General features: G+C 46.9%; 3 pseudogenes; all 3 read right to left on the reverse strand.

Moving 5' to 3' along the window:
* Positions 1-26,450: 26,450 nt before the first annotated feature.
* Positions 26,451-27,326, reverse strand: LOC121272898 (annotated as a pseudogene).
* An 8,468-nt stretch (positions 27,327-35,794) lies between these two features.
* On the reverse strand, positions 35,795-36,637 carry LOC121272895 (annotated as a pseudogene).
* A 19,385-nt stretch (positions 36,638-56,022) lies between these two features.
* Positions 56,023-56,988, reverse strand: LOC121272893 (annotated as a pseudogene).
* Between the last annotated feature and the right edge of the window lie 15,101 nt (positions 56,989-72,089).

Genomic DNA, 72,089 nt, shown 5'->3' on the forward strand with positions numbered 1-72,089 from the left:
GGTGATGGGGATGATGCTGATGGAGATAACGGTGATGGTGCTGGTGATGGAGATAATGGTGATGGTGATGGAGATGATGGTGATGGAGATGATGGTGATGGAGATCATGGTGATGGAGATGATGGTGATGATGGAGATCACGCTGATGGAGATCACGCTGATGGAGATCACACTGATGGAGATCACGCTGATGGAGATAACGCTGATGGAGACGGAGATGATGGTGATGGAGATGATGCTGATGCTGATGCTGATGGAGGTGATGCTGATGGAGATGATACTGATGGAGATGAAGGGGATGGAGATGATGGAGGGGATGGAGCTGATGATGATGGAGATGTTGCTGATGGAGATGATGCTGATGGAGATGATGCTGATGATGGTGATGGAGATGATGGTGATGGAGATGATGCTGATGGAGATGATGCTGATGGAGCTGATAGTCTTGGAAATGATGGTGATGGAAATGATGGCGATGGAGATGATGGCCAAGGTGATGGAGATGATTGTGATGGAGATGATGGTGATGATGGAGATGATGGTGATGATGGAGATGATGGTGATGATGGAGATCACGCTGATGGAGATCACACTGATGGAGATCACGCTGATGGAGATCACGTTGATGGAGGTGGAGATGATGGTGATGGAGATGATGCTGATGGTGATGGTGATGGAGATGATGGTGATGGAGATGATACTGATGGAGATGATGGTGATGGAGATGATGGTGATGGTGATGGAGATGATAGTGATGTAGATGATAGTGATGGAGATGATGGTGATGGAGATGATGGTGATGGAGATGATGGTGATGGAGATGATGGTGATGGTGATGAAAGTGATGGTGATGATGCTGATGGAAATAATGGTGATGGAGATGATGGCTATGGAGATGATGGTGATGGAGATGATGGTGATGATGGAGATCACGCTGATGGAGATCACAGGGGTGGATATGATGCTGATGGAGATCACGCTGATGGAGATGATGGTGATGATGGAGATCACGCTGATGGAGATCACTCTGATGTAGATCACGCTGATGAAGATCACGCTGATGGAGATCACGCTGATGGAGATGGAGATGATGGTGATGGAGATGATGCTGATGGTGATGCTGATGGAGATGATGCTGATGGAGATGATTCTGATGGAGATGATGCTGATGGAGATGATACTGATGGAGATGATGGGGATGGAGATGATGCTGATGGAGATGATGCTGATGGAGATGATACTGATGGAGATGATGGGGATGGAGATGATGGAGGGGAAGGAGATGATGGTGATGGAGATGATGGTGATGGAGATGAGGGAAATGGTGAAAATGGTGATGGAGATGATGGTGATGGAGATGATGGTGATGGAGATGATGGTGATGGTGATGGAGATGATAATGATGTTGATGATAGTGATGGTGATGTTGGTGATGGGGATGATGCTGATGGAGATAATGGTGCTGGTGATGGTGCTGGTAATGGAGATGATGGTGATGGAGATGATGTTGATGATAGTGATGGTGATGTTGGTGATGGGGATGATGCTGATGGAGATAACGGTGATGGTGCTGGTGATGGAGATAATGGTGATGGTGATGGAGATGATGGTGATGGAGATGATGGTGATGGAGACGATGGTGATGGAGACGATGATGATGGAGACGATGTTGATGGAGATGATGTTGATGGAGACGATGCTGATGGAGACGATGCTGAAGGAGATGATGCTGATGGAGATGATGGTGATGGAGATGATGCTGATGGAGATGATGGTGATGGAGATGATGGAGGGGATGGAGATGATGGTGATGGTGATGATGGAGGAGATGGAGATGATGGTGATGGAGATGATGGTGATGATGGAGATCATGCTGTTGGAGATCACGCTGATGGAGATCACGCTGATGGAGGTCACGCTGATGGAGATGGAGATGATGCTGATGGTGATGCTGATGGAGATGATGCTGATGGAGATGATACTGATGGAGATGATGGGGATGAAGATGATGGAGGGGATGGAGATGATGGTGATGGAGATGGTGGTGATAGAGATGATGGAGGGGATGGAGATGATGGTGATGGAGATGATGGTGATGGAGATGAAGGTGATGGAGATGATGGTGATGGAGATGAGGGAAATGGTGAAAATGGTGATGGAGATGATGGTGATGGAGATGAAGGTGATGGAGATGATGGCGATGGAGATGATGGTGATGGAGATGATGCTGATGGAGCTGATGGTCTTGGAAATGATGGTGATGGAAATGATGGCGAGGGTGTTGATGGCGAATGTGCTGGAGATGATGGTGATGGAGATGAGGGTGATGGTAATGATGGTGATGGAGATGATGCTGATGGAGATCATGGTGATGATGGTGATGATAGTGATGGAGATGATAGTGATGGTGATGATGGTGATGGAGATGATGGTGATGGAGATGATGGCGATGGAGATGATGGTGACGGTGATGGAGATGACGCTGATGCTGATGACACTGATGGAGATGACACCAATGGTGATGGAGATGATGATGATAAGGATGATGCTGATGGTGATTGTGATGGAGATGATGCTGATGGAGATGATGCTGATGCTGATGCAGATGATGCTGATGGAGATGATGGTTATGGAGACGATGGTCATGGCGATGGAGTTGATGGTGATGGAGATGATGGTGATGGAGATGATGGCGATGGAGATGATGGTGATGGAGATGATGGTGATGATGGAGATCACGCTGATGGAGATCACAGGGGTGGATATCATGCTGATGGAGATCACGCTGATGGAGATGATGGTGATGATGGAGATCACACTGATGGAGATCACGCTGATGGAGATCACGCTGATGGAGATGGAGATGATGGTGATGGTGATGATGCTGATGGAGATGATGGTGATGGAGATGATGGTGATGGAGGTGATGGTGATGGAAATGATGGTGATGAAGATGATGCTGATGGAGATGATGCTGATGGAGATGATGGTGATGGATATGATGCTGATGATGGTGATGGAGATGATGGTGATGGAGATGATGGTGATGGAGATGATGGAGACGATGCTGATGGAGATGATGGTGAGGGAGATGATGGTGATGGAGATGATGGTGATGATGGTGATGGTTATGAGGGAAATAGTGAAAATGGTGATGGAGATGGAGATGATGGTGAAGGAGATGATGGTGACGGAGATGATGGTGGCAGAGATGATGGTGACGGAGATGATGGTGACAGAGATGATGCTGAAGCAGACGATGCTGAAAAGACGATGGTGATGGAGACGATGGTGATGGACATGATGGTGATGGACATGATGATGATGGACATTATGGTGACGGTGATCGAGATGATGGTGCTGGAGATGACACTGATGGAGATGATGGTGATGGAGATGGGACATGGTGATGACGGTGATGGTGATGGTGATGGAGATGATGGTGATGGAGATGTTGGTGATGGAAATGATGGTGGTGATGATGTTGACGGAGACGATGCTGATGGAGATGATGCTAATGGAGATGATGCTGATGGAGGTGAATGTGATGGAGATGAAGGAGATGGAAATGATGGTAATGGAGATGATGGTGATGGAGATGATGTTGATGGAGATGATGGTGATGGAGATGATGGTGAATCGGATGATGGTGATGGAGATGATGGAGGTGATGGTGATGGAGATGATGGAGATGATGCTGATGGAGACGATGGTGATGGAGATGAAGGTGATGGAAATGATGGTGATGGAGATGATGGTGATGGAGATGATGGTGATGGAGATGTTGGTGATGAAAATGATGGTAATGGTGATGATGTTGACGGAGACGATGCTGATGGAGGTGATGCTGTTGGAGATGATGCTGATGGAGGTGAATGTGATGGAGATGAAGGAGATGGAAATGATGGTAATGGAAATGATGGGACTGGAGATGATGGAGATGATGGTGATGGAGATGATGGTGATGGAGATGATGGTGATGGAGATGATGGTGATTGAGATGATGGTGATGGTGATGGTGATGATGGTAACGGAGAGGATGCTGATGGAGCTGATGTTGATGGAGATGATGGTGATGGAGATGATGGAGATGGAGATGATGCTGATGGAGACGATGGTGATGGTGATGGAGTTGATGGAGATGATGGAGATGGAGATGATGCTGATGGAGATGATGCTGATGGACATGATGCTGATGGAGATGATGGTGATGGTGATGGAGATGACGCTGATGCTGATGACACTGATGGAGATAACACCAATGGTGATGGAGATGATGATGATAAAGATGATGCTGATGGTGATTGTGATGGTGATAATGCTGATGGTGATTGTGATGGAGATGATGCTGATGGAGATGATGCTGATGCTGATGCAGATGATGCTGATGGAGATGATGGTTATGGAGACGATGGTCATGGCGATGGAGTTGATGGTGATGGTGATGGAGATGATGGTGATGGAGATGATGGTGATGGAGATGATGGTGATGGAGATGATGGCTATGGAGATGATGGTGATGGAGATGATGGTGATGATGGAGATCACGCTGATGGAGATCACAGGGGTGGATATGATGCTGATGGAGATCACGCTGATGGAGATGATGGTGATGATGGAGATCACGCTGATGGAGATCACTCTGATGTAGATCACGCTGATGAAGATCACGCTGATGGAGATCACGCTGATGGAGATGGAGATGATGGTGATGGAGATGATGCTGATGGTGATGCTGATGGAGATGATGCTGATGGAGATGATACTGATGGAGATGATGCTGATGGAGATGATACTGATGGAGATGATGGGGATGGAGATGATGCTGATGGAGATGATGCTGATGGAGATGATACTGATGGAGATGATGGGGATGGAGATGATGGAGGGGAAGGAGATGATGGTGATGGAGATGATGGTGATGGAGATGAGGGAAATGGTGAAAATGGTGATGGAGATGATGGTGATGGAGATGATGGTGATGGAGATGATGGTGATGGTGATGGAGATGATAATGATGTTGATGATAGTGATGGTGATGTTGGTGATGGGGATGATGCTGATGGAGATAATGGTGCTGGTGATGGTGCTGGTAATGGAGATGATGGTGATGGAGATGATGTTGATGATAGTGATGGTGATGTTGGTGATGGGGATGATGCTGATGGAGATAACGGTGATGGTGCTGGTGATGGAGATAATGGTGATGGTGATGGAGATGATGGTGATGGAGATGATGGTGATGGAGACGATGGTGATGGAGACGATGATGATGGAGACGATGTTGAAGGAGATGATGTTGATGGAGACGATGCTGATGGAGACGATGCTGAAGGAGATGATGCTGATGGAGATGATGGTGATGGAGATGATGCTGATGGAGATGATGGTGATGGAGATGATGGAGGGGATGGAGATGATGGTGATGGTGATGATGGAGGAGATGGAGATGATGGTGATGGAGATGATGGTGATGATGGAGATCATGCTGATGGAGATCACGCTGATGGAGATCACGCTGATGGAGGTCACGCTGATGGAGATGGAGATGATGCTGATGGTGATGCTGATGGAGATGATGCTGATGGAGATGATACTGATGGAGATGATGGGGATGAAGATGATGGAGGGGATGGAGATGATGGTGATGGAGATGGTGGTGATAGAGATGATGGAGGGGATGGAGATGATGGTGATGGAGATGATGGTGATGGAGATGAAGGTGATGGAGATGATGGTGATGGAGATGAGGGAAATGGTGAAAATGGTGATGGAGATGATGGTGATGGAGATGAAGGTGATGGAGATGATGGCGATGGAGATGATGGTGATGGAGATGATGCTGATGGAGCTGATGGTCTTGGAAATGATGGTGATGGAAATGATGGCGAGGGTGTTGATGGCGAATGTGCTGGAGATGATGGTGATGGAGATGAGGGTGATGGTAATGATGGTGATGGAGATGATGCTGATGGAGATCATGGTGATGATGGTGATGATAGTGATGGAGATGATAGTGATGGTGATGATGGTGATGGAGATGATGGTGATGGAGATGATGGCGATGGAGATGATGGTGACGGTGATGGAGATGACGCTGATGCTGATGACACTGATGGAGATGACACCAATGGTGATGGAGATGATGATGATAAGGATGATGCTGATGGTGATTGTGATGGAGATGATGCTGATGGAGATGATGCTGATGCTGATGCAGATGATGCTGATGGAGATGATGGTTATGGAGACGATGGTCATGGCGATGGAGTTGATGGTGATGGAGATGATGGTGATGGAGATGATGGCGATGGAGATGATGGTGATGGAGATGATGGTGATGATGGAGATCACGCTGATGGAGACCACAGGGGTGGATATCATGCTGATGGAGATCACGCTGATGGAGATGATGGTGATGATGGAGATCACACTGATGGAGATCACGCTGATGGAGATCACGCTGATGGAGATGGAGATGATGGTGATGGTGATGATGCTGATGGAGATGATGGTGATGGAGATGATGGTGATGGAGGTGATGGTGATGGAAATGATGGTGATGGAGATGATGCTGATGGAGATGATGCTGATGGAGATGATGGTGATGGATATGATGCTGATGATGGTGATGGAGATGATGGTGATGGAGATGATGGTGATGGAGATGATGGAGACGATGCTGATGGAGATGATGGTGAGGGAGATGATGGTGATGGAGATGATGGTGATGATGGTGATGGTTATGAGGGAAATAGTAAAAATGGTGATGGAGATGATGGTGAAGGAGATGATGGTGACGGAGATGATGGTGGCAGAGATGATGGTGACGGAGATGATGGTGACAGAGATGATGCTGAAGCAGACGATGCTGAAAAGACGATGGTGATGGAGACGATGGTGATGGACATGATGGTGATGGACATGATGATGATGGACATTATGGTGACGGTGATCGAGATGATGGTGCTGGAGATGACACTGATGGAGATGATGGTGATGGAGATGGGACATGGTGATGACGGTGATGGTGATGGTGATGGAGATGATGGTGATGGAGATGTTGGTGATGGAAATGATGGTGGTGATGATGTTGACGGAGACGATGCTGATGGAGATGATGCTAATGGAGATGATGCTGATGGAGGTGAATGTGATGGAGATGAAGGAGATGGAAATGATGGTAATGGAGATGATGGTGATGGAGATGATGTTGATGGAGATGATGGTGATGGAGATGATGGTGAATCGGATGATGGTGATGGAGATGATGGAGGTGATGGTGATGGAGATGATGGAGATGATGCTGATGGAGACGATGGTGATGGAGATGATGGTGATGGAGATGATGGTGATGGAGATGATGGTGATGGAAATAATGGTAATGGAGAAGATGGAGATGATGGTGATGGAGATGATGGCGATGGAGGAGATGGAGATGATGGAGACGATGCTGATGGAGATGATGGTGATGGAGATGATAGTGAGGGAGATGATGGTGATGGAGACGATGCTGATGGAGACGATGCTGATGGAGATGATGGTGATGGAGAGGATGGAGGGGATGGAGATGATGGTGATGGCGATGATGTTGATGGAGATGATGGTGATGGAGATGATGGTGATGGAGATGATGGTGATGATGGAGATCACGCTGATGGAGATCACGCTGATGGAGATCATGATGATGGAGATCACGCTGATGGAGATCAGGCTGATGGAGATCACGCTGATGAAGATGGAGATGATGGTGATGGAGATGATGCTGATGCTAATGCTGATGGAGATGATGCTGATGGATATGATACTGATGGAGATGATGGTGATGGAGATGATGGAGGGGATGGAGATGATGGTGATGGAGATGATGGTGATGGTAATGATGGTGATGGAGATGATGCTGATGGAGATGATGGTGATGGACATGATGGGGATGGAGATGGAGATGACGGTGATGGAGATGCTGGTGATGGAGATGCTGGTGATGGAGATGTTGGTGATGGAGATGTTGGTGATGGTGATGAAGCTGATGGAGATGACGGTGATGGAGAAAATGCTGATGGAGATGATGGTGATGGAGATGATGGTGATGGAGATGATGGTGATGGAGATGATGGTGATGGTGATGGTGATCGTGGTGATGATGGTGATGGTGATGATGGTGATGGTGATGATAGTGATGGTGATGTTGGTGATGGTGATGATGGTTATGGTGATGGAGATGATGGTGATGGAGATGATGGTGATGGAGATGATGGTGATGGAAATGATGGTGATGATGGAGATCACGCTGATGGAGATCACGCTGATGGAGATCACGCTGATGGAGATGGAGATGATGGTGATGGAGATGATGCTGATGGTGAGGCTGATGGAGATGATGCTGATGGAGATGAAACTGATGGAGATGATGGTGATGGAGATGATGGTGATGGAAATGATGGTGATGGAGATGATGCTGATGGAGATGATGCTGATGGAGATGATGCTGATGGAGATGATGCTGATGATGGTGATGGAGATGATGGTGATGGAGGTGATGGTGATGGAGATGATGGTGATGGAGATGATGGAGGTGATGGTGATGGAGATGATGGAGATGATGCTGATGGAGATGATGGTGAGGGAGATGATGGTGATGGAGATGATGGTGATAATGGTGATTGAGATGATGGTGATGGGTATGAGGGAAATAGTGAAAATGGTGATCGAGATGGAGATGATGGTGAAAGAGATGATGGTGACGGATATGATGGTGACGGAGATGATGGTGACAGAGATGATGCTGAAGAAGACGATGCTGAAAAGACGATTGTGATGGAGACGATGGTGATGGACATGATGGTGATGGACATGATAATGCTGGACATGATGGTGGCGGTGATCGAGATGATGGTGCTGGAGATGACACTGATGGAGATGATGGTGATGGAGATGGGAGATGGTGATGATGGTGATGGTGATGGTGATGGAGATGATGGTGTTGGAGATGATGGTGATGGAGATGATGGTGATGGAGATGATGGTGATGGAGATGAGGGAAATGGTGAAAATGGTGATGGAGATGATGGTGATGGAGATGATGGTGATGGAGATGATGGTGATGGAGATGATGGAGGTGATTGTGATGGAGATGACGGAGATGATGGTGATCGAGATGATGGTGACAGAGATGATGGTGACGGAGATGATGGTGACAGAGACGATGCTGAAGAAGACGATCCTGAAAAGAAGATGCTGATGGAGATGATGGTGATGGAGATGATGGTGATGGACCTGATGGTGATGGCGATCGAGATGATGGTGCTGGAGATGACGCTCATGGAGATAATGGTGATGGAAAGGGGAGATGGTGTTGACGGTGATGGTGAAAGTGATGGAGATGATGGTGATGGAGATGTAGGTGATGGAGATGATGGTGATGGAGATGAGGGAAATGGTGAAAATGGTGATGGAGATGATGGTGATGGAGATGATGGTGATGGAGATGATGGAGGTGATGGTGATGGAGATGGTGATGGAGATGATGGTGATGGTTATGAAGGAAATAGTGAAAATGGTGATGGAGATGGAGATGATGGTGATGGAGATGATGGTGATGGAGGTGATGGTGACGGAAATGTTGGTGACGGAAATGATGGTGACGGAAATGATGGTGACGGAAATTATGGTGACGGAAATTATAGTGACAGAGCTGATGGTGGCGGTGATGATGGTGACAGAAACGCTGAAGAAGACGATGCTGAAAAGACGATGCTGATGGAGATGATGGTGATGGACATGATGGTGATGGACATGATGGTGACGGTGATCGAGATGATGGTCCTGGAGTTGACGATGATGGTGATGGAGATGGGAGATGGTGATGATGGTGATGGTGATGGTGTTGGAGATGATGGTGATGGAGATGAAGGTGATGGAAATGATGGTGATGGAGATGGAGATGATGGTTATAGAGATGTTGGTGATGGAAATGATGGTAATGGTGATGATGTTGACGGAGACGATGCTGATGGAGGTGATGCTGTTGGAGATGATGCTGATGGAGGTGAATGTGATGGAGATGAAGGAGGTGGAAATGATGGTAATGGAAATGATGGGACTGGAGATGATGGAGATGATGGTGATGGAGATGATGGTGATGGAGATGATGGTGATGGAGATGATGGTGATTGAGATGATGGTGATGGTGATGGTGATGATGGTGACGGAGACGATGCTGATGGAGCTGATGGTGATGGAGATGGTGCTGATGGAGATGGTGCTGATGGAGATGATGGTGATGGAGATGATGGTTATGGAGATGATGGAGATGGAGACGATGCTGATGGAGACGATGCTGATGGAGACGATGGTTATGGAGATGATGGTGATTGTGATGGAATTGATGGAGATGATGCTGATGGAGATGATGCTGATGGAGATGATGCTGATGGACATGATGCTGATGGAGATGATGGTGACGGTGATGGAGATGACGCTGATGCTGATGACACTGATGGAGATGACACCAATGGTGATGGAGATGATGATGATAAGGATGATGCTGATGGTGATGGTGATGGTGATAATGCTGATGGTGATTGTGAAAGAGATGATGCTGATGGAGATGATGCTGATGCTGATGCAGATGATGCTGATGGAGATGATGGTTATGGAGACGATGGTCATGGCGATGGAGCTGATGGTGATGGAGATGATGGTGATGGAGATGATGGTGATGGAGATGATGGCAATGGAGATGATGGTGATGGAGATGATGGTGATGATGGAGATCACGCTGATGGAGATCACAGGGGTGGATATCATGCTGATGGAGATCACGCTGATGGAGATGATGGTGATGATGGAGATCACGCTGATGGAGATCACGCTGATGGAGATCACGCTGATGGAGATGGAGATGATGGTGATGGAGATGATGCTGATGATGATGCTGATGGAGATGATGCTGATGGAGATGATGGGGCTGGAGATGATGGAGGGGAAGGAGATGATGGTGATGGAGATGATGGTGATGGAGATGAGGGAAATGGTGAAAAAGGTGATGGAGATGATGGTGATGGAGATGATGGTGATGGAGATGATGGTAATGGTGATGGAGATGATAGTGATGTAGATGATAGTGATGGTGAAATTGATGGAGATGATGGTGATGGAGATGTAGGTGATGGAGATGATGGTGATGGAGATGAGGGAAATGGTGAAAATGGTGATGGAGATGATGGTGATGGAGATGATGGTGATGGAGATGATGGAGGTGATGGTGATGGAGATGGTGATGGAGATGATGGTGATGGTTATGAAGGAAATAGTGAAAATGGTGATGGAGATGGAGATGATGGTGATGGAGATGATGGTGATGGAGGTGATGGTGACGGAAATGTTGGTGACGGAAATGATGGTGACGGAAATGATGGTGACGGAAATTATGGTGACGGAAATTATAGTGACAGAGCTGATGGTGGCGGTGATGATGGTGACAGAAACGCTGAAGAAGACGATGCTGAAAAGACGATGCTGATGGAGATGATGGTGATGGACATGATGGTGATGGACATGATGGTGACGGTGATCGAGATGATGGTGCTGGAGTTGACGATGATGGTGATGGAGATGGGAGATGGTGATGATGGTGATGGTGATGGTGTTGGAGATGATGGTGATGGAGATGAAGGTGATGGAAATGATGGTGATGGAGATGGAGATGATGGTTATAGAGATGTTGGTGATGGAAATGATGGTAATGGTGATGATGTTGACGGAGACGATGCTGATGGAGGTGATGCTGTTGGAGATGATGCTGATGGAGGTGAATGTGATGGAGATGAAGGAGGTGGAAATGATGGAATTGGAAATGATGGGACTGGAGATGATGGAGATGATGGTGATGGAGATGATGGTGATGGAGATGATGGTGATGGAGATGATGGTGATGGAGATGATGGTGATTGAGATGATGGTGATGGTGATGGTGATGATGGTGATGGAGACGATGCTGATGGAGCTGATGGTGATGGAGATGGTGCTGATGGAGATGGTGCTGATGGAGATGATGGTGATGGAGATGATGGTTATGGAGATGATGGAGATGGAGACGATGCTGATGGAGACGATGCTGATGGAGACGATGGTTATGGAGATGATGGTGATTGTGATGGAATTGATGGAGATGATGCTGATGGAGATGATGCTGATGGACATGATGCTGATGGAGATGATGGTGACGGTGATGGAGATGACGCTGATGCTGATGACACTGATGGAGATGACACCAATGGTGATGGAGATGATGATGATAAGGATGATGCTGATGGTGATGGTGATGGTGATAATGCTGATGGTGATTGTGAAAGAGATGATGCTGATGGAGATGGTGCTGATGCTGATGCAGATGATGCTGATGGAGATGATGGTTATGGAGACGATGGTCATGGCGATGGAGTTGATGGTGATGGAGATGATGGTGATGGAGATGATGGTGATGGAGATGATGGCAATGGAGATGATGGTGATGGAGATGATGGTGATGATGGAGATCACGCTGATGGAGATCACAGGGGTGGATATCATGCTGATGGAGATCACGCTGATGGAGATGATGGTGATGATGGAGATCACGCTGATGGAGATCACGCTGATGGAGATCACGCTGATGGAGATCACGCTGATGGAGATGGAGATGATGGTGATGGAGATGATGCTGATGGTGATGCTGATGGAGATGATGCTGATGGAGATGATGGGGCTGGAGATGATGGAGGGGAAGGAGATGATGGTGATGGAGATGATGGTGATGGAGATGAGGGAAATGGTGAAAAAGGTGATGGAGATGATGGTGATGGAGATGATGGTGATGGAGATGATGGTAATGGTGATGGAGATGATAGTGATGTAGATGATAGTGATGGAGATGATGGTGATGGAGATGATGGTGAGGGAGATGATGGTGATGGAGATGATGGAGATGGTGATGAAGGTGATGGTGATGATGCTGATGGAGATAATGGTGATGGTGATGGTGCTGGTGATGGAGATGATGGTGATGGAGATGATGTTGATGATAGTGATTGTGATGTTGGTGATGGGGATGATGTTGATGGAGATGATGGTGATGGAGATGATGGCAATGGAGATGATGGTGATGGAGATGATGGTGATGATGGAGATCACGCTGATGGAGATCACAGGGGTGGATATCATGCTGATGGAGATCACGCTGATGGAGATGATGGTGATGATGGAGATCACGCTGATGGAGATCACGCTGATGGAGATCACGCTGATGGAGATCACGCTGATGGAGATGGAGATGATGGTGATGGAGATGATGCTGATGGTGATGCTGATGGAGATGATGCTGATGGAGATGAAACTGATGGAAATGATGGTGATGGAGATGATGCTGATGGAGATGATGCTGATGGAGATGATGCTGATGATGGTGATGGAGATGATGGTGATGGAGATGATGGTGATGGAGATGATGGTGATGGAGATGATGGAGACGATGCTGATGGAGATGATGGTGAGGGAGATGATGGTGATGGAGATGATGGTGATGATGGTGATGGTTATGAGGGAAATAGTAAAAATGGTGATGGAGATGATGGTGAAGGAGATGATGGTGACGGAGATGATGGTGGCAGAGATGATGGTGACGGAGATGATGGTGACAGAGATGATGCTGAAGCAGACGATGCTGAAAAGACGATGGTGATGGAGACGATGGTGATGGACATGATGGTGATGGACATGATGATGATGGACATTATGGTGACGGTGATCGAGATGATGGTGCTGGAGATGACACTGATGGAGATGATGGTGATGGAGATGGGACATGGTGATGACGGTGATGGTGATGGTGATGGAGATGATGGTGATGGAGATGTTGGTGATGGAAATGATGGTGGTGATGATGTTGACGGAGACGATGCTGATGGAGATGATGCTAATGGAGATGATGCTGATGGAGGTGAATGTGATGGAGATGAAGGAGATGGAAATGATGGTAATGGAGATGATGGTGATGGAGATGATGTTGATGGAGATGATGGTGATGGAGATGATGGTGAATCGGATGATGGTGATGGAGATGATGGAGGTGATGGTGATGGAGATGATGGAGATGATGCTGATGGAGACGATGGTGATGGAGATGATGGTGATGGAGATGATGGTGATGGAGATGATGGTGATGGAAATAATGGTAATGGAGAAGATGGAGATGATGGTGATGGAGATGATGGCGATGGAGGAGATGGAGATGATGGAGACGATGCTGATGGAGATGATGGTGATGGAGATGATAGTGAGGGAGATGATGGTGATGGAGACGATGCTGATGGAGACGATGCTGATGGAGATGATGGTGATGGAGAGGATGGAGGGGATGGAGATGATGGTGATGGCGATGATGTTGATGGAGATGATGGTGATGGAGATGATGGTGATGGAGATGATGGTGATGATGGAGATCACGCTGATGGAGATCACGCTGATGGAGATCATGATGATGGAGATCACGCTGATGGAGATCAGGCTGATGGAGATCACGCTGATGAAGATGGAGATGATGGTGATGGAGATGATGCTGATGCTAATGCTGATGGAGATGATGCTGATGGATATGATACTGATGGAGATGATGCTGATGGAGATGATGGAGGGGATGGAGATGATGGTGATGGAGATGATGGTGATGGTAATGATGGTGATGGAGATGATGCTGATGGAGATGATGGTGATGGACATGATGGGGATGGAGATGGAGATGACGGTGATGGAGATGCTGGTGATGGAGATGCTGGTGATGGAGATGTTGGTGATGGAGATGTTGGTGATGGTGATGAAGCTGATGGAGATGACGGTGATGGAGAAAATGCTGATGGAGATGATGGTGATGGAGATGATGGTGATGGAGATGATGGTGATGGAGATGATGGTGATGGTGATGGTGATCGTGGTGATGATGGTGATGGTGATGATGGTGATGGTGATGATAGTGATGGTGATGTTGGTGATGGTGATGATGGTTATGGTGATGGAGATGATGGTGATGGAGATGATGGTGATGGAAATGATGGTGATGATGGAGATCACGCTGATGGAGATCACGCTGATGGAGATCACGCTGATGGAGATGGAGATGATGGTGATGGAGATGATGCTGATGGTGAGGCTGATGGAGATGATGCTGATGGAGATGAAACTGATGGAGATGATGGTGATGGAGATGATGGTGATGGAAATGATGGTGATGGAGATGATGCTGATGGAGATGATGCTGATGGAGATGATGCTGATGGAGATGATGCTGATGATGGTGATGGAGATGATGGTGATGGAGGTGATGGTGATGGAGATGATGGTGATGGAGTTGATGGAGGTGATGGTGATGGAGATGATGGAGATGATGCTGATGGAGATGATGGTGAGGGAGATGATGGTGATGGAGATGATGGTGATAATGGTGATTGAGATGATGGTGATGGGTATGAGGGAAATAGTGAAAATGGTGATCGAGATGGAGATGATGGTGAAAGAGATGATGGTGACGGATATGATGGTGACGGAGATGATGGTGACAGAGATGATGCTGAAGAAGACGATGCTGAAAAGACGATTGTGATGGAGACGATGGTGATGGACATGATGGTGATGGACATGATAATGCTGGACATGATGGTGGCGGTGATCGAGATGATGGTGCTGGAGATGACACTGATGGAGATGATGGTGATGGAGATGGGAGATGGTGATGATGGTGATGGTGATGGTGATGGAGATGATGGTGTTGGAGATGATGGTGATGGAGATGATGGTGATGGAGATGATGGTGATGGAGATGAGGGAAATGGTGAAAATGGTGATGGAGATGATGGTGATGGAGATGATGGTGATGGAGATGATGGTGATGGAGATGATGGAGGTGATTGTGATGGAGATGACGGAGATGATGGTGATCGAGATGATGGTGACAGAGATGATGGTGACGGAGATGATGGTGACAGAGACGATGCTGAAGAAGACGATCCTGAAAAGAAGATGCTGATGGAGATGATGGTGATGGAGATGATGGTGATGGACCTGATGGTGATGGCGATCGAGATGATGGTGCTGGAGATGACGCTCATGGAGATAATGGTGATGGAAAGGGGAGATGGTGTTGACGGTGATGGTGAAAGTGATGGAGATGATGGTGATGGAGATGTAGGTGATGGAGATGATGGTGATGGAGATGAGGGAAATGGTGAAAATGGTGATGGAGATGATGGTGATGGAGATGATGGTGATGGAGATGATGGAGGTGATGGTGATGGAGATGGTGATGGAGATGATGGTGATGGTTATGAAGGAAATAGTGAAAATGGTGATGGAGATGGAGATGATGGTGATGGAGATGATGGTGATGGAGGTGATGGTGACGGAAATGTTGGTGACGGAAATGATGGTGACGGAAATGATGGTGACGGAAATTATGGTGACGGAAATTATAGTGACAGAGCTGATGGTGGCGGTGATGATGGTGACAGAAACGCTGAAGAAGACGATGCTGAAAAGACGATGCTGATGGAGATGATGGTGATGGACATGATGGTGATGGACATGATGGTGACGGTGATCGAGATGATGGTCCTGGAGTTGACGATGATGGTGATGGAGATGGGAGATGGTGATGATGGTGATGGTGATGGTGTTGGAGATGATGGTGATGGAGATGAAGGTGATGGAAATGATGGTGATGGAGATGGAGATGATGGTTATAGAGATGTTGGTGATGGAAATGATGGTAATGGTGATGATGTTGACGGAGACGATGCTGATGGAGGTGATGCTGTTGGAGATGATGCTGATGGAGGTGAATGTGATGGAGATGAAGGAGGTGGAAATGATGGTAATGGAAATGATGGGACTGGAGATGATGGAGATGATGGTGATGGAGATGATGGTGATGGAGATGATGGTGATGGAGATGATGGTGATTGAGATGATGGTGATGGTGATGGTGATGATGGTGACGGAGACGATGCTGATGGAGCTGATGGTGATGGAGATGGTGCTGATGGAGATGGTGCTGAAAGAGATGATGGTGATGGAGATGATGGTTATGGAGATGATGGAGATGGAGACGATGCTGATGGAGACGATGCTGATGGAGACGATGGTTATGGAGATGATGGTGATTGTGATGGAATTGATGGAGATGATGCTGATGGAGATGATGCTGATGGAGATGATGCTGATGGACATGATGCTGATGGAGATGATGGTGATGGTGATGGAGATGACGCTGATGCTGATGACACTGATGGAGATGACACCAATGGTGATGGAGATGATGATGATAAGGATGATGCTGATGGTGATGGTGATGGTGATAATGCTGATGGTGATTGTGAAAGAGATGATGCTGATGGAGATGATGCTGATGCTGATGCAGATGATGCTGATGGAGATGATGGTTATGGAGACGATGGTCATGGCGATGGAGCTGATGGTGATGGAGATGATGGTGATGGAGATGATGGTGATGGAGATGATGGCAATGGAGATGATGGTGATGGAGATGATGGTGATGATGGAGATCACGCTGATGGAGATCACAGGGGTGGATATCATGCTGATGGAGATCACGCTGATGGAGATGATGGTGATGATGGAGATCACGCTGATGGAGATCACGCTGATGGAGATCACGCTGATGGAGATCACGCTGATGGAGATGGAGATGATGGTGATGGAGATGATGCTGATGATGATGCTGATGGAGATGATGCTGATGGAGATGATGGGGCTGGAGATGATGGAGGGGAAGGAGATGATGGTGATGGAGATGATGGTGATGGAGATGAGGGAAATGGTGAAAAAGGTGATGGAGATGATGGTGATGGAGATGATGGTGATGGAGATGATGGTAATGGTGATGGAGATGATAGTGATGTAGATGATAGTGATGGTGAAATTGATGGAGATGATGGTGATGGAGATGTAGGTGATGGAGATGATGGTGATGGAGATGAGGGAAATGGTGAAAATGGTGATGGAGATGATGGTGATGGAGATGATGGTGATGGAGATGATGGAGGTGATGGTGATGGAGATGGTGATGGAGATGATGGTGATGGTTATGAAGGAAATAGTGAAAATGGTGATGGAGATGGAGATGATGGTGATGGAGATGATGGTGATGGAGGTGATGGTGACGGAAATGTTGGTGACGGAAATGATGGTGACGGAAATGATGGTGACGGAAATTATGGTGACGGAAATTATAGTGACAGAGCTGATGGTGGCGGTGATGATGGTGACAGAAACGCTGAAGAAGACGATGCTGAAAAGACGATGCTGATGGAGATGATGGTGATGGACATGATGGTGATGGACATGATGGTGACGGTGATCGAGATGATGGTGCTGGAGTTGACGATGATGGTGATGGAGATGGGAGATGGTGATGATGGTGATGGTGATGGTGTTGGAGATGATGGTGATGGAGATGAAGGTGATGGAAATGATGGTGATGGAGATGGAGATGATGGTTATAGAGATGTTGGTGATGGAAATGATGGTAATGGTGATGATGTTGACGGAGACGATGCTGATGGAGGTGATGCTGTTGGAGATGATGCTGATGGAGGTGAATGTGATGGAGATGAAGGAGGTGGAAATGATGGAATTGGAAATGATGGGACTGGAGATGATGGAGATGATGGTGATGGAGATGATGGTGATGGAGATGATGGTGATGGAGATGATGGTGATGGAGATGATGGTGATTGAGATGATGGTGATGGTGATGGTGATGATGGTGATGGAGACGATGCTGATGGAGCTGATGGTGATGGAGATGGTGCTGATGGAGATGGTGCTGATGGAGATGATGGTGATGGAGATGATGGTTATGGAGATGATGGAGATGGAGACGATGCTGATGGAGACGAAGCTGATGGAGACGATGGTTATGGAGATGATGGTGATTGTGATGGAATTGATGGAGATGATGCTGATGGAGATGATGCTGATGGACATGATGCTGATGGAGATGATGGTGACGGTGATGGAGATGACGCTGATGCTGATGACACTGATGGAGATGACACCAATGGTGATGGAGATGATGATGATAAGGATGATGCTGATGGTGATGGTGATGGTGATAATGCTGATGGTGATTGTGAAAGAGATGATGCTGATGGAGATGGTGCTGATGCTGATGCAGATGATGCTGATGGAGATGATGGTTATGGAGACGATGGTCATGGCGATGGAGTTGATGGTGATGGAGATGATGGTGATGGAGATGATGGTGATGGAGATGATGGCAATGGAGATGATGGTGATGGAGATGATGGTGATGATGGAGATCACGCTGATGGAGATCACAGGGGTGGATATCATGCTGATGGAGATCACGCTGATGGAGATGATGGTGATGATGGAGATCACGCTGATGGAGATCACGCTGATGGAGATCACGCTGATGGAGATCACGCTGATGGAGATGGAGATGATGGTGATGGAGATGATGCTGATGGTGATGCTGATGGAGATGATGCTGATGGAGATGATGGGGCTGGAGATGATGGAGGGGAAGGAGATGATGGTGATGGAGATGATGGTGATGGAGATGAGGGAAATGGTGAAAAAGGTGATGGAGATGATGGTGATGGAGATGATGGTGATGGAGATGATGGTAATGGTGATGGAGATGATAGTGATGTAGATGATAGTGATGGAGATGATGGTGATGGAGATGATGGTGAGGGAGATGATGGTGATGGAGATGATGGAGATGGTGATGAAGGTGATGGTGATGATGCTGATGGAGATAATGGTGATGGTGATGGTGCTGGTGATGGAGATGATGGTGATGGAGATGATGTTGATGATAGTGATTGTGATGTTGGTGATGGGGATGATGTTGATGGAGATGATGGTGATGGAGATGATGGCAATGGAGATGATGGTGATGGAGATGATGGTGATGATGGGGATCACGCTGATGGAGATCACAGGGGTGGATATCATGCTGATGGAGATCACGCTGATGGAGATGATGGTGATGATGGAGATCACGCTGATGGAGATCACGCTGATGGAGATCACGCTGATGGAGATCACGCTGATGGAGATGGAGATGATGGTGATGGAGATGATGCTGATGGTGATGCTGATGGAGATGATGCTGTTGGAGATGATGGGCCTGGAGATGATGGAGGGGAAGGAGATGATGGTGATGGAGATGATGGTGATGGAGATGAGGGAAATGGTGAAAAAGGTGATGGAGATGATGGTGATGGAGATGATGGTGATGGAGATGATGGTAATGGTGATGGAGATGATAGTGATGTAGATGATAGCGATGGAGATGATGGTGATGGAGATGATGGTGATGGAGATGATGGTGATGGAAATGATGGTGATGGTGATGAAGGTGATGGTGATGATGCTGATGGAGATAATGGTGATGGTGATGGTGCTGGTGATGGAGATGATGGTGATGGAGATGATGTTGATGATAGTGATTGTGATGTTGGTGATGGGGATGGTGATGATGGAGATGATGGTGATGGAGATGATGGTGATGGAGATGATGGTGAGGGAGATGATGGTGATGGAGATGGTGATCGAGATGATGGTGATGGTGATGATGGAAATGGTGAAAATGGAGATGGAGATGGTGATCATGGTGATGGAGACGATGCGGAAGGAGATGATGGTGATGGACATGATGGTGACGTTGATGGAGATGATGGTGATGGAGATGACGGTGATGGAGATGACGGTGATGATGGTGATGGAGATTATGGTGATGGAGAATATGGTGATGGAGATGTTGGTGATGGAGATGTTGGTGATGGAGATGTTGTTGAGGGAGATGTTGCTAATGGTGACGAAGCTAATTGAGATGATGGTGATGGAGAAAATGCTGATGGAGATGATGGTGATGGAGATGATGGTGATGGAGAGGAGGTGATGGAAATGATGGAGATGATGCTGATGGTGATGGAGATGATGGTGATGGAGATGATGCAGATGGAGATGATGGAGATGGAAATGATGGTGATGGAGATGATGGAGATGGAGATGATGGTGATGGAGATGATGGTGATGGAGATGATGGTGATGGAGATGATGGTGATGGAGATGAAGGTTATGGAAATGATGGAGATGATGGTGATGGAGATGATGGTGATGGAGATGATGGTGATGGAGATGACGGTGATGGAGATGACGGTGATGTAGATGATGTTGATTTTGATAATGGAGATGGTGATGATGTTGATGGTGATGATGGTAATGGTGATGAAGATGATGGTGATGGAGATGATGGTGATGGAGATGATGGTGATGGTGATGATGCTGATGGAGATGATGCTGATGGAGACGATGCTGATGGAGACGATGCTGATGGAGACGATGGTGATGGAGGTGATGCTGATCGAGATGATGCAGATGGAGATGATGCTGATGGCGATGATGCTGATGGAGATGATGGTGATGGAGATGATGGAGATGATGGGTATAGAGATGATGGTGATAGAGATGATGGTGATGGAGATGATGGTGATGGAGATGATGGTGATGGAGATGATGGTGATGGAGATTATGCTGATGGAGATGTTGCTGATGGAGATGATGCTGATGGCGATGATGCTGATGGAGATGATGGTGATGGAGATGATGGAGGGGATGGAGATGATGGTGATAGAGATGATGGTGATAGAGATGATGGTGATGGAGATGATGGTGATGGAGATGATGGTGATGGAGATGATGGTGATGGAGATTATGCTGATGGAGATGATGCTGATGGAGATGATGGTGATGGAGATGATGGTGATGATGGAGATCACGCTGATGGAGATCATGGCGATGGAGATCACGGTGAAGGATATCATGCTGATGGAGATCACGTTGATGGAGATCACGCTGATGGAGATGGAGATGATGGTGATGGAGATGATTCTGATGGTGATGCTGATGGAGATGATGCTGATGGAGATGATACTGATGGAGATGATGGTGATAGAGATGATGGGGAGAATGGAGATGATGGTGATGGAGATGATGGAGAGAATGGAGATGATGGTGATGAAGATGATGGTGATGGAGGTGATGGTGATGGAGATGATGGTGATGGAGATGATGCTGATGGAGATGATGCTGATGGAGATGATGCTGATGGAGATGATGGTGATGGTGATGCTAGTGATGGTGACGTTGGTGATGGTGATGATGCTGATGGAGATAATGATGGTGATGGTGCTGGTAATGGAGATGATGGTGATGGAGATGATACTGATGATATTGATGGTGATGTTGGTGATGGGGATGATGCTGATGGAGATACTGGTGATGGTGAAGGTGATGGAGATAATGGTGATGGTGATGGAGATGATGGTGATGGAGATGATGGTGATGGAGATGATGCTGATGCTCATGCAGATGATGGTGATGGAGATGATGGTGATGGAGATGATGGTGATGGTGATGGTGATCGTGGTGATGATTGTGATCGTGGTGATGATGGTGATGGAGATGATGGTGATGGTGATGATAGTGATGGTGATGTTGGTGATGGTGATGATGCTGATGGAGATAATGGTGATGGTGATGGTGCTGGTAATGGAGATGATTGTGATGGAGATGATGCTTATGATAGTGATGGTGATGTTGGTGATGGGGATGATGCTGATGGAGATAATGGTGATGGTGCTGGTGATGGAGATAATGGTGATGGTGATGGAGATGATGGTGATGGAGATGATGGTGATGGAGATCATGGTGATGGAGATGATGGTGATGATGGAGATCACGCTGATGGAGATCACGCTGATGGAGATCACACTGATGGAGATCACGCTGATGGAGATAACGCTGATGGAGACGGAGATGATGGTGATGGAGATGATGCTGATGCTGATGCTGATGGAGATGATGCTGATGGAGATGATACTGATGGAGATGAAGGGGATGGAGATGATGGAGGGGATGGAGATGATGATGATGGAGATGATGCTGATGGAGATGCTGCTGATGGAGATGATGCTGATGATGGTGATGGAGATGATGGTGATGGAGATGATGCTGATGGAGATGATGCTGATGGAGCTGATAGTCTTGGAAATGATGGTGATGGAAATGATGGCGATGGAGATGATGGCCAAGGTGATGGAGATGATTGTGATGGAGATGATGGTGATGATGGAGATGATGGTGATGATGGAGATGATGGTGATGATGGAGATCACGCTGATGGAGATCACACTGATGGAGATCACGCTGATGGAGATCACGTTGATGGAGGTGGAGATGATGGTGATGGAGATGATGCTGATGGTGATGCTGATGGAGATGATGCTGATGGAGATGATACTGATGGAGATGATGGTGATGGAGATGATGGTGATGGTGATGGAGATGATAGTGATGTAGATGATAGTGATGGAGATGATGGTGATGGAGATGATGGTGATGGAGATGATGGTGATGGAGATGATGGTGATGGTGATGAAAGTGATGGTGATGATGCTGATGGAGATAATGGTGATGGTGATGGTGCTGGTAATGGAGATGATGGTGATGGAGATGATGTTGATGATAGTGATGGTGATGTTGGTGATGGGGATGATGCTGATGGAGATAATGGTGATGGTGCTGGTGATGGAGAAAATGGTGATGGTGATGGAGACAATGGTGATGGAGACGATGTTGATGGAGACAATGTTGATGGAGATGATGCTGATGGAGACGATGGTGATGGAGATGATGGTGATGGACATGATGGTGATGGCCATGATGGTGATGGACATGATGGTGACGGTGATTGAGATGATGGTGCTGGAGTTGACGATGATGGTGAAGGAGATGGGAGATGGTGATGATGGTGATGGTGATGTTGATGGAGATGATGGTGATGGAGATGAAGGTGATGGAAATGATGGTGATGGAGATGATGGTGATGGAGATGTTGGTGATGGAGATGTTGGTGATGAAAATGATGGTAATGGTGATGATGTTGACGGAGACGATGCTGATGGAGGTGATGCTGTTGGAGATGATGCTGATGGAGGTGAATGTGATGGAGATGAAGGAGATGGAAATGATGGTAATGGAAATGATGGGACTGGAGATGATGGAGATGATGGTGATGGAGATGATGGTGATGGAGATGATGGTGATGGAGATGATGGTGATTGAGATGATGGTGATGGTGATGGTGATGATGGTGACGGAGACGATGCTGATGGAGCTGATGTTGACGGAGATGATGGTGATGGAGATGATGGAGATGGAGACGATGCTGATGGAGACGATGGTGATGGTGATGGAGTTGATGGAGATGATGCTGATGGAGATGATGCTGATGGAGATGATGCTGATGGACATGATGCTGATGGAGATGATGGTGATGGTGATGGAGATGACGCTGATGCTGATGACACTGATGGAGATGACACCAATGGTGATGGAGATGATGATGATAAAGATGATGCTGATGGTGATTGTGATGGTGATAATGCTGATGGTGATTGTGATGGAGATGATGCTGATGGAGATGATGCTGATGCTGATGCAGATGATGCTGATGGAGATGATGGTTATGGAGACGATGGTCATGGCGATGGAGTTGATGGTGATGGTGATGGAGATGATGGTGATGGAGATGATGGTGATGGAGATGATGGTGATGGAGATGATGGCGATGGAGATGATGGTGATGGAGATGATGGTGATGATGGAGATCACGCTGATGGAGATCACAGGGGTGGATATGATGCTGATGGAGATCACGCTGATGGAGATGATGGTGATGATGGAGATCACGCTGATGGAGATCACTCTGATGTAGATCACGCAGATGAAGATCACGCTGATGGAGATCACGCTGATGGAGATGGAGATGATGGTGATGGAGATGATGCTGATGGTGATGCTGATGGAGATGATGCTGATGGAGATGATACTGATGGAGATGATGCTGATGGAGATGATACTGATGGAGATGATGGGGATGGAGATGATGCTGATGGAGATGATGCTGATGGAGATGATACTGATGGAGATGATGGGGATGGAGATGATGGAGGGGAAGGAGATGATGGTGATGGAGATGATGGTGATGGAGATGAGGGAAATGGTGAAAATGGTGATGGAGATGATGGTGATGAAGATGATGGTGATGGAGATGATGGTGATGGTGATGGAGATGATAGTGATGTTGATGATAGTGATGGTGATGTTGGTGATGGGGATGATGCTGATGGAGATAACAAAGATGGTGCTGGTGATGGAGATAATGGTGATGGTGATGGAGATGATGGTGATGGAGATGATGGTGATGGAGACGATGGTGATGGAGACGATGATGATGGAGACGATGTTGATGGAGATGATGTTGATGGAGACGATGCTGATGGAGACGATGCTGAAGGAGATGATGCTGATGGAGATGATGGTGATGGAGATGATGCTGATGGAGATGATGCTGATGGAGATGATGGTGATGGAGATGATGGAGGAGATGGAGATGATGGTGATGGAGATGATGATGATGATGGAGATCACGCTGATGGAGATCACGCTGATGGAGATCACGCTGATGGAGATGGAGATGATGCTGATGGTGATGTTGATGGAGATGATGCTGATGGAGATGACACTGATGGAGATGATGGGGATGAAGATGATGGAGGGGATGGAGATGATGGTGATGGAGATGATGGTGATGGAGATGATGGAGGGGATGGAGATGATGGTGATGGAGATGATGGTGATGGAGATGATGGTGATAGAGATGAGGGAAATGGTGAAAATGGTGATGGAGATGATGGTGATGGAGATGAAGGTGATGGAGATGATGGCGATGGAGATGATGGTGATGGAGATGATGCTGATGGAGCTGATGCTCTTGGAAATGATGGTGATGGAAATGATGGCGAGGGTGTTGATGGCGAATGTGCTGGAGATGATGGTGAGGGAGATCAGGGTGATGGTAATGATGGTGATGGAGATGATGCTGATGGAGATCATGGTGATGATGGTGATGATAGTGATGGAGATGATAGTGATGGAGATGATGGTGATGGTGATGATGGTGATGGAGATGATGGTGATGGAGATGATGGTGATGGAGATGATGGTGATGGAGATGATGGTGATGGTGATTAAGGTGATGGTGATGATGCTGATGGAGATAATGGTGCTGGTGATGGTGCTGGTAATGGAGATGATGGTGATGGAGATGATGTTGATGATAGTGATGGTGATGTTGGTGATGGGGATGATGCTGATGGAGATAACGGTGATGGTGCTGGTGATGGAGATAATGGTGATGGTGATGGAGATGATGGTGATGGAGATGATGGTGATGGAGATGATGGTGATGGAGACGATGATGATGGAGATGATGGTGATGGAGATGATGCTGATGGAGATGATGGTGATGGAGATGATGGAGGGGATGGAGATGATGGTGATGGAGATGATGGAGGGGATGGAGATGATGGTGATGGAGATGATGGTGATGATGGAGATCACGCTGATGGAGATCACACTGATGGAGATCACGCTGATGGAGATCACGCTGATGGAGATGGAGATGATGCTGATGGTGATGCTGATGGAGATGATGCTGATGGAGATGATACTGATGGAGATGATGGGGATGAAGATGATGGAGGGGATGGAGATGATGGTGATGGAGATGGTGGTGATAGAGATGATGGAGGGGATGGAGATGATGGTGAAGGAGATGATGGTGATGGAGATGAAGGTGATGGAGATGATGGTGATGGAGATGAGGGAAATGGTGAAAATGGTGATGGAGATGATGGTGATGGAGATGAAGGTGATGGAGATGATGGCGATGGAGATGATGGTGATGGAGATGATGCTGATGGAGCTGATGGTCTTGGAAATGATGGTGATGGAAATGATGGCGAGGGTGTTGATGGCGAATGTGCTGGAGATGATAGTGATGGAGATGAGGGTGATGGTAATGATGGTGATGGAGATGATGCTGATGGAGATCATGGTGATGATGGTGATGATAGTGATGGAGATGATAGTGATGGAGATGATGGTGATGGTGATGATGGTGATGGAGATGATGGTGATGGAGATGATGGCGATGGAGATGATGGTGACGGTGATGGAGATGACGCTGATGCTGATGACACTGATGGAGATGACACCAATGGTGATGGAGATGATGATGATAAGGATAATGCTGATGGTGATGGTGATAATGCTGATGGTGATTGTGATGGAGATGATGCTGATGGAGATGATGCTGATGCTGATGCAGATGATGCTGAAGGAGATGATGGTTATGGAGACGATGGTCATGGCGATGGAGTTGATGGTGATGGAGATGATGGTGATGGAGATGATGGCGAAGGAGATGATGGTGATGGAGATGATGGTGATGATGGAGATCACGCTGATGGAGATCACAGGGGTGGATATCATGCTGATGGAGATCACGCTGATGGAGATGATGGTGATGATGGAGATCACACTGATGGAGATCACGCTGATGGAGATCACACTGATGGAGATGGAGATGATGGTGATGGTGATGATGCTGATGGAGATGATGGTGATGGAGACGATGGAGGGGATGGAGATGATGGTGATGGAGATGATGGTGATGGAGGTGATGGTGATGGAAATGATGGTGATGGAGATGATGCTGATGGAGATGATGCTGATGGAGATGATGCTGATGAAGCTGATGGAGATGATGCTGATGGAGATGATACTGATGGAGATGATGGGGATGAAGATGATGGAGGTGATGTTGATGATGGTGATGGAGATGGTGGTGATAGAGATGATGGAGGGGATGGAGATGATGGTGATGGAGATGATGGTGATGGAGATGAAGGTGATGGAGATGATGGTGATGGAGATGAGGGAAATGGTGAAAATGGTGATGGAGATGATGGTGATGGAGATGAAGGTGATGGAGATGATGGCGATGGAGATGATGGTGATGGAGATGATGCTGATGGAGCTGATGGTCTTGGAAATGATGGTGATGGAAATGATGGCGAGGGTGTTGATGGCGAATGTGCTGGAGATGATAGTGATGGAGATGAGGGTGATGGTAATGATGGTGATGGAGATGATGCTGATGGAGATCATGGTGATGATGGTGATGATAGTGATGGAGATGATAGTGATGGAGATGATGGTGATGGTGATGATGGTGATGGAGATGATGGTGATGGAGATGATGGCGATGGAGATGATGGTGACGGTAATGGAGATGACGCTGATGCTGATGACACTGATGGAGATGACACCAATGGTGATGGAGATGATGATGATAAGGATAATGCTGATGGTGATGGTGATAATGCTGATGGTGATTGTGATGGAGATGATGCTGATGGAGATGATGCTGATGCTGATGCAGATGATGCTGATGGAGATGATGGTTATGGAGACGATGGTCATGGCGATGGAAGTGATGGTGATGGAGATGATGGTGATGGAGATGATGGCGATGGAGATGATGGTGATCGAGATGATGGTGATGATGGAGATCACGCTGATGGAGATCACAGGGGTGGATATCATGCTGATGGAGATCACGCTGATGGAGATGATGGTGATGATGGAGATCACACTGATGGAGATCACGCTGATGGAGATCACGCTGATGGAGATGGAGATGATGGTGATGGTGATGATGCTGATGGAGATGATGGTGATGGAGACGATGGAGGGGATGGAGATGATGGTGATGGAGATGATGGTGATGGAGGTGATGGTAATGGAAATGATGGTGATGGAGATGATGCTGATGGAGATGATGCTGATGGAGATGATGCTGATGATGCTGATGGAGATGATGCTGATGGAGATGATACTGATGGAGATGATGGGGATGAAGATGATGGAGGGGATGGAGATGATGGTGATGGAGATGGTGGTGATAGAGATGATGGAGGGGATGGAGATGATGGTGATGGAGATGATGGTGATGGAGATGAAGGTGATGGAGATGATGGTGATGGAGATGAGGGAAATGGTGAAAATGGTGATGGAGATGATGGTGATGGAGATGAAGGTGATGGAGATGATGGCGATGGAGATGATGGTGATGCTGATGATGCTGATGGAGCTGATGGTCTTGGAAATGATGGTGATGGAAATGATGGCGAGGGTGTTGATGGCGAATGTGCTGGAGATGATAGTGATGGAGATGAGGGTGATGGTAATGATGGTGATGGAGATGATGCTGATGGAGATCATGGTGATGATGGTGATGATAGTGATGGAGATGATAGTGATGGAGATGATGGTGATGGTGATGATGGTGATGGAGATGATGGTGATGGAGATGATGGCGATGGAGATGATGGTGACGGTGATGGAGATGACGCTGATGCTGATGACACTGATGGAGATGACACCAATGGTGATGGAGATGATGATGATAAGGATAATGCTGATGGTGATGGTGATAATGCTGATGGTGATTGTGATGGAGATGATGCTGATGGAGATGATGCTGATGCTGATGCAGATGATGCTGATGGAGATGATGGTTATGGAGACGATGGTCATGGCGATGGAGTTGATGGTGATGGAGATGATGGTGATGGAGATGATGGCGAAGGAGATGATGGTGATGGAGATGATGGTGATGATGGAGATCACGCTGATGGAGATCACAGGGGTGGATATCATGCTGATGGAGATCACGCTGATGGAGATGATGGTGATGATGGAGATCACACTGATGGAGATCACGCTGATGGAGATCACGCTGATGGAGATGGAGATGATGGTGATGGTGATGATGCTGATGGAGATGATGGTGATGGAGACGATGGAGGGGATGGAGATGATGGTGATGGAGATGATGGTGATGGAGGTGATGGTGATGGAAATGATGGTGATGGAGATGATGCTGATGGAGATGATGCTGATGGAGATGATGCTGATGATGGTGATGGAGATGATGGTGATGGAGATGATGGTGATGGAGATGATGGTGATGGAGATGATGGAGACGATGCTGATGGAGATGATGGTGAGGGAGATGATGGTGATGGAGATGATGGTGATGATGGTGATTGAGATGATGGTGATGGTTATGAGGGAAATAGTGAAAATGGTGATGGAGATGGAGATGATGGTGAAGGAGATGATGGTGACGGAGATGATGGTGGCAGAGATGATGGTGACGGAGATGATTGTGACAGAGATGATGCTGAAGAAGACGATGCTGAAAAGACGATGGTGATGGAGACGATGGTGATGGACATGATGGTGATGGACATGATGATGATGGACATTATGGTGACGGTGATCGAGATGATGGTGCTGGAGATGACACTGATGGAGATGATGGTGATGGAGATGGGACATGGTGATGACGGTGATGGTGATGCTGATGGAGACGATGGTGATGGAGATGATGGTGATGGAGATGATGGTGATGGAGATGATGGTGATGAAAATAATGGTAATGGAGAAGATGGACATGATGGTGATGGAGATGATGGCGATGGAGGAGATGGAGATGATGGAGACGATGCTGATGGAGATGATGGTGATGGAGATGATAGTGAGGGAGATGGTGGTGATGGAGACGATGCTGATGGAGACGATGCTGATGGAGATGATGGTGATGGAGAGGATGGAGGGGATGGAGATGATGGTGATGGCGATGATGTTGATGGAGATGATGGTGATGGAGATGATGGTGATGGAGATGATGGTGATGGAGATGATGGTGATGATGGAGATCACGCTGATGGAGATCACGCTGATGGAGATCATGATGATGGAGATCACGCTGATGGAGATCAGGCTGATGGAGATCACGCTGATGAAGAAGGAGATGATGGTGATGGAGATGATGCTGATGGTGATGCTGATGGAGATGATGCTGATGGATATGATACTGATGGAGATGATGGTGATGGAGGGGATGGAGATGATGGTGATGGAGATGATGGTGATGGTAATGACGGTGAAGGAGATGATGCTGATGGAGATCATGGTGATGATGGTGATGATAGTGATGGAGATGATAGTGATGGAGATGATGGTGATGGAGATGATGGTGATGGAGAGGATGGAGGGGATGGAGATGATGGTGATGGCGATGATGTTGATGGAGATGATGGTGATGGAGATGATGGTGATGGAGATGATGGTGATGGAGATGATGGTGATGGAGATGATGTTGATGATGGAGATCACGCTGATGGAGATCACGCTGATGGAGATCATGATGATGGAGATCACGCTGATGGAGATCAGGCTGATGGAGATCACGCTGATGAAGAAGGAGATGATGGTGATGGAGATGATGCTGATGGTGATGCTGATGGAGATGATGCTGATGGATATGATACTGATGGAGATGATGGTGATGGAGATGATGGAGGTGATGGAGATGATGGTGATGGAGATGATGGTGATGGTAAAGACGGTGAAGGAGATGATGCTGATGGAGATCATGGTGATGATGGTGATGATAGTGATGGAGATGATAGTGATGGAGATGATGGTGATGGAGATGATGGTGATGGAGATGATGGTGATGGAGATGATGGCGATGGAGATGATGGTGATGGAGATGATGGTGATGGAGATGATGGAGATGGAGATGATGGTGATGGAGATGATGCTGATAGTGATGATGGTGATGGTGATGATGGTGATGGTGATGATGGTGATGGAGATGATGCTGAAGGAGATCATGGTGATGATGATGATGATAGTGATGGAGATGATAGTGATGGAGATGTTGGTGATGGAGATGATGGTGATGGAGACGATGGTGATGGAGATGATGGTGATGGAGATGATGGAAATGGTGAAAATGGTGATGGAGAAGGAGATCATGGTGATGGAGATGATGCTGATGGAGATGATGGTGATGGACATGATGGTGATGGAGATGGAGATGACGGTGATGGAGATGCTGGTGATGGAGATGCTGGTGATGGAGATGATGGTGATGGAGATGAAGGTGATGGAGATGATGGTGATGGAGATGAGGGAAATGGTGAAAATGGTGATGGAGATGATGGTGATGGAGATGAAGGTGATGGAGATGATGGCGATGGAGATGATGGTGATGGAAATGATGCTGATGGAGCTGATGGTCTTGGAAATGATGGTGATGGAAATGATGGCGAGGGTGTTGATGGCGAATGTGCTGGAGATGATGGTGATGGAGATGAGGGTGATGGTAATGATGGTGATGGAGATGATGCTGATGGAGATCATGGTGATGATGGTGATGATAATGATGGAGATGATAGTGATGGAGATGATGGTGATGGTGATGATGGTGATGGAGATGATGGTGATGGAGATGATGGTGATGGAGATGATGGCGATGGAGATGATGGCGGAGGTGATGGAGATAATGGTGATGGAGATGATGGTGATGGAGATGATGGTGATGGTGATGATGGTGATGGTGATGATGGTGATGGAGATGATGCTGATGGAGATCATGGTGATGCTGATGATGATAGTGATGGAGATGATAGTGATGGAGATGGTGGTGATGGAGACGATGGTGATGGAGACGATGGTGATGGAGATAATGGTGATGGAGATGATGGAAATGGTGAAAATGGTGATGGAGATGGAGATCATGGTAATGGAGATGATGCTGATGGAGATGATGGTGATGGACATGATGGTGACGGTGATGGAGATGACGGTGATGGAGATGCTGGTGATGGAGATGCTGGTGATGGAGATGCTGGTGATGGAGATGTTGGTGATGGAGATGTTGGTGATGGTGACGAAGCTGATGGAGACGATGGTGATGGAGAAAATGCTGATGGAGATGATGGTGATGGAGATGATGGTGATGGAGATGAAGGTGATGGAAATGATGGAGATGATGGTGATGGAGATGATGGTGATGGAGATGATGGTGATGGAGACGATGGTGATGCAGATGATACTGATGGAGATGATGGTGATGGAGATGATGGAGATGGTGATGATGGTGATGGAGATGATGGTTATGGTGATGGAGATGATGGTTATGGTGATGGTGATGATGGTGATGGAGATGATGGTGATGGAGATGATGGTGATGGAGATGATGGTAATGGAGATGATGGTGATGATGGAGATCACGCTGATGGAGATCACGCTGATGGAGATCATGCTGATTGAGATGGAGATGATGGTGATGGAGATGATGCTGCTGGTGAGGCTGATGGAGATGATGCTGATGGAGATGAAACTGATGGAGATGATGGTGATGGAGATGATGGAGGGTATGGAGATGATGGTGATGGAGATGATGGTGATGGAGGTGATGGTGATGGAAATGATGGTGATGGAGATGATGATGATGGAGATGATGCTGATGGAGATGATGCTGAAGGAGATGATGCTGATGGAGATGATGCTGATGATGGTGATGGAGATGATGGTGATGGAGATGGTGGTGATGGAGATGATGGTGATGGAGATGATGGAGGTGATGGTGATGGAGATGATGGTGAGGGAGATGATGGTGATGGAGATGATGGTGATGATGGTGATTGAGATGATGGTGATGGTTATGAGGGAAATAGTGAAAATTGTGATGGAGATGGAGATGATGGTGACGGAGATGATGGTGATGGAGATGATGGTGACAGAGATGATGGTGACGGAGATGATCCTGAAGAAGACGATGCTGAAAAGACGATGGTGATGGACACGATGGTGATGGAGATGATGGTGATGGACATGATGATGATGGACATGATGGTGACGGTGATCGAGATGATGGTGCTGGAGATGACACTGATGGAGATGCTGGTGATGGAGATGATGGTGATGGAGATGATGGTGATGGGGATGATGGTGATGGAGATGATGGAGGTGATGGTGATGGAGATGATGGTGATGGAAATAATGGTAATGGAGAAGATGGACATGATGGTGATGGAGATGATGGCGATGGAGAAGATGGAGATGATGGAGACGATGCTGATGGAGATGATGGTGATGGAAATAATGGTACAGGAGAAGATGGAGATGATGGCGATGGAGAAGATGGAGATGATGGAGACGATGGTGATGGAGATGATGGTGATGGAGATGATGGTGATGGAGATGATGGTGATGGAGATGATGCTGATGGAGATGATGGTGATGGAGAGGATGGAGGGGATGGAGATGATGGTGATGGCGATGATGGTGAAGGAGATGATGGTGATGATGGAGATCACGTTGATGGAGATCACGCTGATGGAGATCAAGCTGATGGAGATCACGCTGATGGAGATGGAGATGATGGTGATGGAGATGATGCTGATGGTGATGCTGATGGAGATGATGCTGATGGAGATGATACTGATGGAGATGATGGTGATGGAGATGATGGAGGGGATGGAGATGATGGTGATGGAGATGATTGTGATGGTAATGATGGTGATGGAGATGATGCTGATGGAGATCATGGTGATGATGGTGATGATAGTGATGGAGATGATAGTGATGGAGATGATGGTGATGGAGATGATGGTGATGGAGATGATGGTGATGGAGATGATAGTGATGGAGATGATGGTGATGGTGATGATGGTGATGGAGATGATGGTGATGGAAATAATGGTAATGGAGAAGATGGACATGATGGTGATGGAGATGATGGCGATGGAGAAGATGGAGATGATGGAGACGGTGCTGATGGAGATGATGGTGATGGAAATAATGGTACTGGAGAAGATGGAGATGATGGCGATGGAGAAGATGGAGATGATGGAGACGATGGTGATGGAGATGATGGTGATGGAGATGATGGTGATGGAGATGATGGTGATGGAGACGATGGTGATGGAGATGATGCTGATGGAGACGATGGTGATGGAGAGGATGGAGGGGATGGAGATGATGGTGATGGCGATGATGGTGAAGGAGATGATGGTGATGATGGAGATCACGCTGATGGAGATCACGCTGATGGAGATCAAGCTGATGGAGATCACGCTGATGGAGATGGAAATGATGGTGATGGAGATGATGCTGATGGTGATGCTGATGGAGATGATGCTGATGGAGATGATACTGATGGAGATGATGGTGATGGAGATGATGGAGGGGATGGAGATGATGGTGATGGAGATGATTGTGATGGTAATGATGGTGATGGAGATGATGCTGATGGAGATCATGGTGATGATGGTGATGATAGTGATGGAGATGATAGTGATGGAGATGATGGTGATGGAGATGATGGTGATGGAGATGATGGTGATGGAGATGATAGTGATGGAGATGATGGTGATGGAAATGATGGTGATGGTGATGATGGTGATGGTGATGATGGTGATGGAGATGATACTGATGGAGATCATGGTGATGATGATGATGATAGTGATGGAGATGAAAGTGATGGAGATGATGGTGATGGAGACGATGGTGATGGAGACGATGGTGATGGAGATGATGGTGATGAAGCTGATGGAAATGGTGAAAATGGTGATGGAGATAGAGATCATGGTGATGGAGATGATGCTGATGGAGATGATGGTGATGGACATGATGGTGACGGTGATCGAGATGACAGTGATGGAGATGCTGGTGATGGAGATGCTGGTGATGGAGATGTTGGTGATGGAGATGTTGGTGATGGTGACGAAGCTGATGGAGACGATGGTGATGGAGAAAATGCTGATGGAGATGATGGTGATGGAGATGGTGGTGATGGAGATGAAGGTGATGGAAATGATGGAGATGATGGTGATGGAGATGATGGTGATGGAGATGATGGTGATGGAGACGATGGTGATGCAGATGATACTGATGGAGATGATGGTGATGGAGATGATGGAGATGGTGATGATGGTGATGGAGATGATGGTTATGGTGATGGAGATGATGGTGATGGAGATGATGGTGATGGAGATGATGGTGATGGAGATGATGGTGATGATGGAGATCACGATGATGGAGATCACGCTGATGGAGATCATGCTGATTGAGATGGAGATGATGGTGATGGAGATGATGCTGATGGTGAGGCTGATGGAGATGATGCTGATGGAGATGAAACTGATGGAGATGATGTTGATGGAGATGATGGAGGGTATGGAGATGATGGTGATGGAGATGATGGTGATGGAGGTGATGGTGATGGAAATGATGGTGATGGAGATGATGCTGATGGAGATGATGCTGATGGAGATGATGCTGAAGGAGATGATGCTGATGGCGATGATGCTGATGATGGTGATGGAGATGATGGTGATGGAGATGATGCTGATGGTGATGCTGATGGAGATGATGCTGATGGAGATGATACTGATGGAGATGATGGTGATGGAGATGATGGAGGGGATGGAGATGAGAGTGATGGAGATGATTGTGATGGAGATGATGGTGATGGAGATGATGGTGATGGAGATGATGGTGATGGAGATGATAGTGATGGAGATGATGGTGATGGAGATGATGGTGATGGTGATGATGGTGATGGTGATGATGGTGATGGAGATGATACTGATGGAGATCATGGTGATGATGATGATGATAGTGATGGAGATGAAAGTGATGGAGATGATGGTGATGGAGACGATGGTGATGGAGACGATGGTGATGGAGATGATGGTGATGAAGCTGATGGAAATGGTGAAAATGGTGATGGAGATAGAGATCATGGTGATGGAGATGATGCTGATGGAGATGATGGTGATGGACATGATGGTGACTGTGATGGAGATGACAGTGATGGAGATGATGGTGATGGAGATGCTGGTGATGGAGATGTTGGTGATGGAGATGTTGGTGATGGTGACGAAGCTGATGGAGACGATGGTGATGGAGAAAATGCTGATGGAGATGATGGTGATGGAGATGGTGGTGATGGAGATGAAGGTGATGGAAATGATGGAGATGATGGTGATGGAGATGATGGTGATGGAGATGATGGTGATGGAGACGATGGTGATGCAGATGATACTGATGGAGATGATGGTGATGGAGATGATGGAGATGGTGATGATGGTGATGGAGATGATGGTTATGGTGATGGAGATGATGGTGATGGAGATGATGGTGATGGAGATGATGGTGATGGGGATGATGGTGATGATGGAGATCACGATGATGGAGATCATGCTGATGGAGATCATGCTGATTGAGATGGAGATGATGGTGATGGAGATGATGCTGATGGTGAGGCTGATGGAGATGATGCTGATGGAGATGAAACTGATGGAGATGATGGTGATGGAGATGATGGAGGGTATGGAGATGATGGTGATGGAGATGATGCTGATGGAGGTGATGGTGATGGAAATGATGGTGATGGAGATGATGCTGATGGAGATGATGCTGATGGAGATGATGCTGAAGGAGATGATGCTGATGGCGATGATGCTGATGATGGTGATGGAGATGATGGTGATGGAGATGGTGGTGATGGAGATGATGGTGATGGAGATGATGGAGGCGATGGTGATGGAGATGATGGTGAGGGAGATGATGGTGATGGAGATGATGGTGATGATGGTGATTGAGATGATGGTGATGGTTATGAGGGAAATAGTGAAAATTGTGATGGAGATGGAGATGATGGTGAAGGAGATGATGGTGATGGAGATGATGGTGACAGAGATGATGGTGACAGAGATGATCCTGAAGAAGACGATGCTGAAAAGACGATGGTGATGGACACGATGGTGATGGAGATGATGGTGATGGACATGATGATGATGGACATGATGGTGACGGTGATCGAGATGATGGTGCTGGAGAGGACACTGATGGAGATGCTGGTGATGGAGATGATGGTGATGGAGATGATGGTGATGGAGATGATGGTGATGGGGATGATGGTGATGGAGATGATGGAGGTGATGGTGATGGAGATGATGGTGATGGAAATAATGGTAATGGAGAAGATGGACATGATGGTGATGGAGATGATGGCGATGGAGAAGATTTAGATGATGGAGATGATGCTGATGGAGATGATGGTGATGGAAATAATGGTACAGGAGAAGATGGAGATGATGGCGATGGAGAAGATGGAGATGATGGAGACGATGGTGATGGAGATGATGGTGATGGAGATGATGGTGATGGAGATGATGGTGATGGAGATGATGCTGATGGAGATGATGGTGATGGAGAGGATGGAGGGGATGGAGATGATGGTGATGGCGATGATGGTGAAGGAGATGATGGTGATGATGGAGATCACGTTGATGGAGATCACGCTGATGGAGATCAAGCTGATGGAGATCACGCTGATGGAGATGGAGATGATGGTGATGGAGATGATGCTGATGGTGGTGCTGATGGAGATGATGCTGATGGAGATGATACTGATGGAGATGATGGTGATGGAGATGATGGAGGGGGTGGAGATGATGGTGATAGAGATGATTGTGATGGTAATGATGGTGATGGAGATGATGCTGATGGAGATCATTGTGATGATGGTGATGATAGTGATGGAGATGATAGTGATGGAGATGATGGTGATGGAGATGATGGTGATGGAGATGATGGTGATGGAGATGATAGTGATGGAGATGATGGTGATGGTGATGATGGTGATGGAGATGATGGTGATGGAAATAATGGTAATGGAGAAGATGGACATGATGGTGATGGAGATGATGCTGATGGAGATGATGGTGATGGAAATAATGGTACTGGAGAAGATGGAGATGATGGTGACAGAGAAGATGGAGATGAAGGAGACGATGGTGATGGAGATGATGGTGATGGAGATGATGGTGATGGAGATGATGGTGATGGAGACGATGGTGAGGGAGATGATGCTGATGGAGATGATGGTGATGGAGAGGATGGAGGGGATGGAGATGATGGCGATGGCGTTGATGGTGAAGGAGATGATGGTGATGATGGAGATCACGCTGATGGAGATCACGCTGATGGAGATCAAGCTGATGGAGATCACGCTGATGGAGATGGAAATGATGGTGATGGAGATGATGCTGATGGTGATGCTGATGGAGATGATGCTGATGGAGATGATACTGATGGAGATGATGGTGATGGAGATGATGGAGGGGTTGGAGATGATGGTGATGGAGATGATTGTGATGGTAATGATGGTGATGGAGATGATGCTGATGGAGATCATGGTGATGATGGTGATGATAGTGATGGAGATGATAGTGATGGAGATGATGGTGATGGAGATGATGGTGATGGAGATGATGGTGATGGAGATGATAGTGATGGAGATGATGGTGATGGAGATGATGGTGATGGTGATGATGGTGATGGTGATGATGGTGATGGTGATGATGGTGATGGAGATGATACTGATGGAGATCATGGTGATGATGATGATGATGGTGATGGAGATGATAGTGATGGAGATGATGGTGATGGAGACGATGGTGATGGAGACGATGGTGATGGAGATCATGGTGATGAAGCTGATGGAAATGGTGAAAATGGTGATGGAGATAGAGATCATGGTGATGGAGATGATGCTGATGGAGATGATGGTGATGGACATGATGGTGACGGTGAGGGAGATGACGGTGATGGAGATGCTGGTGATGGAAATGCTGGTGATGGAGATGTTGGTGATGGAGATGTTGGTGATGGTGACAATGCTGTTGGAGATGATGGTGATGGAGAAAATGCTGATGGAGATGATGGTGATGGAGATGATGGTGATGGAGATGAAGGTGATGGAAATGATGGAGATGATGGTGATGGAGATGATGGTGATGGAGATGATGGTGATGGAGACGATGGTGATGCAGATGATGGTGATGGAGATGATGGTGATGGAGATGATGGTGATGGAGATGATGTTTATGGTGATGGAGATGATGGTGATGGAGATGATGGTGATGGAGATGATGGTGATGGAAATGATGGTGATGATGGAGATCACGCTGATGGAGATCACGCTGATGGAGATCACGCTTATGGAGATCACGCTGATGGAGATGGAGATGATGGTGATGGAGATGATGCTGATGGTGAGGCTGATGGAGATGATGCTGATGGAGATGAAACTGATGGAGATGATGGTGATGGAGATGATGGAGGGGATGGAGATGATGGTGATGGAGATGATGGTGATGGAGGTGATGGTGATGGAAATGATGGTGATGGAGATGATGGAGGTGATGGTGATGGAGATGATGGTGATGGAAATAATGGTAATGGAGAAGATGGACATGATGGTGATGGAGATGATGGCGATGGAGAAGATGGAGATGATGGAGATGATGCTGATGGAGATGATGGTGATGGAAATAATGGTACAGGAGAAGATGGAGATGATGGCAATGGAGAAGATGGAGATGATGGAGACGATGGTGATGGAGATGATGGTGATGGAGATGATGGTGATGGAGATGATGGTGATGGAGATGATGCTGATGGAGATGATGGTGATGGAGAGGATGGAGGGGATGGAGATGATGGTGATGGCGATGATGGTGAAGGAGATGATGGTGATGATGGAGATCACGTTGATGGAGATCACGCTGATGGAGATCAAGCTGATGGAGATCACGCTGATGGAGATGGAGATGATGGTGATGGAGATGATGCTGATGGTGGTGCTGATGGAGATGATGCTGATGGAGATGATACTGATGGAGATGATGGTGATGGAGATGATGGAGGGGATGGAGATGATGGTGATGGAGATGATTGTGATGGTAATGATGGTGATGGAGATGATGCTGATGGAGATCTTGGTGATGATGGTGATGATAGTGATGGAGATGATAGTGATGGAGATGATGGTGATGGAGATGATGGTGATGGAGATGATGGTGATGGAGATGATAGTGATGGAGATGATGGTGATGGTGATGATGGTGGTGGAGATGATGGTGATGGAAATAATGGTAATGGAGAAGATGGACATGATGGTGATGGAGATGATGGCGATGGAGAAGATGGAGATGATGGAGACGATGCTGATGGAGATGATGGTGATGGAAATAATGGTACTGGAGAAGATGGAGATGATGGCGATGGAGAAGATGGAGATGAAGGAGACGATGGTGATGGAGATGATGGTGATGGAGATGATGGTGATGGAGATGATGGTGATGGAGACGATGGTGATGGAGATGATGCTGATGGAGATGATGGTGATGGAGAGGATGGAGGGGATGGAGATGATGGTGATGGCGTTGATGGTGAAGGAGATGATGGTGATGATGGAGATCACGCTGATGGAGATCACGCTGATGGAGATCAAGCTGATGGAGATCACGCTGATGGAGATGGAAATGATGGTGATGGAGATGATGCTGATGGTGATGCTGATGGAGATGATGCTGATGGAGATGATACTGATGGAGATGATGGTGATGGAGATGATGGAGGGGATGGAGATGATGGTGATGGAGATGATTGTGATGGTAATGATGGTGATGGAGATGATGCTGATGGAGATCATGGTGATGATGGTGATGATAGTGATGGAGATGATAGTGATGGAGATGATGGTGATGGAGATGATGGTGATGGAGATGATGGTGATGGAGATGATAGTGATGGAGATGATGGTGATGGAGATGATGGTGATGGTGATGATGGTGATGGTGATGATGGTGATGGTGATGATGGTGATGGAGATGATACTGATGGAGATCATGGTGATGATGATGATGATAGTGATGGAGATGATAGTGATGGAGATGATGGTGATGGAGACGATGGTGATGGAGACGATGGTGATGGAGATGATGGTGATGAAGCTGATGGAAATGGTGAAAATGGTGATGGAGATAGAGATCATGGTGATGGAGATGATGCTGATGGAGATGATGGTGATGGACATGATGGTGACGGTGAGGGAGATGACGGTGATGGAGATGCTGGTGATGGAAATGCTGGTGATGGAGATGTTGGTGATGGAGATGTTGGTGATGGTGACGATGCTGTTGGAGATGATGGTGATGGAGAAAATGCTGATGGAGATGATGGTGATGGAGATGATGGTGATGGAGATGAAGGTGATGGAAATGATGGAGATGATGGTGATGGAGATGATGGTGATGGAGATGATGGTGATGGAGACGATGGTGATGCAGATGATGGTGATGGAGATGATGGTGATGGAGATGATGGAGATGGTGATGATGGTGATGGAGATGATGGTTATGGTGATGGAGATGATGGTGATGGAGATGATGGTGATGGAGATGATGGTGATGGAAATGATGGTGATGATGGAGATCACGCTGATGGAGATCACGCTGATGGAGATCACGCTGATGGAGATCACGCTTATGGAGATCACGCTGATGGAGATGGAGATGATGGTGATGGAGATGATGCTGATGGTGAGGCTGATGGAGATGATGCTGATGGAGATGAAACTGATGGAGATGATGGTGATGGAGATGATGGAGGGGATGGAGATGATGGTGATGGAGATGATGGTGATGGAGGTGATGGTGATGGAAATGATGGTGATGGAGATGATGCTGATGGAGATGATGCTGATGGAGATGATGCTGATGATGGTGATGGAGGTGATGGTGATGGAGATGATGGTGATGGAGATGATGGAGACGATGCTGATGGAGATGATGGTGATGGAGATGATGGTGATGGAGATGATGGTGATGGAGATGATGGCGATGGAGATGATGGCGATGGAGATGATGGTGATGGAGATGATGGTGATGGAGATGATGCTGATGGTGATGCTGATGGAGATGATGCTGATGGAGATGATGGGGATGGAGATGATGGAGGGGAAGGAGATGATGGTGATGGAGATGATGGTGATGATAGTGATGGTGATGTTGGTGATGGGGATGATGCTGATGGAGATGATGGTGATAGATATGTTGGTGATGGAAATGATGGTAATGGTGATGATGTTGACGGAGACGATGCTGATGGAGGTGATGCTGTTGGAGATGATGCTGATGGAGGTGAATGTGATGGAGATGAAGGAGATGGAAATGATGCTAATGGAAATGATGGGACTGGAGATGATGGAGATGATGGTGATGGAGCTAATGGTGATGGAGATGATGGTGATGGAGATGATGGTGATGGAAATGATGGTGGTTGAGATGATGGTGATGGTGATGGTGATGATGGTGACGGAGACGATGCTGATGGAGCTGATGGTGATGGAGATGGTGCTGATGGAGCTGATGGTCTTGGAAATGATGGTGATGGAAATGATGGCGAGGGTGTTGATGGCGAATGTGCTGGAGATGATAGTGATGGAGATGAGGGTGATGGTAATGATGGTGATGGAGATGATGCTGATGGAGATCATGGTGATGATGGTGATGATAGTGATGGAGATGATAGTGATGGAGATGATGGTGATGGTGATGATGGTGATGGAGATGATGGCGATGGAGATGATGGCGGAGGTGATGGAGATAATGGTGATGGAGATGATGGTGATGGAGATGATGGTGATGGTGATGATGGTGATGGTGATGATGGTGATGGAGATGATGCTGATGGAGATCATGGTGATGCTGATGATGATAGTGTTGGAGATGATAGTGATGGAGATGGTGGTGATGGAGACGATGGTGATGGAGACGATGGTGATGGAGATAATGGTGATGGAGATGATGGAAATGGTGAAAATGGTGATGGAGATGGAGATCATGGTAATGGAGATGATGCTGATGGAGATGATGGTGATGGACATGATGGTGACGGTGATGGAGATGACGGTGATGGAGATGCTGGTGATGGAGATGCTGGTGATGGAGATGCTGGTGATGGAGATGTTGGTGATGGAGATGTTGGTGATGGAGATGTTGGTGATGGTGACGAAGCTGATGGAGACGATGGTGATGGAGAAAATGCTGATGGAGATGATGGTGATGGAGATGAAGGTGATGGAAATGATGGAGATGATGGTGATGGAGATGATGGTGATGGAGATGATGGTGATGGAGACGATGGTGATGCAGATGATACTGATGGAGATGATGGTGATGGAGATGATGGAGATGGTGATGATGGTGATGGAGATGATGGTTATGGTGATGGAGATGATGGTTATGGTGATGGTGATGATGGTGATGGAGATGATGGTGATGGAGATGATGGTGATGGAGATGATGGTGATGGAGATGATGGTGATGATGGAGATCACGCTGATGGAGATCACGCTGATGGAGATCATGCTGATTGATATGGAGATGATGGTGATGGAGATGATGCTGATGGTGAGGCTGATGGAGATGATGCTGATGGAGATGAAACTGATGGAGATGATGGTGATGGAGACGATGGTGATGGAGATGATGGCGATGGAGATGATGGTGATGGAGATGATGGTGATGATGGAGATCACGCTGATGGAGATCACAGGGGTGGATATCATGCGGATGGAGATCACGCTGATGGAGATGATGGTGATGATGGAGATCACACTGATGGAGATCACGCTGATGGAGACGATGCTGATGGAGATGGAGATGATGGTGATGGTGATGATGCTGATGGAGATGATGGTGATGGAGATGATGGAGGGGATGGAGATGATGGTGATGGAGATGATGGTGATGGAGGTGATGGTGATGGAAATGATGGTGATGGAGATGATGCTGATGGAGATGATGCTGATGGAGATGATGCTGATGGATATGATGCTGATGATGGTGATGGAGATGATGGTGATGGAGATGATGGTGATGGAGATGATGGAGACGATGCTGATGGAGATGATGGTGAGGGAGATGATGGTGATGGAGATGATGGTGATGATGGTGATTGAGATGATGGTGATGGCTATGAGGGAAATAGTGAAAATGGTGATGGAGATGGAGATGATGGTGAAGGAGATGATGGTGACGGAGATGATGGTGGCAGAGATGATGGTGACGGAGATGATGGTGACAGAGATGATGCTGAAGAAGACGATGCTGAAAAGACGATGGTGATGGAGACGATGGTGATGGACATGATGGTGATGGACATGATGATGATGGACATTATGGTGACGGTGATCGAGATGATGGTGCTGGAGATGACACTGATGGAGATGATGGTGATGGAGATGGGACATGGTGATGACGGTGATGGTGATGGTGATGGAGATGATGGCGATGGAGATGTTGGTGATGGAAATTATGGTGGTGATGATGTTGCCGGAGACAATGCTGATGGAGATGATGCTAATGGAGATGATGCTGATGGAGGTGAATGTGATGGAGATGAAGGAGATGGAAATGATGGTAATGGAGATGATGGTGATGGAGATGATGGTGATGGAGATGATGGTGATGGAGATGATGGTGATGGGGATGATGGTGATGGAGATGATGGAGGTGATGGTGAGGGAGATGATGGAGACGATGCTGATGGAGACGATGGTGATGGAGATGATGGTGATGGAGATGATGGTGATGGAGACGATGGTGATGGAGACGATGATGATGGAGTTGATGGTGATGGAGATGATGCTGATGGAGATGATGGTGATGGAGATGATGGAGGGGATGGAGATGATGGTGATGGAGATGATGGAGGGGATGGAGATGATGGTGATGGAGATGATGGTGATGATGGAGATCACGCTGATGGAGATCACACTGATGGAGATCACGCTGATGGAGATCACGCTGATGGAGATGGAGATGATGCTGATGGTGATGCTGATGGAGATGATGCTGATGGAGATGATACTGATGGAGATGATGGGGATGAAGATGATGGAGGGGATGGAGATGATGGTGATGGAGATGGTGGTGATAGAGATGATGGAGGGGATGGAGATGATGGTGATGGAGATGATGGTGATGGAGATGAAGGTGATGGAGATGATGGTGATGGAGATGAGGGAAATGGTGAAAATGGTGATGGAGATGATGGTGATGGAGATGAAGGTGATGGAGATGATGGCGATGGAGATGATGGTGATGGAGATGATGCTGATGGAGCTGATGGTCTTGGAAATGATGGTGATGGAAATGATGGCGAGGGTGTTGATGGCGAATGTGCTGGAGATGATAGTGATGGAGATGAGGGTGATGGTAATGATGGTGATGGAGATGATGCTGATGGAGATCATGGTGATGATGGTGATGATAGTGATGGAGATGATAGTGATGGAGATGATGGTGATGGTGATGATGGTGATGGAGATGATGGCGATGGAGATGATGGCGGAGGTGATGGAGATAATGGTGATGGAGATGATGGTGATGGAGATGATGGTGATGGTGATGATGGTGATGGTGATGATGGTGATGGAGATGATGCTGATGGAGATCATGGTGATGCTGATGATGATAGTGATGGAGATGATAGTGATGGAGATGGTGGTGATGGAGACGATGGTGATGGAGACGATGGTGATGGAGATAATGGTGATGGAGATGATGGAAATGGTGAAAATGGTGATGGAGATGGAGATCATGGTAATGGAGATGATGCTGATGGAGATGATGGTGATGGACATGATGGTGACGGTGATGGAGATGACGGTGAGGGAGATGCTGGTGATGGAGATGCTGGTGATGGAGATGCTGGTGATGGAGATGTTGGTGATGGAGATGTTGGTGATGGAGATGTTGGTGATGGTGACGAAGCTGATGGAGACGATGGTGATGGAGAAAATGCTGATGGAGATGATGGTGATGGAGATGATGGTGATGGAGATGAAGGTGATGGAAATGATGGAGATGATGGTGATGGAGATGATGGTGATGGAGACGATGGTGATGCAGATGATACTGATGGAGATGATGGTGATGGAGATGATGGAGATGGTGATGATGGTGATGGAGATGATGGTTATGGTGATGGAGATGATGGTTATGGTGATGGTGATGATGGTGATGGAGATGATGGTGATGGAGATGATGGTGATGGAGATGATGGTGATGGAGATGATGGTGATGATGGAGATCACGCTGATGGAGATCACGCTGATGGAGATCATGCTGATTGATATGGAGATGATGGTGATGGAGATGATGCTGATGGTGAGGCTGATGGAGATGATGCTGATGGAGATGAAACTGATGGAGATGATGGTGATGGAGATGATGGAGGGTATGGAGATGATGGTGATGGAGATGATGGTGATGGAGGTGATGGTGATGGAAATGATGGTGATGGAGATGATGATGATGGAGATGATGCTGATGGAGATGATGCTGAAGGAGATGATGCTGATGGAGATGATGCTGATGATGGTGATGGAGATGATGGTGATGGAGATGGTGGTGATGGAGATGATGGTGATGGAGATGATGGAGGTGATGGTGATGGAGATGATGGTGAGGGAGATGATGGTGATGGAGATGATGGTGATGATGGTGATTGAGATGATGGTGATGGTTATGAGGGAAATAGTGAAAATTGTGATGGAGATGGAGATGATGGTGACGGAGATGATGGTGATGGAGATGATGGTGACAGAGATGATGGTGACGGAGATGATCCTGAAGAAGACGATGCTGAAAAGACGATGGTGATGGACACGATGGTGATGGAGATGATGGTGATGGACATGATGATGATGGACATGATGGTGACGGTGATCGAGATGATGGTGCTGGAGATGACACTGATGGAGATGCTGGTGATGGAGATGATGGTGATGGAGATGATGGTGATGGAGATGATGGTGATGGAAATAATGGTAATGGAGAAGATGGACATGATGGTGATGGAGATGATGGCGATGGAGAAGATGGAGATGATGGAGACGATGCTGATGGAGATGATGGTGATGGAAATAATGGTACTGGAGAAGATGGAGATGATGGCAAAGGAGAAGATGGAGATGATGGAGACGATGGTGATGGAGATGATGGTGATGGAGATGATGGTGATGGAGATGATGGTGATGGAGACGATGGTGATGGAGATGATGCTGATGGAGATGATGGTGATGGAGAGGATGGAGGGGATGGAGATGATGGTGATGGCGATGATGGTGAAGGAGATGATGGTGATGATGGAGATCAAGCTGATGGAGATCACGCTGATGGAGATGGAAATGATGGTGATGGAGATGATGCTGATGGTGATGCTGATGGAGATGATGCTGATGGAGATGATACTGATGGAGATGATGGTGATGGAGATGAAGGAGGGGATGGAGATGATGGTGATGGAGATGATTGTGATGGTAATGATGGTGATGGAGATGATGCTGCTGGAGATCATGGTGATGATGGTGATGATAGTGATGGAGATGATAGTGATGGAGATGATGGTGATGGAGATGATGGTGATGGAGATGATGGTGAAGGAGATGATAGTGATGGAGATGATGGTGATGGAGATGATGGTGATGGTGATGATGGTGATGGTGATGATGGTGATGGAGATGATACTGATGGAGATCATGGTGATGATGATGATGATAGTGATGGAGATGAAAGTGATGGAGATGATGGTGATGGAGACGATGGTGATGGAGACGATGGTGATGGAGATGATGGTGATGAAGCTGATGGAAACGGTGAAAATGGTGATGGAGATAGAGATCATGGTGATGGAGATGATGCTGATGGAGATGATGGTGATGGACATGATGGTAAAGGTGATCGAGATGACAGTGATGGAGATGCTGGTGATGGAGATGCTGGTGATGGAGATGTTGGTGATGGAGATGTTGGTGATGGTGACGAAGCTGATGGAGACGATGGTGATGGAGAAAATGCTGATGGAGATGATGGTGATGGAGATGGTGGTGATGGAGATGAAGGTGATGGAAATGATGGAGATGATGGTGATGGAGATGATGGTGATGGAGATGATGGTGATGGAGACGATGGTGATGCAGATGATACTGATGGAGATGATGGTGATGGAGATGATGGAGATGGTGATGATGGTGATGGAGATGATGGTTATGGTGATGGAGATGATGGTGATGGAGATGATGGTGATGGAGATGATGGTGATGGAGATGATGGTGATGATGGAGATCACGATGATGGAGATCACGCTGATGGAGATCATGCTGATTGAGATGGAGATGATGGTGATGGAGATGATGCTGATGGTGAGGCTGATGGAGATGATGCTGATGGAGATGAAACTGATGGAGATGATGGTGATGGAGATGATGGAGGGTATGGAGATGATGGTGATGGAGATGATGGTGATGGAGGTGATGGTGATGGAAATGATGGTGATGGAGATGATGATGATGGAGATGATGCTGATGGAGATGATGCTGAAGGAGATGATGCTGATGGCGATGATGCTGATGATGGTGATGGAGATGATGGTGATGGAGATGATGCTGATGGTGATGCTGATGGAGATGATGCTGATGGAAATGATACTGATGGAGATGATGGTGATGGAGATAATGGTGATGGAGATGATGGAAATGGTGAAAATGGTGATGGAGATGGAGATCATGGTAATGGAGATGATGCTGATGGAGTTGATGGTGATGGACATGATGGTGACGGTGATGGAGATGACAGTGATGGAGATGCTGGTGATGGAGATGCTGGTGATGGAGATGCTGGTGATGGAGATGTTGGTGATGGAGATGTTGGTGATGGTGACGAAGCTGATGGAGACGATGGTGATGGAGAAAATGCTGATGGAGATGATGGTGATGGAGATGATGGTGATGGAGATGAAGGTGATGGAAATGATGGAGATGATGGTGATGGAGATGATGGTGATGGAGATGATGGTGATGGAGACGATGGTGATGCAGATGATACTGATGGAGATGATGGTGATGGAGATGATGGAGATGGTGATGATGGTGATGGAGATGATGGTTATGGTGATGGAGATGATGGTTATGGTGATGGTGATGATGGTGATGGAGATGATGGTGATGGAGATGATGGTGATGGAGATGATGATGATGGAGATGATGGTGATGATGGAGATCACGCTGATGGAGATCACGCTGATGGAGATCATGCTGATTGAGATGGAGATGATGGTGATGGAGATGATGCTGATGGTGAGGCTGATGGAGATGATGCTGATGGAGATGAAACTGATGGAGATGATGGTGATGGAGATGATGGAGGGTATGGAGATGATGGTGATGGAGATGATGGTGATGGAGGTGATGGTGATGGAAATGATGGTGATGGAGATGATGATGATGGAGATGATGCTGATGGAGATGATGCTGAAGGAGATGATGCTGATGGAGATGATGCTGATGATGGTGATGGAGATGATGGTGATGGAGATGGTGGTGATGGAGATGATGGTGATGGAGATGATGGAGGTGATGGTGATGGAGATGATGGTGAGGGAGATGATGGTGATGGAGATGATGGTGATGATGGTGATTGAGATGATGGTGATGGTTATGAGGGAAATAGTGAAAATTGTGATGGAGATGGAGATGATGGTGACGGAGATGATGGTGATGGAGATGATGGTGACAGAGATGATGGTGACGGAGATGATCCTGAAGAAGACGATGCTGAAAAGACGATGGTGATGGACACGATGGTGATGGAGATGATGGTGATGGACATGATGATGATGGACATGATGGTGACGGTGATCGAGATGATGGTGCTGGAGATGACACTGATGGAGATGCTGGTGATGGAGATGATGGTGATGGAGATGATGGTGATGGGGATGATGGTGATGGAGATGATGGAGGTGATGGTGATGGAGATGATGGTGATGGAAATAATGGTAATGGAGAAGATGGACATGATGGTGATGGAGATGATGGCGATGGAGAAGATGGAGATGATGGAGACGATGCTGATGGAGATGATGGTGATGGAAATAATGGTACAGGAGAAGATGGAGATGATGGCGATGGAGAAGATGGAGATGATGGAGACGATGGTGATGGAGATGATGGTGATGGAGATGATGGTGATGGAGATGATGGTGATGGAGATGATGCTGATGGAGATGATGGTGATGGAGAGGATGGAGGGGATGGAGATGATGGTGATGGCGAGGATGGTGAAGGAGATGATGGTGATGATGGAGATCACGTTGATGGAGATCACGCTGATGGAGATCAAGCTGATGGAGATCACGCTGATGGAGATGGAGATGATGGTGATGGAGATGATGCTGATGGTGATGCTGATGGAGATGATGCTGATGGAGATGATACTGATGGAGATGATGGTGATGGAGATGATGGAGGGGATGGAGATGATGGTGATGGAGATGATTGTGATGGTAATGATGGTGATGGAGATGATGCTGATGGAGATCATGGTGATGATGGTGATGATAGTGATGGAGATGATAGTGATGGAGATGATGGTGATGGAGATGATGGTGATGGAGATGATGGTGATGGAGATGATAGTGATGGAGATGATGGTGATGGTGATGATGGTGATGGAGATGATGGTGATGGAAATAATGGTAATGGAGAAGATGGACATGATGGTGATGGAGATGATGGCGATGGAGAAGATGGAGATGATGGAGACGATGCTGATGGAGATGATGGTGATGGAAATAATGGTACTGGAGAAGATGGAGATGATGGCGATGGAGAAGATGGAGATGATGGAGACGATGGTGATGGAGATGATGGTGATGGAGATGATAGTGATGGAGATGATGGTGATGGAGATGATGGTGATGGAGATGATGCTGATGGAGATGATGGTGATGGAGAGGATGGAGGGGATGGAGATGATGGTGATGGCGATGATGGTGAAGGAGATGATGGTGATGATGGAGATCACGCTGATGGAGATCACGCTGATGGAGATCAAGCTGATGGAGATCACGCTGATGGAGATGGAAATGATGGTGATGGAGATGATGCTGATGGTGATGCTGATGGAGATGATGCTGATGGACATGATACTGATGGAGATGATGGTGATGGAGATGATGGAGGGGATGGAGATGAGGGTGATGGAGATGATTGTGATGGTAATGATGGTGATGGAGATGATGCTGATGGAGATCATGGTGATGATGGTGATGATAGTGATGGAGATGATAGTGATGGAGATGATGGTGATGGAGATGATGGTGATGGAGATGATGGAGGGTATGGAGATGATGGTGATGGAGATGATGGTGATGGAGGTGATGGTGATGGAAATGATGGTGATGGAGATGATGCTGATGGAGATGATGCTGATGGAGATGATGCTGAAGGAGATGATGCTGATGGCGATGATGCTGATGATGGTGATGGAGATGATGGTGATGGAGATGATGCTGATGGTGATGCTGATGGAGATGATGCTGATGGAGATGATACTGATGGAGATGATGGTGATGGAGATGATGGAGGGGATGGAGATGAGGGTGATGGAGATGATTGTGATGGTAATGATGGTGATGGAGATGATGCTGATGGAGATCATGGTGATGATGGTGATGATAGTGATGGAGATGATAGTGATGGAGATGATGGTGATGGAGATGATGGTGATGGAGATGATGGTGATGGAGATGATAGTGATGGAGATGATGGTGATGGAGATGATGGTGATGGTGATGATGGTGATGGTCATGTTGGTGATGGAGATGATACTGATGGAGATCATGGTGATGATGATGATGATAGTGATGGAGATGAAAGTGATGGAGATGATGGTGATGGAGACGATGGTGATGGAGACGATGGTGATGGAGATGATGGTGATGAATCTGATGGAAATGGTGAAAATGGTGATGGAGATAGAGATCATGGTGATGGAGATGATGCTGATGGAGATGATGGTGATGGACATGATGGTGACGGTGATGGAGATGACAGTGATGGAGATGCTGGTGATGGAGATGCTGGTGATGGAGATGTTGGTGATGGAGATGTTGGTGATGGTGACGAAGCTGATGGAGACGATGGTGATGGAGAAAATGCTGATGGAGATGATGGTGATGGAGATGGTGGTGATGGAGATGAAGGTGATGGAAATGATGGAGATGATGGTGATGGAGATGATGGTGATGGAGATGATGGTGATGGAGACGATGGTGATGCAGATGATACTGATGGAGATGATGGTGATGGAGATGATGGAGATGGTGATGATGGTGATGGAGATGATGGTTATGGTGATGGAGATGATGGTGATGGAGATGATGGTGATGGAGATGATGGTGATGGAGATGATGGTGATGATGGAGATCACGATGATGGAGATCACGCTGATGGAGATCATGCTGATTGAGATGGAGATGATGGTGATGGAGATGATGCTGATGGTGAGGCTGATGGAGATGATGCTGATGGAGATGAAACTGATGGAGATGATGGTGATGGAGATGATGGAGGGTATGGAGATGATGGTGATGGAGATGATGGTGATGGAGGTGATGGTGATGGAAATGATGGTGATGGAGATGATGCTGATGGAGATGATGCTGATGGAGATGATGCTGAAGGAGATGATGCTGATGGCGATGATGCTGATGATGGTGATGGAGATGATGGTGATGGAGATGGTGGTGATGGAGATGATGGTGATGGAGATGATGGAGGCGATGGTGATGGAGATGATGGTGAGGGAGATGATGGTGATGGAGATGATGGTGATGATGGTGATTGAGATGATGGTGATGGTTATGAGGGAAATAGTGAAAATTGTGATGGAGATGGAGATGATGGTGAAGGAGATGATGGTGATGGAGATGATGGTGACAGAGATGATGGTGACAGAGATGATCCTGAAGAAGACGATGCTGAAAAGACGATGGTGATGGACACGATGGTGATGGAGATGATGGTGATGGACATGATGATGATGGACATGATGGTGACGGTGATCGAGATGATGGTGCTGGAGAGGACACTGATGGAGATGCTGGTGATGGAGATGATGGTGATGGAGATGATGGTGATGGAGATGATGGTGATGGGGATGATGGTGATGGAGATGATGGAGGTGATGGTGATGGAGATGATGGTGATGGAAATAATGGTAATGGAGAAGATGGACATGATGGTGATGGAGATGATGGCGATGGAGAAGATGGAGATGATGGAGACGATGCTGATGGAGATGATGGTGATAGAAATAATGGTACAGGAGAAGATGGAGATGATGGCGATGGAGAAGATGGAGATGATGGAGATGATGGTGATGGAGATGATGGTGATGGAGATGATGGTGATGGAGATGATGGTGATGGAGATGATGCTGATGGAGATGATGGTGATGGAGAGGATGGAGGGGATGGAGATGATGGTGATGGCGATGATGGTGAAGGAGATGATGGTGATGATGGAGATCACGTTGATGGAGATCACGCTGATGGAGATCAAGCTGATGGAGATCACGCTGATGGAGATGGAGATGATGGTGATGGAGATGATGCTGATGGTGGTGCTGATGGAGATGATGCTGATGGAGATGATACTGATGGAGATGATGGTGATGGAGATGATGGTGATGGAGATGATGGTGATGGGGATGATGGTGATGGAGATGATGGAGGGGATGGAGATGATGGTGATGGAGATGATTGTGATGGTAATGATGGTGATGGAGATGATGCTGATGGAGATCATGGTGATGATGGTGATGATAGTGATGGAGATGATAGTGATGGAGATGATGGTGATGGAGATGATGGTGATGGAGATGATGGTGATGGAGATGATAGTGATGGAGATGATGGTGATGGTGATGATGGTGATGGAGATGATGGTGATGGAAATAATGGTAATGGAGAAGATGGACATGATGGTGATGGAGATGATGGCGATGGAGAAGTTGGAGATGATGGAGACGATGCTGATGGAGATGATGGTGATGGAAATAATGGTACTGGAGAAGATGGAGATGATGGCGATGGAGAAGATGGAGATGAAGGAGACGATGGTGATGGAGATGATGGTGATGGAGATGATGGTGATGGAGATGATGGTGATGGAGACGATGGTGATGGAGATGATGCTGATGGAGATGATGGTGATGGAGAGGATGGAGGGGATGGAGATGATGGTGATAGCGTTGATGGTGAAGGAGATGATGGTGATGATGGAGATCACGCTGATGGAGATCACGCTGATGGAGATCAAGCTGATGGAGATCACGCTGATGGAGATGGAGATGATGGTGATGGAGATGATGCTGATGGTGATGCTGATGGAGATGATGCTGATGGACATGATACTGATGGAGATGATGGTGATGGAGATGATGGAGGGGATGGAGATGATGGTGATGGAGATGATTGTGATGGTAATGATGGTGATGGAGATGATGCTGATGGAGATCATGGTGATGATGGTGATGATAGTGATGGAGATGATAGTGATGGAGATGATGGTGATGGAGATGATGGTGATGGAGATGATGGTGATGGAGATGATAGTGATGGAGATGATGGTGATGGAGATGATGGTGATGGTGATGATGGTGATGGTGATGATGGTGATGGTGATGATGGTGATGGAGATGATACTGATGGAGATCATGGTGATGATGATGATGATAGTGATGGAGATGATAGTGATGGAGATGATGGTGATGGAGACGATGGTGATGGAGACGATGGTGATGGAGATGATGGTGATGAAGCTGATGGAAATGGTGAAAATGGTGATGGAGATAGAGATCATGGTGATGGAGATGATGCTGATGGAGATGATGGTGATGGACATGATGGTGACGGTGAGGGAGATGACGGTGATGGAGATGCTGGTGATGGAAATGCTGGTGATGGAGATGTTGGTGATGGAGAAAATGCTGATGGAGATGATGGTGATGGAGATGATGGTGATGGAGATGAAGGTGATGGAAATGATGGAGATGATGGTGATGGAGATGATGGTGATGGAGATGATGGTGATGGAGACGATGGTGATGCAGATGATGGTGATGGAGATGATGGTGATGGAGATGATGGAGATGGTGATGATGGTGATGGAGATGATGGTTATGGTGATGGAGATGATGGTGATGGAGATGATGGTGATGGAGATGATGGTGATGGAAATGATGGTGATGATGGAGATCACGCTGATGGAGATCACGCTGATGGAGATCACGCTGATGGAGATCACGCTTATGGAGATCACGCTGATGGAGATGGAGATGATGGTGATGGAGATGATGCTGATGGTGAGGCTGATGGAGATGATGCTGATGGAGATGAAACTGATGGAGATGATGGTGATGGAGATGATGGAGGGGATGGAGATGATGGTGATGGAGATGATGGTGATGGAGGTGATGGTGATGGAAATGATGGTGATGGAGATGTTGGTGATGGAGATGTTGGTGATGGTGACGATGCTGTTGGAGATGATGGTGATGGAGAAAATGCTGATGGAGATGATGGTGATGGAGATGATGGTGATGGAGATGAAGGTGATGGAAATGATGGAGATGATGGTGATGGAGATGATGGTGATGGAGATGATGGTGATGGAGACGATGGTGATGCAGATGATGGTGATGGAGATGATGGTGATGGAGATGATGGAGATGGTGATGATGGTGATGGAGATGATGGTTATGGTGATGGAGATGATGGTGATGGAGATGATGGTGATGGAGATGATGGTGATGGAAATGATGGTGATGATGGAGATCACGCTGATGGAGATCACGCTGATGGAGATCACGCTTATGGAGATCACGCTGATGGAGATGGAGATGATGGTGATGGAGATGATGCTGATGGTGAGGCTGATGGAGATGATGCTGATGGAGATGAAACTGATGGAGATGATGGTGATGGAGATGATGGAGGGGATGGAGATGATGGTGATGGAGATGATGGTGATGGAGGTGATGGTGATGGAAATGATGGTGATGGAGATGATGCTGATGGAGATGATGCTGATGGAGATGATGCTGATGGAGATGATGCTGATGATGGTGATGGAGATGATGGTGATGGAGGTGATGGTGATGGAGATGATGGTGATGGAGATGATGGAGACGATGCTGATGGAGATGATGGTGATGGAGATGATGGTGATGGAGATGATGGCGATGGAGATGATGGCGATGGAGATGATGGTGATGGAGATGATGGTGATGGAGATGATGCTGTTGGTGATGCTGATGGAGATGATGCTGATGGAGATGATGGGGATGGAGATGATGGAGGGGAAGGAGATGATGGTGATGGAGATGATGGTGATGATAGTGATGGTGATGTTGGTGATGGGGATGATGCTGATGGAGATGATGGTGATAGATATGTTGGTGATGGAAATGATGGTAATGGTGATGATGTTGACGGAGACGATGCTGATGGAGGTGATGCTGTTGGAGATGATGCTGATGGAGGTGAATGTGATGGAGATGAAGGAGATGGAAATGATGCTAATGGAAATGATGGGACTGGAGATGATGGAGATGATGGTGATGGAGCTAATGGTGATGGAGATGATGGTGATGGAGATGATGGTGATGGAAATGATGGTGATTGAGATGATGGTGATGGTGATGGTGATGATGGTGACGGAGACGATGCTGATGGAGCTGATGGTGATGGAGATGGTGCTGATGGAGATGGAGCTGATGGAGATGATGGTGATGGAGATAATGCTGATGGAGATGAATGAGATGGAGACGATGCTGATGGAGACGATGCTGATGGAGACGATGGTTATGGAGACGATGGTGATGGTGATGGAGTTGATGGAGATGATGCTGATGGAGATGATGCTGATGGACATGATGCTGATGGAGATGATGGTGACGGTGATGGAGATGACGCTGATGCTGATGACACTGATGGAGATGACACCAATGGTGATGGAGATGATGATGATAAGGATGATGCTGATGGTGATGGTGATAATGCTGATGGTGATTGTGATGGAGATGATGCTGATGAAGATGATGCTGATGCAGATGATGCTGATGGAGATGATGGTTATGGAGACGATGGTCATGGCGATGGAGTTGATGGTGATGGAGATGATGGTGATGGAGATGATGGTGATGGAGATGATGGCGATGGAGATGATGGTGATGGAGATGATGGTGATGATGGAGATCACGCTGATGGAGATCACAGGGGTGGATATCATGCGGATGGAGATCACGCTGATGGAGATGATGGTGATGATGGAGATCACACTGATGGAGATCACGCTGATGGAGACGATGCTGATGGAGATGGAGATGATGGTGATGGTGATGATGCTGATGGAGATGATGGTGATGGAGATGATGGAGGGGATGGAGATGATGGTGATGGAGATGATGGTGATGGAGGTGATGGTGATGGAAATGATGGTGATGGAGATGATGCTGATGGAGATGATGCTGATGGAGATGATGCTGATGGATATGATGCTGATGATGGTGATGGAGATGATGGTGATGGAGATGATGGTGATGGAGATGATGGTGATGGAGATGATGGAGACGATGCTGATGGAGATGATGGTGAGGGAGATGATGGTGATGGAGATGATGGTGATGATGGTGATTGAGATGATGGTGATGGTTATGAGGGAAATAGTGAAAATGGTGATGGAGATGGAGATGATGGTGAAGGAGATGATGGTGACGGAGATGATGGTGGCAGAGATGATGGTGACGGAGATGATGGTGACAGAGATGATGCTGAAGAAGACGATGCTGAAAAGACGATGGTGATGGAGACGATGGTGATGGACATGATGGTGATGGACATGATGATGATGGACATTATGGTGACGGTGATCGAGATGATGGTGCTGGAGATGACACTGATGGAGATGATGGTGATGGAGATGGGACATGGTGGTGACGGTGATGGTGATGGTGATGGAGATGATGGCGATGGAGATGTTGGTGATGGAAATGATGGTGGTGATGATGTTGCCGGAGACGATGCTGATGGAGATGATGCTAATGGAGATGATGCTGATGGAGGTGAATGTGATGGAGATGAAGGAGATGGAAATGATGGTAATGGAGATGATGGTGATGGAGATGATGGTGATGGAGATGATGGTGATGGAGATGATGGTGATGGGGATGATGGTGATGGAGATGATGGAGGTGATGGTGAGGGAGATGATGGAGACGATGCTGATGGAGACGATGGTGATGGAGATGATGGTGATGGAGATGATGGTGATGGAGACGATGGTGATGGAGACGATGATGATGGAGATGATGGTGATGGAGATGATGCTGATGGAGATGATGGTGATGGAGATGATGGAGGGGATGGAGATGATGGTGATGGAGATGATGGAGGGGATGGAGATGATGGTGATGGAGATGATGGTGATGATGGAGATCACGCTGATGGAGATCACACTGATGGAGATCACGCTGATGGAGATCACGCTGATGGAGATGGAGATGATGCTGATGGTGATGCTGATGGAGATGATGCTGATGGAGATGATACTGATGGAGATGATGGGGATGAAGATGATGGAGGGGATGGAGATGATGGTGATGGAGATGGTGGTGATAGAGATGATGGAGGGGATGGAGATGATGGTGATGGAGATGATGGTGATGGAGATGAAGGTGATGGAGATGATGGTGATGGAGATGAGGGAAATGGTGAAAATGGTGATGGAGATGATGGTGATGGAGATGAAGGTGATGGAGATGATGGCGATGGAGATGATGGTGATGGAGATGATGCTGATGGAGCTGATGGTCTTGGAAATGATGGTGATGGAAATGATGGCGAGGCTGTTGATGGCGAATGTGCTGGAGATGATAGTGATGGAGATGAGGGTGATGTTAATGATGGTGATGGAGATGATGCTGATGGAGATCATGGTGATGATGGTGATGATAGTGATGGAGATGATAGTGATGGAGATGATGGTGATGGTGATGATGGTGATGGAGATGATGGTGATGGAGATGATGGCGATGGAGATGATGGTGACGGTGATGGAGATGACGCTGATGCTGATGACACTGATGGAGATGACACCAATGGTGATGGAGATGATGATGATAAGGATAATGCTGATGGTGATGGTGATAATGCTGATGGTGATTGTGATGGAGATGATGCTGATGGAGATGATGCTGATGCTGATGCAGATGATGCTGAAGGAGATGATGGTTATGGAGACGATGGTCATGGCGATGGAGTTGATGGTGATGGAGATGATGGTGATGGAGATGATGGCGATGGAGATGATGGTGATGGAGATGATGGTGATGATGGAGATCACGCTGATGGAGATCACAGGGGTGGATATCATGCTGATGGAGATCACGCTGATGGAGATGATGGTGATGATGGAGATCACACTGATGGAGATCACGCTGATGGAGATCACACTGATGGAGATGGAGATGATGGTGATGGTGATGATGCTGATGGAGATGATGGTGATGGAGACGATGGAGGGGATGGAGATGATGGTGATGGAGATGATGGTGATGGAGGTGATGGTGATGGAAATGATGGTGATGGAGATGATGCTGATGGAGATGATGCTGATGGAGATGATGCTGATGAAGCTGATGGAGATGATGCTGATGGAGATGATACTGATGGAGATGATGGGGATGAAGATGATGGAGGTGATGTTGATGATGGTGATGGAGATGGTGGTGATAGAGATGATGGAGGGGATGGAGATGATGGTGATGGAGATGATGGTGATGGAGATGAAGGTGATGGAGATGATGGTGATGGAGATGAGGGAAATGGTGAAAATGGTGATGGAGATGATGGTGATGGAGATGAAGGTGATGGAGCTGATGGTCTTGGAAATGATGGTGATGGAAATGATGGCGAGGGTGTTGATGGCGAATGTGCTGGAGATGATAGTGATGGAGATGAGGGTGATGGTAATGATGTTGATGGAGATGATGCTGATGGAGATCATGGTGATGATGGTGATAATAGTGATGGAGATGATAGTGATGGAGATGATGGTGATGGTGATGATGGTGATGGAGATGATGGTGATGGAGATGATGGCGATGGAGATGATGGTGACGGTAATGGAGATGACGCTGATGCTGATGACACTGATGGAGATGACACCAATGGTGATGGAGATGATGATGATAAGGATAATGCTGATGGTGATGGTGATAATGCTGATGGTGATTGTGATGGAGATGATGCTGATGGAGATGATGCTGATGCTGATGCAGATGATGCTGATGGAGATGATGGTTATGGAGACGATGGTCATGGCGATGGAGTTGATGGTGATGGAGATGATGGTGATGGAGATGATGGCGATGGAGATGATGGTGATGGAGATGATGGTGATGATGGAGATCACGCTGATGGGGATCACAGGGGTGGATATCATGCTGATGGAGATCACGCTGATGGAGATGATGGTGATGATGGAGATCACACTGATGGAGATCACGCTGATGGAGATCACACTGATGGAGATGGAGATGATGGTGATGGTGATGATGCTGATGGAGATGATGGTGATGGAGACGATGGAGGGGATGGAGATGATGGTGATGGAGATGATGGTGATGGAGGTGATGGTGATGGAAATGATGGTGATGAAGATGATGCTGATGGAGATGATGCTGATGGAGATGATGCTGATGATGATGATGGAGATGATGGTGATGGAGATGATGGTGATGGAGATGATGGTGATGGAGATGATGGAGACGATGCTGATGGAGATGATGGTGAGGGAGATGATGGTGATGGAGATGATGGTGATGATGGTGATTGAGATGATGGTGATGGTTATGAGGGAAATAGTGAAAATGGTGATGGAGATGGAGATGATGGTGAAGGAGATGATGGTGACGGAGATGATGGTGGCAGAGATGATGGTGACGGAGATGATTGTGACAGAGATGATGCTGAAGAAGACGATGCTGAAAAGACGATGGTGATGGAGACGATGGTGATGGACATGATGGTGATGGACATGATGATGATGGACATTATGGTGACGGTGATCGAGATGATGGTGCTGGAGATGACACTGATGGAGATGATGGTGATGGAGATGGGACATGGTGATGACGGTGATGGTGATGCTGATGGAGACGATGGTGATGGAGATGATGGTGATGGAGATGATGGTGATGGAGATGATGGTGATGAAAATAATGGTAATGGAGAAGATGGAGATGATGGTGATGGAGATGATGGCGATGGAGGAGATGGAGATGATGGAGACGATGCTGATGGAGATGATGGTGATGGAGATGATAGTGAGGGAGATGGTGGTGATGGAGACGATGCTGATGGAGACGATGCTGATGGAGATGATGGTGATGGAGAGGATGGAGGGGATGGAGATGATGGTGATGGCGATGATGTTGATGGAGATGATGGTGATGGAGATGATGGTGATGGAGATGATGGTGATGGAGATGATGGTGATGATGGAGATCACGCTGATGGAGATCACGCTGATGGAGATCATGATGATGGAGATCACGCTGATGGAGATCAGGCTGATGGAGATCACGCTGATGAAGAAGGAGATGATGGTGATGGAGATGATGCTGATGGTGATGCTGATGGAGATGATGCTGATGGATATGATACTGATGGAGATGATGGTGATGGAGATGATGGAGGGGATGGAGATGATGGTGATGGAGATGATGGTGATGGTAATGAAGGTGAAGGAGATGATGCTGATGGAGATCATGGTGATGATGGTGATGATAGTGATGGAGATGATAGTGATGGAGATGATGGTGATGGAGATGATGGTGATGGAGATGATGGTGATGGAGATGATGGCGATGGAGATGATGGTGATGGAGATGATGGTGATGGAGATGATGGAGATGGAGATGATGGTGATGGAGATGATGCTGATAGTGATGATGGTGATGGTGATGATGGTGATGGTGATGATGGTGATGGAGATGATGCTGATGGAGATCATGGTGATGATGATGATTATAGTGATGGAGATGATAGTGATGGAGATGTTGGTGATGGAGATGATGGTGATGGAGACGATGGTGATGGAGATGATGGTGATGGAGATGATGGAAATGGTGAAAATGGTGATGGAGATGGAGATCATGGTGATGGAGATGATGCTGATGGAGATGATGGTGATGGACATGATGGTGATGGAGATGGAGATGACGGTGATGGAGATGCTGGTGATGGAGATGCTGGTGATGGAGATGATGGTGATGGAGATGAAGGTGATGGAGATGATGGTGATGGAGATGAGGGAAATGGTGAAAATGGTGATGGAGATGATGGTGATGGAGATGAAGGTGATGGAGATGATGGCGATGGAGATGATGGTGATGGAGATGATGCTGATGGAGCTGATGGTCTTGGAAATGATGGTGATGGAAATGATGGCGAGGGTGTTGATGGCGAATGTGCTGGAGATGATGGTGATGGAGATGAGGGTGATGGTAATGATGGTGATGGAGATGATGCTGATAGAGATCATGGTGATGATGGTGATGATAATGATGGAGATGATAGTGATGGAGATGATGGTGATGGTGATGATGGTGATGGAGATGATGGTGATGGAGATGATGGTGATGGAGATGATGGCGATGGAGATGATGGCGGAGGTGATGGAGATAATGGTGATGGAGATGATGGTGATGGAGATGATGGTGATGGTGATGATGGTGATGGTGATGATGGTGATGGAGATGATGCTGATGGAGATCATGGTGATGCTGATGATGATAGTGATGGAGATGATAGTGATGGAGATGGTGGTGATGGAGACGATGGTGATGGAGACGATGGTGATGGAGATAATGGTGATGGAGATGATGGAAATGGTGAAAATGGTGATGGAGATGGAGATCATGGTAATGGAGATGATGCTGATGGAGATGATGGTGATGGACATGATGGTGACGGTGATGGAGATGACGGTGATGGAGATGCTGGTGATGGAGATGCTGGTGATGGAGATGCTGGTGATGGAGATGTTGGTGATGGAGATGTTGGTGATGGTGACGAAGCTGATGGAGACGATGGTGATGGAGAAAATGCTGATGGAGATGATGGTGATGGAGATGATGGTGATGGAGATGAAGGTGATGGAAATGATGGAGATGATGGTGATGGAGATGATGGTGATGGAGATGATGGTGATGGAGACGATGGTGATGCAGATGATACTGATGGAGATGATGGTGATGGAGATGATGGAGATGGTGATGATGGTGATGGAGATGATGGTTATGGTGATGGAGATGATGGTTATGGTGATGGTGATGATGGTGATGGAGATGATGGTGATGGAGATGATGGTGATGGAGATGATGGTGATGATGGAGATCACGCTGATGGAGATCACGCTGATGGAGATCATGCTGATTGAGATGGAGATGATGGTAATGGAGATGATGCTGATGGTGAGGCTGATGGAGATGATGCTGATGGAGATGAAACTGATGGAGATGATGGTGATGGAGATGATGGAGGGTATGGAGATGATGGTGATGGAGATGATGGTGATGGAGGTGATGGTGATGGAAATGATGGTGATGGAGATGATGATGATGGAGATGATGCTGATGGAGATGATGCTGAAGGAGATGATGCTGATGGAGATGATGCTGATGATGGTGATGGAGATGATGGTGATGGAGATGGTGGTGATGGAGATGATGGTGATGGAGATGATGGAGGTGATGGTGATGGAGATGATGGTGAGGGAGATGATGGTGATGGAGATGATGGTGATGATGGTGATTGAGATGATGGTGATGGTTATGAGGGAAATAGTGAAAATTGTGATGGAGGTGGAGATGATGGTGACGGAGATGATGGTGATGGAGATGATGGTGACAGAGATGATGGTGACAGAGATGATCCTGAAGAAGACGATGCTGAAAAGACGATGGTGATGGACACGATGGTGATGGAGATGATGGTGATGGACATGATGATGATGGACATGATGGTGACGGTGATCGAGATGATGGTGCTGGAGATGACACTGATGGAGATGCTGGTGATGGAGATGATGGTGATGGAGATGATGGTGATGGGGATGATGGTGATGGAGATGATGGAGGTGATGGTGATGGAGATGATGGTGATGGAAATAATGGTAATGGAGAAGATGGACATGATGGTGATGGAGATGATGGCGATGGAGAAGATGGAGATGATGGAGACGATGCTGATGGAGATGATGGTGATGGAAATAATGGTACAGGAGAAGATGGAGATGATGGCGATGGAGAAGGTGGAGATGATGGAGACGATGGTGATGGAGATGATGGTGATGGAGATGATGGTGATGGAGATGATGGTGATGGAGATGATGCTGTTGGAGAGGATGGAGGGGATGGAGATGATGGTGATGGCGATGATGGTGAAGGGGATGATGGTGATGATGGAGATCACGTTGATGGAGATCACGCTGATGGAGATCAAGCTGATGGAGATCACGCTGATGGAGATGGAGATGATGGTGATGGAGATGATGCTGATGGTGATGCTGATGGAGATGATGCTGATGGAGATGATACTGATGGAGATGATGGTGATGGAGATGATGGAGGGGATGGAGATGATGCTGATGGAGATGATTGTGATGGTAATGATGGTGATGGAGATGATGCTGATGGAGATCATGGTGATGATGGTGATGATAGTGATGGAGATGATAGTGATGGAGATGATGGTGATGGAGATGATGGTGATGGAGATGATGGTGATGGAGATGATAGTGATGGAGATGATGGTGATGGAGATGATGGTGATGGTGATGATGGTCATGGTAATGATGGTGATGGAGATGATACTGATGGAGATCATGGTGATGATGATGATGATAGTGATGGAGATGATGGTGATGGTGATGATGGTGATGGAGATGATGGTGATGGAAATAATGGTAATGGAGAAGATGGACATGATGGTGATGGAGATGATGGCGATGGAGAAGATGGAGATGATGGAGACGATGCTGATGGAGATGATGGTGATGGAAATAATGGTACTGGAGAAGATGGAGATGATGGCGATGGAGAAGATGGAGATGATGGAGACGATGGTGATGGAGACGATGGTGATGGAGATGATGGTGATGGAGATGATGGTGATGGAGACGATGGTGATGGAGATGATGCTGATGGAGATGATGGTGATGGAGAGGATGGAGGGGATGGAGATGATGGTGATGGCGATGATGGTGAAGGAGATGATGGTGATGATGGAGATCACGCTGATGGAGATCACGCTGATGGAGATCAAGCTGATGGAGATCACGCTGATGGAGATGGAAATGATGGTGATGGAGATGATGCTGATGGTGATGCTGATGGAGATGATGCTGATGGAGATGATACTGATGGAGATGATTGTGATGGAGATGATGGAGGGGATGGAGATGATGGTGATGGAGATGATTGTGATGGTAATGATGGTGATGGAGATGATGCTGATGGAGATCATAGTGATGATGGTGATGATAGTGATGGAGATGATAGTGATGGAGATGATGGTGATGGAGATGATGGTGATGGAGATGATGATGATGGAGATGATAGTGATGGAGATGATGGTGATGGAGATGATGGTGATGGTGATGATGGTGATGGTGATGATGGTGATGGAGATGATACTGATGGAGATCATGGTGATGATGATGATGATAGTGATGGAGATGAAAGTGATGGAGATGATGGTGATGGAGACGATGGTGATGGAGACGATGGTGATGGAGATGATGGTGATGAAGCTGATGGAAATGGTGAAAATGGTGATGGAGATAGAGATCATGGTGATGGAGATGATGCTGATGGAGATGATGGTGATAGACATGATGGTGACGGTGATGGAGATGACGGTGATGGAGATGCTGGTGATGGAGATGCTGGTGATGGAGATGCTGGTGATGGAGATGTTGGTGATGGAGATGTTGGTGATGGTGACGAAGCTGATGGAGACGATGGTGATGGAGAAAATGCTGATGGAGATGATGGTGATGGAGATGGTGGTGATGGAGATGAAGGTGATGGAAATGATGGAGATGATGGTGATGGAGATGATGGTGATGGAGATGATGGTGATGGAGACGATGGTGATGCAGATGATACTGATGGAGATGATGGTGATGGAGATGATGGAGATGGTGATGATGGTGATGGAGATGATGGTTATGGTGATGGAGATGATGGTGATGGAGATGATGGTGATGGAGATGATGGTGATGATGGAGATCACGATGATGGAGATCACGCTGATGGAGATCATGCTGATTGAGATGGAGATGATGGTGATGGAGATGATGCTGATGGTGAGGCTGATGGAGATGATGCTGATGGAGATGAAACTGATGGAGATGATGGTGATGGAGATGATGGAGGGTATGGAGATGATGGTGATGGAGATGATAGTGATGGAGGTGATGGTGATGGAAATGATGGTGATGGAGATGATGCTGATGGAGATGATGCTGATGGAGATGATGCTGAAGGAGATGATGCTGATGGCGATGATGCTGATGATGTTGATGGAGATGATGGTGATGGAGATGGTGGTGATGGAGATGATGGTGATGGAGATGATGGAGGGGATGGTGATGGAGATGATGGTGAGGGAGATGATGGTGATGGAGATGATGGTGATGATGGTGATTGAGATGATGGTGATGGTTATGAGGGAAATAGTGAAAATTGTGATGGAGATGGAGATGATGGTGACGGAGATGATGGTGATGGAGATGATGGTGACAGAGATGATGGTGACAGAGATGATCCTGAAGAAGACGATGCTGAAAAGACGATGGTGATGGACACGATGGTGATGGAGATGATGGTGATGGACATGATGATGATGGACATGATGGTGACGGTGATCGAGATGATGGTGCTGGAGAGGACACTGATGGAGATGCTGGTGATGGAGATGATGGTGATGGAGATGATGGTGATGGAGATGATGGTGATGGGGATGATGGTGATGGAGATGATGGAGGTGATGGTGATGGAGATGATGGTGATGGAAATAATGGTAATGGAGAAGATGGACATGATGGTGATGGAGATGATGGCGATGGAGAAGATGGAGATGATGGAGACGATGCTGATGGAGATGATGGTGATGGAAATAATGGTACAGGAGAAGATGGAGATGATGGCGATGGAGAAGATGGAGATGATGGAGACGATGGTGATGGAGATGATGGTGATGGAGATGATGGTGATGGAGATGATGGTGATGGAGATGATGCTGATGGAGATGATGGTGATGGAGAGGATGGAGGGGATGGAGATGATGGTGATGGCGATGATGGTGAAGGAGATGATGGTGATGATGGAGATCACGTTGATGGAGATCACGCTGATGGAGATCAAGCTGATGGAGATCACGCTGATGGAGATGGAGATGATGGTGATGGAGATGATGCTGATGGTGGTGCTGATGGAGATGATGCTGATGGAGATGATACTGATGGAGATGATGGTGATGGAGATGATGGAGGGGATGGAGATGATGCTGATGGAGATGATTGTGATGGTAATGATGGTGATGGAGATGATGCTGATGGAGATCATGGTGATGATGGTGATGATAGTGATGGAGATGATAGTGATGGAGATGATGGTGATGGAGATGATGGTGATGGAGATGATGGTGATGGAGATGATAGTGATGGAGATGATGGTGATGGAGATGATGGTGATGGTGATGATGGTGATGGTAATGATGGTGATGGAGATGATACTGATGGAGATCATGGTGATGATGATGATGATAGTGATGGAGATGATGGTGATGGTGATGATGGTGATGGAGATGATGGTGATGGAAATAATGGTAATGGAGAAGATGGACATGATGGTGATGGAGATGATGGCGATGGAGAAGATGGAGATGATGGAGACGATGCTGATGGAGATGATGGTGATGGAAATAATGGTACTGGAGAAGATGGAGATGATGGCGATGGAGAAGATGGAGATGATGGAGACGATGGTGATGGAGACAATGGTGATGGAGATGATGGTGATGGAGATGATGGTGATGGAGACGATGGTGATGGAGATGATGCTGATGGAGATGATGGTGATGGAGAGGATGGAGGGGATGGAGATGATGGTGATGGCGATGATGGTGAAGGAGATGATGGTGATGATGGAGATCATGCTGATGGAGATCACGCTGATGGAGATCAAGCTGATGGAGATCACGCTGATGGAGATGGAAATGATGGTGATGGAGATGATGCTGATGGTGATGCTGATGGAGATGATGCTGATGGAGATGATACTGAAGGAGATGATTGTGATGGAGATGATGGAGGGGATGGAGATGATGGTGATGGAGATGATTGTGATGGTAATGATGGTGATGGAGATGATGCTGATGGAGATCATAGTGATGATGGTGATGATAGTGATGGAGATGATAGTGATGGAGATGATGGTGATGGAGATGATGGTGATGGAGATGATGATGATGGAGATGATAGTGATGGAGATGATGGTGATGGAGATGATGGTGATGGTGATGATGGTGATGGTGATGATGGTGATGGAGATGATACTGATGGAGATCATGGTGATGATGATGATGATAGTGATGGAGATGAAAGTGATGGAGATGATGGTGATGGAGACGATGGTGATGGAGACGATGGTGATGGAGATGATGGTGATGAAGCTGATGGAAATGGTGAAAATGGTGATGGAGATAGAGATCATGGTGATGGAGATGATGCTGATGGAGATGATGGTGATAGACATGATGGTGACGGTGATGGAGATGACGGTGATGGAGATGCTGGTGATGGAGATGCTGGTGATGGAGATGCTGGTGATGGAGATGTTGGTGATGGAGATGTTGGTGATGGTGACGAAGCTGATGGAGACGATGGTGATGGAGAAAATGCTGATGGAGATGATGGTGATGGAGATGGTGGTGATGGAGATGAAGGTGATGGAAATGATGGAGATGATGGTGATGGAGATGATGGTGATGGAGATGATGGTGATGGAGACGATGGTGATGCAGATGATACTGATGGAGATGATGGTGATGGAGATGATGGAGATGGTGATGATGGTGATGGAGATGATGGTTATGGTGATGGAGATGATGGTGATGGAGATGCTGGTGATGGAGATGATGGTGATGATGGAGATCACGATGATGGAGATCATGCTGATTGAGATGGAGATGATGGTGATGGAGATGATGCTGATGGTGAGGCTGATGGAGATGATGCTGATGGAGATGAAACTGATGGAGATGATGTTGATGGAGATGATGGAGGGTATGGAGATGATGGTGATGGAGATGATAGTGATGGAGGTGATGGTGATGGAAATGATGGTGATGGAGATGATGCTGATGGAGATGATGCTGATGGAGATGATGCTGAAGGAGATGATGCTGATGGCGATGATGCTGATGATGTTGATGGAGATGATGGTGATGGAGATGGTGGTGATGGAGATGATGGTGATGGAGATGATGGAGGTGATGGTGATGGAGATGATGGTGAGGGAGATGATGGTGATGGAGATGATGGTGATGATGGTGATTGAGATGATGGTGATGGTTATGAGGGAAATAGTGAAAATTGTGATGGAGATGGAGATGATGGTGACGGAGATGATGGTGATGGAGATGATGGTGACAGAGATGATGGTGACAGAGATGATCCTGAAGAAGACGATGCTGAAAAGACGATGGTGATGGACACGATGGTGATGGAGATGATGGTGATGGACATGATGATGATGGACATGATGGTGACGGTGATCGAGATGATGGTGCTGGAGAGGACACTGATGGAGATGCTGGTGATGGAGATGATGGTGATGGAGATGATGGTGATGGAGATGATGGTGATGGGGATGATGGTGATGGAGATGATGGAGGTGATGGTGATGGAGATGATGGTGATGGAAATAATGGTAATGGAGAAGATGGACATGATGGTGATGGAGATGATGGCGATGGAGAAGATGGAGATGATGGAGACGATGCTGATGGAGATGATGGTGATGGAAATAATGGTACAGGAGAAGATGGAGATGATGGCGATGGAGAAGATGGAGATGATGGAGATGATGGTGATGGAGATGATGGTGATGGAGATGATGGTGATGGAGATGATGGTGATGGAGATGATGCTGATGGAGATGATGGTGCTGGAGAGGATGGAGGGGATGGAGATGATGGTGATGGCGATGATGGTGAAGGAGATGATGGTGATGATGGAGATCACGTTGATGGAGATCACGCTGATGGAGATCAAGCTGATGGAGATCACGCTGATGGAGATGGAGATGATGGTGATGGAGATGATGCTGATGGTGGTGCTGATGGAGATGATGCTGATGGAGATGATACTGATGGAGATGATGGTGATGGAGATGATGGAGGGGATGGAGATGAAGGTGATAGAGATGATTGTGATGGTAATGATGGTGATGGAGATGATGCTGATGGAGATCATTGTGATGATGGTGATGATAGTGATGGAGATGATAGTGATGGAGATGATGGTGATGGAGATGATGGTGATGGAGATGATGGTGATGGAGATGATAGTGATGGAGATGATGGTGATGGTGATGATGGTGATGGAGATGATGGTGATGGAAATAATGGTAATGGAGAAGATGGACATGATGGTGATGGAGATGATGGCGATGGAGAAGATGGAGATGATGGAGACGATGCTGATGGAGATGATGGTGATGGAAATAATGGTACTGGAGAAGATGGAGATGATGGTGATGGAGAAGATGGAGATGAAGGAGACGATGGTGATGGAGATGATGGTGATGGAGATGATGGTGATGGAGATGATGGTGATGGAGACGATGGTGATGGAGATGATGCTGATGGAGATGATGGTGATGGAGAGGATGGAGGGGATGGAGATGATGGCGATGGCGTTGATGGTGAAGGAGATGATGGTGATGATGGAGATCACGCTGATGGAGATCACGCTGATGGAGATCAAGCTGATGGAGATCACGCTGATGGAGATGGAAATGATGGTGATGGAGATGATGCTGATGGTGATGCTGATGGAGATGATGCTGATGGAGATGATACTGATGGAGATGATGGTGATGGAGATGATGGAGGGGATGGAGATGATGGTGATGGAGATGATTGTGATGGTAATGATGGTGATGGAGATGATGCTGATGGAGATCATGGTGATGATGGTGATGATGGTGATGGAGATGATAGTGATGGAGATGATGGTGATGGAGATGATGGTGATGGAGATGATGGTGATGGAGATGATAGTGATGGAGATGATGGTGATGGAGATGATGGTGATGGTGATGATG

The sequence above is a fragment of the Carcharodon carcharias genome, chromosome 36, assembly GCF_017639515.1.
Source record: "Carcharodon carcharias isolate sCarCar2 chromosome 36, sCarCar2.pri, whole genome shotgun sequence".
Lineage (NCBI taxonomy): Eukaryota > Metazoa > Chordata > Chondrichthyes > Lamniformes > Lamnidae > Carcharodon > Carcharodon carcharias.